This window comes from Cyclopterus lumpus, chromosome 9 (assembly GCF_009769545.1).
Source record: "Cyclopterus lumpus isolate fCycLum1 chromosome 9, fCycLum1.pri, whole genome shotgun sequence".
Classification (NCBI taxonomy): Eukaryota; Metazoa; Chordata; class Actinopteri; order Perciformes; family Cyclopteridae; genus Cyclopterus; species Cyclopterus lumpus.
In genome coordinates this window covers 14,174,755-14,246,843 of record NC_046974.1, presented here as the reverse complement: position 1 = coordinate 14,246,843, position 72,089 = coordinate 14,174,755, and the positions used below count along the sequence as shown (strand labels likewise).

The 72,089-nt window shown below is 40.5% G+C and overlaps 2 protein-coding genes across 4 annotated transcripts; one reads left to right on the top strand and one right to left on the bottom strand.

Annotated features, from left to right (window-relative positions):
* The first annotated feature begins 21,131 nt into the window (after positions 1-21,131).
* ccnh (cyclin H) lies at positions 21,132-26,128 on the top strand. Its single transcript, XM_034541230.1, has 10 exons — positions 21,132-21,301; positions 21,400-21,524; positions 21,626-21,748; positions 22,064-22,137; positions 22,519-22,732; positions 22,853-23,016; positions 23,345-23,415; positions 23,545-23,650; positions 25,725-25,788; positions 25,870-26,128. Exons 2-10 carry the CDS (start codon positions 21,408-21,410, stop codon positions 25,894-25,896), a joined length of 960 nt encoding a protein of 319 aa, XP_034397121.1. The 5' UTR covers positions 21,132-21,301; positions 21,400-21,407; the 3' UTR covers positions 25,897-26,128.
* A 119-nt stretch (positions 26,129-26,247) lies between these two features.
* Positions 26,248-50,055, bottom strand: LOC117736133 (ras GTPase-activating protein 1-like). 3 transcript variants are annotated; one of them, XR_004609952.1, is made up of 25 exons: positions 48,814-50,054; positions 37,788-37,940; positions 35,693-35,828; positions 34,491-34,561; positions 33,697-33,814; positions 33,443-33,474; positions 32,987-33,039; positions 32,668-32,818; positions 32,423-32,501; positions 31,920-32,043; positions 31,631-31,787; positions 31,389-31,476; positions 30,931-31,011; positions 30,037-30,194; positions 29,793-29,869; positions 29,505-29,677; positions 29,244-29,403; positions 28,848-28,990; positions 28,350-28,465; positions 28,129-28,215; positions 27,911-27,978; positions 27,725-27,813; positions 27,510-27,585; positions 27,295-27,429; positions 26,248-27,200 (listed from the first exon to the last, which is right to left on the bottom strand). XR_004609952.1 is itself a non-coding variant. In XM_034541229.1 (25 exons), exons 1-25 carry the CDS (start codon positions 49,356-49,358, stop codon positions 27,117-27,119), a joined length of 3,147 nt encoding a protein of 1,048 aa, XP_034397120.1. In that variant the 5' UTR covers positions 49,359-50,055; the 3' UTR covers positions 26,248-27,116. The 3 variants fall into 3 exon arrangements, 2 of the variants coding, with proteins under 2 accessions (XP_034397120.1, XP_034397119.1); XM_034541229.1 differs by having other exon boundaries at positions 27,517-27,585; positions 48,814-50,055; XM_034541228.1 differs by lacking the exons at positions 26,248-27,200; positions 27,295-27,429; positions 27,510-27,585; positions 27,725-27,813; positions 27,911-27,978 and having other exon boundaries at positions 28,338-28,465.
* Between the last annotated feature and the right edge of the window lie 22,034 nt (positions 50,056-72,089).

The window sequence follows — 72,089 nt, the reverse complement described above, 5'->3', positions numbered from 1 at the left end:
ACAAAGTATCTGCCATTCGTCACCACATGTGCGAGCTGCACCAGGAGGAGAGCACTGTACCACACACGTTTCTCCCTCAAGATCCTCTGCTGCTTCTGCCTTTGCTATCCACGGGACCAGCGCTGGTGTATGTGTGTTGGGCTGGAGGGGGTCTTTCTCTCTCAGAGCAAGCGAGCACCCGCCCCTCTCAGATCGACAAAGCTCTACTCACACATTACTGTACATGTCGTTTCCACAACTAGATCAGACTCTGACAGAGACCCTGAAGATGGAAGAAGACTTGAATTAAAAAAGGATGACCTTTGTATAAGTAGGAACGTTGATTATATATTTTTCTGTCATGTAGACAGAGAAAAGGTGATAATGGCAGGATGATATGTTTTATTTATTCATCTTTCTGATGTCTATTTATTATTCAATGGCTCAGTGTGTTAACTTCAATTGAAATCCTAGGACTACAAGAGGCAAAATGTAAATGCATATCTACTTATTGAGGAAATGTGTAAGGAAGAAGGAATTTGTCTGCTAATATTGCAAGACCATGCTGTACATATTTGGCAGAATTACAAAATGTAACTACTACAAAGTAGGCTTGTAAATTAATAATAATCAGATATTGTACAAGTATTTTGTCTTTTGTTAATGTGCAATTTACATTTGCATGCTGTCATTTTCTTATCTGAATGATACAAGAGTTCAACTATAGTCTGTGAATACATCATGCCTTGTGAAAGAAATATACATCTATGATACTGTCATTGTGTCATAATTCAAATATTTGAACACCTTTAAAATTACCTCACATACCGAATGTTAAGCCAATTTATTATTCAAGATATTTGACTTTCTACAATACAATGTTATTAATTTTGAAATAAGTAGTTATGTGACAATACTGACCATACGTCAAGGGCGGTTGCAATCATTATTTAATCATCATCCCATATTTGGTGAGTTTCTTACTGGTTGCTGCCCTTGCCCAGCTAAAATCACCATGACATTATTTTACTTCTGTATACATTATCACAATTAGTTATTTATCAATAAGATTTATAGCTAACATGTAAAATAAACATTTTGATACTCACACAAAACTGCTGATGTGTGTAGTCGGTCACACATCTTTCTCTCCAACACACACACGCACACACACACACACACACACACATACACACACACACACACACACACACACACACAGACAAAGCCCTTTGTACTGTCTTCCACACCAGCACTCCTCCAGGGGCCAATACTGTGCTCCAAAGCCCTATAGTGGGGCAGCAAGCCGGAAAATGACCCCATGCTGTCCCCGCTCGCCTCAGCCCCGCCTGGTTACGCCCGTTTCCCAGGGACCCGCTGAGGGCCGTAGGCCTCCCTCTCACGCCACACTACCTCCAAGGGCCAAACGTTAACGGGGGCTCCTCACCGCGGACAATAGGAGCCGGGAAACGTGGGAAAGAAATGTCACAAGGCTCTCTGACAACCGAGGTTCGACCCTTTGACCTCCAGGGCTGGTCCCACTGGGCCTCTTTATGTAAACACAGGGTGTCCAAACAAAAGCAAACCCTGTGTTAATCAGATTCATAACCTAGTTGAGAAAGATGTACAGAACTCAAGGTGTGGAAGTTTTAGGTTTGGACTGCTAGCTGCTTATTCATTTGAGTATACTTATATATGTTTCTTTAATTTTCAGATATTACCATTCTTAAATCCGTTATGAATTAACTTTATAATTTGGATCAATTATGTTGTCTTATTTATTCTTCAATTAAATATTCATACTTTTTACCAATAATGGCTTAAATACTCTGTCTCTACACGCTGTCTGCCTTTAATGGAGTCATTAACAGGGTGAGGACAAAGACTGGACAAGCATCTGCTGTTTGAAATCCCCATAGCCTTGTAAACAGTCCTGGTCATTTAACCTCTGACCTTTCAGGAGTGTCTCTTTCCATATTGGAGATGCGGGTCAAATGAGGATCTGGTCAGCCACGCCGCTCCCTCCACAGGGTCAAGGGGGTTTGCACGACTGGATGGACACAGGTGGATGGGCCTTTTGCAATGGTAGGGGAGCAATTAGTTGTGGAGCAAGGGGTTAACGAGGGTATGATAGGCATTAAGCAACATGTGACTTTATCCTAGACCTGGCTAGACTTGGCTTTGACTGTTTTATGATTGGTGAGTCTTTTTTGGTTTGAACAGTTTTAGCATATTTTAGATTTGTCTAAAATATTACATCTTGTTTAAATTGTAGGGCATTTTAATTTGAATTGAGTTTGACTTAAAATGATTTGTAAGCTCTCCAGTTTACATAGCAAGGAGGTGTTGTTAAAACTATCCATTGAAAATTGCGCAATAGAAGAAAAATGTATAGATGCATCGAGAGGCTTTTAAATGACTTGGACAACCACTTGAGCTCCCAATAAAGCTGGGCCATGTGTCCGTTTTTCTTCTTCACGGGTCACATAATTAAAGTGACGGACAGTGAGGCAGCTGGTCACCCTATTTACAAACAATGGGCCTAATCTGTTTGCTCAAGGCCCTTGACAAGATCTCATTGGTATAAGAGCACATGTGTGGGTCCGACCACTATGGTCACTGGAGGTCAGAGGTCATGAACCAAACACCACAACCTCATTCCCAGGAGACTCTTGCTGAAGGATTCCTGTGCTAGTTAGCGGACATCATTAAGGACTCAGGCTCGACAAGTGAAGGTTTAATGACCCTTTACGTGATGACCTTGCTTTCAGAATTATGACCAAAAAGCCAAGCAAATGCATTGAGTTATAATGCAGAGGAAGAATCAGATCACATTGTAGGCATTGCATTCCCAGCCCAACACCTGTCTAGATAAAGCCCCAAGATAGAAAGCATTACACTTTGAAAAGCAGAGAAAATATGCACGAGAAGTCATTAACAATGCAGAACTGTGACTAAGAAATGATAATTAACTCTCTAGATGGGGTCTTTAGACGGACAGTCTTTGAGGATAGCATTTTCCAGTGTTGATCTCAAGGTTAACTATTCAGCATAGAAAAAAGGGGCCAGAGGTGAAACATTTCCTGACCACGAGCTACATCCAGAATTAGCATGTTAATGTGTTTTGTGTCCACATGAGCATTTGAATGGTAGTTTTCATATGAATTAGCACAAGCTCTATTATCTGTCCAAAAGCATCGTATCCACAACGTCTTGCGTAACAGCTTACTTGCTGCCTTTCCCCACTCATCCCAGCCTCCTCATATTTTTCCATCTCCTCCTCCTCATCATCATCATCATCATCATCATCATCATCGCTATCAACACCGCCACTATGACCGCATACAAACCCCAAACTCAAACGACAGCTATTTATAAGAGTACAGATGAGATGCTACACGTCTCCTTGTAACCTCCCATAATCATAAATCTGCCTGCATGGACTGTGATCGTTTATGAGCACTTTACATGAAGATCACTCTCACAAACAACGCCCTTCAGGCAGTAATGAAAGCCAAGCAGGGATTGCTTGTATGTCGGCCTATATGATCCCATATGTAAAGAGGATCTTCGATGGATACCATACAATCCATTATGATGAGGGGCATTTTGCTGGCTATGACACTGAAATAAAGATATGAGCACTTTTTAACTGAACTTTAGACCTTTAAACAGATCTGTCCATCAAACAGACGTAAAAAAAAAAAAAGATACTTTTATATTGTGAAAGTTGATTAAAAAAAGATGATTTAATTCAAAGTCTTCTTTGTACTATTTTTTTGTCCAGGATGATTATGTTATGTAAAAGAAAAATGTTGTTGCAAGTTTCAAAATCTACTCCAAAATGTGGTTCTAGAACTTGATACTGATACATTTGTTTGAAGCTACAGGCCAACTGAAATAACTGAATCCTCAGATTGGAACATGCTCTCAGCCAGTAGCTGAGGTCAAGGGTTAAATGACTGAGGTCAGGGAGTCTTGAACCTCCGTCTAGGGACCTCTTAGATCAATGAAAGTGAGTTAAACATGTGTACTTATAATGGGAGATTGATTAGAGGAAGAACACGTGTCAGAGGGTTTGATTGGTCTGTGTTCAGTGTTACAGAAAATAATTAGGTAACACTGTATAATAACTGCGCGCTATGAAGCATTAGTTAAGTATGAGTAAACACTTATTTCATCACTTATAAAGCATTGTTCCACACTTTATAAGTGATGGATTTACCATTTGTAAATTAAGTATTGTACAATGCTTCATAGCGTGTGTTATTATAAAGTATTATCGAGCCATAGGACCTGAGAGAGACTTCTCTAGGCCACTGCTGCCTCTAACATGAACAAACATTACAAAGACAAACAAAAATATATACGGTAACACTTTATAATAACTGATTACGGTTGGGGAACATTGACTTGTGGTTTTAAAAAGAAAACAAATTGTCTCCTGTTTTAAATTCTGATGCTTTGTTCATCCATCCATCCATCCCCTCAACCACTTTGTCTCTGTAATAATTTCACTTGAACATAAACAAACGGGGTTTCAGGGCATTTGCCAAAACAACTGAAATTTGCTTTTTTATTAGAGGACAGACCAAAAAAAAAACATAAAAGGAACCTTGAAGGCCATGATGTCAACCTGATGCTGTTTCCAGACTGAGCCCTGGCTGTGCCCATGCAGGTGGCAGGTGGCAGCTCAGATCAGCACCCCACTCTCTGGCCTGGGCCACAGATTAAAACACGTCTCCCTTTGCCCACTTTCATCTACGGCCAACTCTCCAGCCAAGCATACGCTATGCCTCCTCACTCCTGCATCTCTTATCCTCCTTCTCCTCTTGCCTCTGCCTTCTCTCTCATGCAGGGGACTAAGATGGGCATGCAGGGACAACCCTGAGACCTTGAAAAAAAGAAGAAAATAGGAGAGGAAGGACATTGAGGGGTGGGGAAGGTAAGGAAGAAAGGAGGCGGGTAGAAAAAGAGAAACGCACATTGTACTTTTCAAATGGATGGGAAATGATTCGCTGGGATTTGCTGACAATTATACGGTGGGGTTTAATCAATTCGGACCATTCACAGCGTGGAGAGGGCTGATCCCCCAGTACAAAGGAACAGACCGTGGGAGGGCGGTACCTGAGAAAGCGCCGGCCTGGTGTAAGTAACATGAGGCAACACTCCCCTCCCCACACATTGCACTGCAGCATATGGCCCCTCTCTGAACTTATTAGCTTGCGGATTAAGGCCAATCGCAGAGACCCAATGGCCTGTGGCTGCCTCTGACGCACCCTCCCTCGCTCCTCTTCACCCCCAGGAATGAGACTGACTGACAAGGGGCATTGTGTTGGGCACCTAGCTCGCCACACCCCTCACTTACCCTGTCATGCAGTGCAGTTTGATGAGGTTATTTGGTAGAGAGAACAGAATCTGACCATTAACCTTACGGCCACAGAACACACTTTGCGTGGGTTTAGAAAATTACTGCGTTGTGTTAGATCAGAACAGCTCTCTTCAAACATGTCTCCATCATAATTCTTCATAAGATAATTTTTGCCTTTTCCCTTGACCACTATGGTAATACTACCTGCAAATTAGCAAACTGCTCGGCTATGGAGTGGATTAAAAGCACCTGAATGTGAACACACAGATTAGCCCTGTAGATATGAAGTCTAATTAGCATCTCATTGCAACTCAACATGCGAGCTCAACATGAGTGCAGACACGCTGAGAGAAAGGCCTCCATTGGCCAGGGGTTGATTATAGGTCTATTATGCACACAGTACTTAGTGATGGGCTGAGAGTAGGAATTAAGAGCTTGATGGCTACTGCGAGGGGACCTGGGCTGAAGTACAGAGGTGTTAGCAGTCAACAGGGTCTCAGGTCTACAGGAGGCCAAGGATGGGGGAGGCTATATAGTAGTCTCTGGCCTTCCTGAGTATTATTCATGGTGAGAGATTTGACAAGAGAGAAGCCCCCTATTTAAGCCTTCATTTGATCTAGCAAGCGGCAGGTGATCCTCTGCCTCTTTTTGTGTCAGACCACAGGGGTTTGTCGACCCCTCGTGACCTGTCTCACCTGGCGCCCTTCAGGACACCTCATTTAGAGGGTACGAGAGAGGCTAATTCAGTTGTGGGTGTCCACCCATCGAGGAGCTCCACCTGGCCACAGGGTAGCAAGGTCAGCTCCACACGGAGACAGCGGGGGTGCACGAGGCCTGCTTTGCTAATCCCCTCATATACTGGGAACTGTTGGAAGACCCAAAGGCCAGAGACGAAGCAGAGAAGCCATATTCCTGGTTCTTTTAGACAGGATTAATGGCCTAGCAAGGGTTGGTCTTCAGGGTTAAGGTCTCACACTTAGAGATCATGAAGGCATTTCTGAGAAGAGCAGAAGAAGAACCAGCTTTGCTCTGCTTCCCCCCCTGATACCACCTGTGATCTATGGCCTCACATTGCACAACCACAGCTTATGCTGACAAGAGTCGACGCCAGAGAGTTTATTGCAGGTACAGATTTGACAATATAGAATATAGTCTATTGTGGAAAGCCTTTTCTCCCTTTTATGGATCCCTCCAAGTGAGTACTTATTTATTTGTTTGTTTGCTTTCAAGAAAGGGTTCTCGTTAGGCGAGAGCCAAGCAGTTGATCTTTAATGAGAGGGGAAATCCTCTACCCTTCTCCCTGCAGGATGGTTCGCTATACCTTATCTTGAACCTCCCTTTGCTTGCTTTCATGTGTGTCTCGTCATTCTGGGGTGAGTGACTGCTCCTCAGAGAGACTGTGTCTTTGAGAACCAATGATTAATGCTCTTTGAGGATGGGGGGTGAAGTGTTCCACCTCACCTTCTTTACATACAAAGCAAAATACCCAGCTTTTTCCTACACAAACAGGGATGCCACAGAGAGAGAGAGAGAGAGAGAGAGAGAGAGAGAGAGTAGGTAAGAGAAAGCCTCACAGGCTGCCTGTGCTTCATATACACAGATATAAATGGCCGTCCTAATAGTCAAATCCTTTTCTCCACCCACCTCTCCCCAATCAACACTTCTGCACTCTGTATCTCACCATTTCTGACACACTCACACCTCCGAAAAAACACCCCAGACGCCTCTTTCATCAATAGCTTTTCTCACAACAAACTTAGCCACAGTATAGGCAAGACATTTTTTTTAAGAGTGAATATATTCAGTGGTAACCAAATATGGAAATGGTTATGAACATAGATGTTCAGTGGGATCAAAAATCCAACCATTAAACAAAACACACTCAGGCATGATTGCATTTGGATTACATTTTATTTCTTTCATTTACTGAATGTGAATAAAAGAAATTTGAGAGCTTGTCAATGATCACCACACTAAATGCTTGTAATGCTCAAGAGCATTTAGCGTAAGCTATTAAATAGCCATAGTGATAAAGCTTAGAATAGCATCAATGCAAAGGCTGCTGTTAACATTTCAGATTAGCTCCATGCTGAACCGCGGGGTTCATTTGGCTGCATTTGCTTCCATTATCGACTGAATAAGCAGATTCGGCTGGCGGAGGTCCATTTCTCTCCACACACTGTAGCACTCAAATCACGTTAGCCAGTCAAATCAGGTTAGCTCCTCTTAAGCGTCAAAAGTACTTTTAATTCAAAGCATCACTTCATCGACACCAGACATGCCAGAGCTTCAGTTGTCAGTGCCTCCGCACTGATCCACATCCAACGGGGTCAGACAGATCAGGATATTGAGCCACGCCGTGCCTGTGTGTGTGTGAGAAAGGGGAGTGTTGGACTTTGAGCTATTTTAGGGTTGGATGTGAAGAGTTACTTACATTCTGGCAGTCCCCCCACACTGACATGTGTGTTTGATGGTACACACAGCCCGTCGGCGGCCTCCCTGACCCAATGCTGGCACAGAGGGTCGAGTGTGTGACAACGCGCTGCTGTTTGTGCTGCAGAGGACCGAGATTTGTTGAGGGTGGGTTGGTGGGGGGCAAGGACGAAGCTCGGGGCTGAAGCTGAGGAAAGAGTTTGCATCGAGACTGCCAGTCTTTGTGGTTATTGTCAAGTGGAGAAATACATCCATCAAAGTGTTTTCACACCATCTGGATTCCACATTGATGTTCAGATTCATCCCAAAAAATACATAAATCAGAACAATGTAATAATTTTGCTGTATTTTTAAATAATCATGCATGAGACAAAAAAAGAAGAAGCCATATCTAGATACAGAGAGCGCCTTTTTCAACAATACAGATGACTTCTTCATATGTTACCGTGCACTTTCTTGTGGTCATTTATTTCTGGCCCTCTACAAATCCACATGAAAAGCAGAGTTGTATGCAGCAGTAACAGTGTGTACTACCTATGACAAATCAGTAGTGAATACAGGATAGCAGCGCCACACAGAAACAGCATTTCAAAGCTTTTAACTGCAAGGACTTGGTGTGGACCTTGATAGAGTCCGACTTTGAACCAAGCTGGATATATCAACAGACCTCTGTTCTTATCCAACTCACTGCCTGCCAGGTACAAGGTGTACACGGTGCAAATGAATGAGATAGACTCTTTGTCAATGGTTGAATTTTCTTTTTTCATGCGCCTGAGGCCACACTTGCATCATGTACGCCTTTTAATAATACTACCTGACCATATGTAACATATAAAATCACAGGGAGTATGCTGAGCTGCAATGTCTGTATATTACATGAATAAAAGACCTTTAACAGTATTCACAAACATTGCATTGTGTATTTCTCGCCATATTGGATATGTTTGTTATTGCGTTATTCCTAAATAATCTCTAATATTTTCAGTGTCTCATACATTCTATCTTCAAGGACACCATTTCTTTGATTATGCATTTGCAATTTGATGCACGCCAAACACACGGAACAATTATGCTCTTGAAAGTAACTGAGAACTGCAGGTCGTTCTGATTCATATGTATGCCGCGAGGTGGAGTCAGGTAGTCTGATTGTCTGAGGCTAATAACAATAGAGTGGGAGGAAGAGGTGCACAGAGGAGAAGTTAAAAAGGCTATGAGGCTTACAGTGGGTGTAGGCGTACGTCTGGGTCTAAATGTGTGTGTGTGTGTGTGTGTGTGTGTGTGTGTGTGTGTGTGTGTGTGTGTTTGCAGGAGGGCACAGCATAAGTGTAGGCACAGTGGTATGCTAACCCTATTCTGATAAATGTGTGGGATGTAAGGATCGTTGTGGAGCCCGAAAGCCAATCTGCCCAAGACCCTCACTGTAGCCTGAGGGCCTCCTCAGTCTCTATTTCCACTCTCCTGTTATTCAAACACTCAGGTTTGACTGAGTAAAAAAGATTTATCGTGTAGTTTTGAGTGTGTGAATTTATTTATATATTCATTTTTGGTAGGAAACTTAACTTGTAAAAATGTTCAACTAAATTACCTTCACAATCAGCCTTGTCTTGAAATATTAAATATTAATTATTTTTTTTATATTGCTCCATAATCTCTCAAAATCAAATTCCCACCTCACTGACTATTCTTGAAAAGGTAAAAAAACCTGTCAACACTTTTTATGAGACTTTTCCAAGACATTTTTACCATTTTTCTTTTGCTGATTAGTCCATCATTAAGAACGGCCCATATTAAGGCACACGCTCAAGCCCTCCTCTGTTGAAACTGTGAATTAGCTGCTTTGTTACTGCACAGACAGAAGCCTCAGGACAATCACTCTGCAGCAACGCTGTAATAACTGCACTGTGCATCTACAAATAGACATTGCAAAATGTGGGAAATATAGATGACACAAACACTTTGTAAATGTAATTTTTGCATTTGAACTGATGAGTGGTGCAATATACCGAGCTAGAATCAAATAAACATTGCGTGAAAGGAAGATGAGAGTGATGCAGAATCAGTGTGTGTGTGTGTGTGTGTGTGTGTGTGTGTGTGTGTGTGTGTGTGTGTGATGGAGCTGAGCAGCAGACAGAATAAGATGGTTTTGATCACGAGTTTCTCTGGGATAATTGTCAGGATCTGATGTTTGGAAGATGACTGACAAAAGGAAAAATATGACAGTGGAATTTGTTGAGGAAACATGAAAATGTGTCACACATCCGTCAAACAAAGAAATGCAATATTTATGGCTGCTTGAAGAACCTCTCTCTCTAGACACAAACACACACATGCATATTGTTAAAGTCTTCTCAGCGTCTTCTCCACAAATAATTTCCCATGTCGTCATGCGTCTCCCCAACGTTCTTCCATAAAAGGATTAACATTCAAAAAAGGTTGTTTACATAACAATGACAAGAGTGTTTAAAAATCCACACTTGATTATGATAAGCATGTGAAAGTTTTAATAGTCCCCCAAATATATGTGGAAGACCATTTTATTCTTTTGCTACCCGTAATGCTATTTAGGATTAAAGGACGAGTACAAAACAACACATTGACAGCTTCAAATAGTGATGTGTATTTTAATTTACATATTTATTTGTATATATATTTATATATATATATATATTTATACATAGATATATATATATATATATAGACATAATTGTACATATCGCACACAACATGCACTCACACAAATAAACAGACACACAGAAGAAAAACAGAAAGAAAGATTTTCTGGGTTTTTTCTTGAGCGTCCGTTGATTAATTAGAGCTATCTGTCAACCTCTCCTCCCCAACCTCTCTCTTGCACACACACACACGCACAGACAGACACAAACACACACACACACACACACACACACACAAGCACACACACACACACACACACACACACACAAGCACACACACACACCTAATAAGAAAACAAAACCCCTCTAATCATTTGAAGCCTGTGCTTTGTAGGTGGGGCCCAGTCATTATCGGGCCTCAGCAGTGCAGGTTTTTGTTGGTTTTGGCTCTGCATCCTCAATCAATCGCTAACAGGAAGAACTTTAATCAGGGTTTTAATGCAGCTGTACAAGAGGTGGGCCGGCCTGTCTGGGTCAGAAAAGGTTGATCAGAGGGGAGTCCTCTCGCGGTTCTTTACATTCACCTGCTGGGCCCTATTGGGTCTCTTTCTGAAAGAAAAAGACAAGGGAAATGAATAAAGAACACAGTGTGTCCGCTCAACCAGCCTATGGGCTAATCAACTCAATAGAACCTCACAGTTCTGGCCGCTAAGCTCTCTTTTTCTTTCCCATGCCAATTCGGACACACTGAGGAGCTGAGACAGAACGAACAACAGCGGGCCATAACACAACCATGAGCTAATGATATGCTACTCAGAAATCAATGTCTGAAGCAGGTGAAGGAGGGGGGGCGGGTGACTGTATGAATCAGAGAAACGCCACTTAGATTCTTAATACATGCAAACATTAATTCAATTTAACTATCTTGTTTAGTACAAAAAAACTTTCATTTTTCTTTGTATTTAGGCACTTATTACTTACACAAGTATTGCTTACACCTCCGCCATGCATATATGAACATTTAAGCAGAATTTCGTTTTTTGACACCTTCTTCAGAAGTTCAATGCACGTGTTGAACCACTGAACAAGGTGTCAACATGTTTTTTTGCTACGGTGACTTTAATTCAGACCTCGCCAAAACCTTGGATTTCTAGAAAAATCCCAAAAGAATTTAAATGCAGTTTTATTAAGAGATTACTATTTTCAAAGGTGCAGTGGGGAAACATTTGCAATCTGTTTCAACGCCTTTTAAATGATGCTCTCACCCCATCTAGTGATAAGACAGAGTAATTCCCATCATCCACACAAGTGAATGTTTGCGTGTGTATTTAGTGTTACAGTAAATTAACATCTTAAGATTCCCAAGAAAATGAGAGAAAAGAATGTGTTAACATTAAAAATGTCTAATAGTAGTGTATTTGGAGAGTTAATAAAAGGGAAAAAAAACATGAATGCATTTGTCTTGTTATCATATTAATTATATATTTACCTCTGCTTAATATTCCTCAATTAAAAACAACAAGGGACATTATTTAATCAGGGCAATGTAGCAACATATATTACACACAAAAGTTAAAATATATATATTTAAAGCTTTGATTCAGATAAATAGATTAATATTAGGATGTTTAAATTAATCACATTTAGAATAACTCTAAATATTATTTTACAAAGAAATGTGTAGCTATGAATTTAAAATTGTAATTACACATTCTCCATTGGAAAAATAAAAAATAAATTACTGAGCCATACCAGTACCATATCGATCAATCAGACTTTATTTGTACATCTCTATTGAAAAAAAAGAAAGATTTAAATAAATAAATTAGAGTCATACCAGTTCCATATCAATCAATCAGTCAATCAGACTTTATTCGTATAGCATTTGTCATGCAACTATATGTGCTTCATACAGTACTACTTACTCAATTTTTAAAAAAAAGATAAATGACTAACAGCATTCAATAAAGATAAATAAAAGGAACTGAGGACAATCTAGCATAAATATCAATTTTCAATGAGGAAACATTTGGCAGGATTTGAATGAGATAAAAACTTTAACTTGATATACCAAAAATTAGGAAAACAGAATATAATGCATGGTTAGATGGATAGATGAATAAATAAAGCTCACTTAAAAGCAAAACTAAAAAGGTAGGTCTTAGGTTTGCTTTTACAATTTTTTACAGTCTCTGATATGACAATAATAGAAATCTCTGTTGACAACTAAATGTATTAATTTAGATATTTTCTATTCCATGAGATGAGATTTAACTGAGCAAAGGCTCAAAAAAGTTCAACCCAATGTTTATGACATTTCCAGGATAAAACGCATGCAATTTGTGGAACACTGAGGGTGCTTTTGAATTATGTGTGTACTTTAAACATCAGATTTGTCAGAGACAATGTAGAGTGGTGACTAATGGCTGATCCACCTGACAAGGCTTTTTGTTGAAGTCCACAGGAAGTCCACAGGAAGCCTCCAGAGCTCTGCAACAGGGATTGATGCAAGAATGCTCTCTAACAAAATGGATGGTGGCAATTAGGAAAACAAGAGAGGAGGGTGCCAGTGATTATTGTTGGAGCACTTGAACAGCCAAGACCCAGCGTGCACACTGTCAATTAGAGAAGCGATGATAAGCGCCAGAAAATACACCTTTTGGTAGTTTATATGTTTTAAATAAGGTTTTTATGAAAGCTCTGTGATTAGACTATATGCATATAGTTACATTCATTAAAAAATATCTATTTGTGTTTGATTGAAACATGACTTGCAATTGTATCTTGCCTGTTATATTTATTTGTCAATATTTTTGGTTTTATTTTCTGTGATAGACAGGGCATGCAAACTGTAAACCTGTGTGATTGGAAAATTGAAAATGAACATTGTGTTTAATTCAAATTGACTGCGTTTGAACTCACTTGAGCCCGCTCAATTTACAAAATGTAAATGAGAAAAATTCAATTTAAATGTATTTACTTTCGCTTTTGCAAGCTTGGTTTAAAAGCTTATTTTGGATGATTTGCAGAGTTAGAGTGTTAACTTTGACAGACGCTCACTGCAGAAGGTCAGCAATTCACCTGTAAGTCGAGAAATTGCCCTGCCTTATTTTTGCTGTCCTTCAGGTGCAGCCTGACATCCTTCTTTGCATTTTAATGCAGACAACCTCATTATTAAATCTTAGAGGGCTTTTTTTGTGTCTGAAATAAATGATTTTGGTTGCTGGGCAACCTGACTTGATGAAACACGAGTGCCCTCCCCCATTCTCAAATAATTCTGCATCTATATTCAGGGATCTAGTTCTTAATTAGATTAAGATGCAAGCAAATTCACACTGATGTATAAATCTATCACACACACACACACACACACACACACACACACACACATCCTCAATATATAGCTTTGCTTTAGTGATGTACACATCCATTAAAAGATATTTCCTTTTTTTCTTTATTTTTTTTTTGTGTTATTTTATACTTTTTTGAACCAAAATATGTAATATATTGTCACACTTTTAGCTTTGCAATTGCGATAGAAAATTATATAAGTACAAATAATTAAATGTATATGTTTAATAGGACAAAGATATGCCAAATAATTGCAAAACACAATATGCGGCTCAACACGTCTAAAATACACACATACACTCTTTCTCTTTGGGGGAAAAAAGTGCCAACAGACCATTACGCTACCAGCACACTGTACATGCACCCATTTCACCCAAACGGCCTTGCTGTTGGGAAAGGTGAAGACATTGCACGTTGATATAAAGGGTCATTTGGAAGATTCTTACCAGAATGGCTGCACTTAAACATCCCTCTATCTGCCCTTCTCTGCATTTCAATCAAAGCTAGGGTGCTCAGAATGATGGAGCACGATGTGGGTGTTTCACTCCCCAGTGATTTAAATCCTAGCAATCATTCACAAATTAACACAAGTTACTTTGTTAAATAAAAAAAACATTTCCATCCAAACTCATTAGGGGAAAAAATCTCAAAACATGTTTGCACCGTTTGCATTTGTCTTCAAGGTAAATGTAAATGGTTCATTACATTTCACACAATTCTCACTGGTCTTACTCTGGAGAAAAAAATGATATGCATTTAAACCAAGGATAGTTGGATTTGCCTTCAAGAGCATTACCTTTTTTTCTCTCCCTGAAGCTATGGCTTTGATTGAATACTGAAATGAGTAGAAATGTCCCAAATCCCTACCAATATGCTAGAAATGAAAATTGGCCTTGGCGGTTTAAGGTTCCCATTAAGGGTGTGCTTAACATATTCTGTTAAGTGTGGTTGGAGTGCATCAAAAATACAACATCGTGTCTCCACGAACTCAAGAAAAATGTCCCTAAAATGCCTTGATCCTAATGTGCAAGAGAGCTTAGGGTCAGGCCTCCACAGGACTGAAGCCAGAGAAAAGCCAGTCTGGGTACAAATTAAACCTGGCAATATTCAAGCCAGACGGGAGAAATTATCATGTCAGACTGGTACCCAAAAGAAGATGGGTAAAACCCTCTAAACCCTGTTTGCGTTATCAAAACAATGCTGAAATGACGGTCAAGTTGGAGCGCATAATAATAATTTAAGTCTGAATACAAACATGTACTGTACTTAGAACTGGCTTTTATGACGACCTTCCCATATATATAAATATATATATCATATGTCTACTTTTATGTCAAATTATAGTATTTGATACCTGCTGCAATGTCTTGTTTTGTTAGAAATACTAAATTATTCTTCTACATCAGCGTCTCCTTTCAGACTGGTCATGCCTGTCTCGCTCTGAATGCACTGATTTGATACAACCGTCCTGCTTCCTCTCTACCCCTCATCTCTCCGGTAGCTGTATTTTCAGGAAACAGGGAAATGTCTTTCCTGGTTGCTTAGTATTCACGTCACGTAAAGTGGGTCTGTGTTCCTCATTTAGTTCTGTACTGTACAGCTGGGGAGCTGTCCAGCGTGCGGCAGCAGTATGCAAATTACTCTGGATTTGAATGGAGATGGAGGTAGACACAAAGCTCAATTAGAGACAGAGAGGGGGAGAGAGAGGGTGGGGGAGCTTTGAATGTCTGGAGGGGAGGGGGAATGGAAAAAGGGGGGGGGGGGGGGGGGGGGGGGACCTTGGCTGCTTAATGCCAACCTGAGGAAACCAATGTACGGACACATCCAAACATGAAGGCACACACATATGAGAATGCACTTAAATAGCCAGGGAGTTTTCTAAAGTCCTCAGACAGGCAGCTGATCTCTAAGGGGCTCAGACAGCTCAGCTCTGTGATGCGATTTGGTCAAACCAATTTCACTGAGAATATTCCACAACATCCTTATCACACATATCATTAAAAAAAAGTGTCAGGCAAGCACAGGTGCACTTCTTCTTGTGTTTAAAGCTCAAAGAGAGACTCTCCCATGCGGCAAAAAACACAAGGGGGATGACGGCCATTTTGTTCTTGGGCGTTAGCCGATGCCCAGCAGTCGTACATCACCTGACCCAGCCCCTGCATTAGTGTCCTTGAAAGAGTCTCTGACATCAGCACTGCAACCCCTGGTTGTCACAGCAACCGCAGTGCTGTGTGTGTGTGTGTGTGTGTGTGTGTGTGTGTGTGTGTGTGTGTGTGTTTGTGTGTGCGTGTGTCTGTGTGTGTGTGTGTGTGTGTGTGTGTGTGTGAGTGAGGGTGGGGGCAGGATAATTAATATGCACACGTAGGGAGTTGGAATCAGGGTTTAATCGCGTTTGTTGGTGTGTGAAGCTGAAATGGATTGAACGCTACAGCAAAAATGGGGAATATTGGAGAAGAGAAAAAGAGATTAAGCAAGCTCATTGGTCAGAGAAATCATTTGCATCATTGTCAGGGTTATTTTCAAATGATTTCCTTTCATACAAGAAATTAACTTCAGAGATGAGATGGTGGGGAGGTGGGCCACGGGAAGGGGATTATCATCCACCTCAAGTTTCTTCTCCTTCTCCACAACATATAACATGAATTGTTCAATAAGATGTGTAAAGCCAAGGTGATGCTTCACAAAGCATAAATTCGTCGGTCAATGGCTGACTTTGTGTCCTTGAATTGCAATAATTCCCCTGGTAATGTTTTCAAATGCTGAGAAATAACACACAGGAGGGCAGACTTGACTCGGTGTGGATGAGACTCGGGGAGGCTTGCAGATCATTCAGCTGATCATGATGCCACAAAATCACCCAAGTCTGATTTCTCATTAAACACTGCCAGTCAAATTATATAAGCACAACCTTTAGTCAAAGACACACAAGTCTAAACGAACATTTTTCTCTCTCTGCAGACCACCTCTCTCTCTCACACACACACGCACACGCACACACACACACACACACACACACACACACACACACACACACACACACACACACACACACACACACACACACATATAAATATCTTTACTCGCTGCCTCTGTGTTAGTAGGGCCATCCAACTATTTCTTCCCTAAGTAAAGAGACTGCATGCTGCATTGACTGAGTCTCATTGCTGCCAAAAATATGAACAGGATAAACAGGATAAAAAAAAAGACAAAACAAAGTCATCTACCAGACTGCGGAATTATGCGAAATATCGAAGGAAAGGTGTTTGGTTATACTGACAACACAGATATATACACGCACAGTCAGTCAGTCACGCACGCACGCAAACATTATACGCCCTATCAGTGCGCGCACACGCGGGCGCACATACAGTAAACGTTGCGATGGTCTCATCAATAATGCATCGGCACTTCATGTTTATGCAATCTGCAGGGCAAGACCACGCGATGGAGATCTGCAGATGTAAGACTGGCGCACACTGAACGTCTGCAGCGTTTTACGAGCACATCACAGACGGAGCGCAGACATTAAAGTTAAAATCGTTTCCGCCCGTAGAGAAAGAAGATTAAGATAATAAAACAGTCCTCAGCACATACCTGTTAAAGCATTATTTCTTTGATTCTGGTTTATGCAGGCTTGAAGGACTTCATGATAACACCGCACTAAGGAAATAAAACTGTAGCTGTGGTGATATGCAAATCAACGGCTCCCGCTGAACGCAAGGGCATTTATTATTCATAAATTACTCATGTTTATGCAAATGACGGTATACGGTACCACTGGCGGGGGTTGAGTCGCTCCGTCTAAACGTACCGTGTGATTCAGTTCCTGTTGTGCTCTTCCATCTAAAATGATCCACATCCAGGAATGTGCGGCCATGAAGCGGCATATTATTCCGCAGCTTCATCCAGGTGGTCAGGCTCTGGCGCAGCAATGGAGGCCTCTATCTGTGAGGAAGCCTCGTTTAGGCTCTCATTTGATTGTTTGAGCCTCTGTTGGGGGTCTGGAGATCCTACCCTGGAATATTTATTTTTAATGAACAAGCTCTACTTTGATTTACTTTATTTGTATGCACTCTGGCATTCACAGAATGTCTTAATCCTGAAAAAGTGTGCTCCACGAAAACTGTTGTATACTTCCCAGATGAATTGTCATGTAAAAAATATTAGTAGTTAGTGATTAGTATATTGAGTAGAAACAGAATACTACATGATTACATGTACTGTATTTATGTTAACAGTTATTTTAACTGAAGTACCTGAAGTTCCATTTGATGCTCCCTTCACTATCTCAGAGGAATATATTACACTTTAATCGCACTACATTTATCTGTGAGTTTGTACTTTACAGATTCAGATTATTTCCAAAATATATTACCAACTAATAAACAATGATGTATTATCATATTAAACTACCCAGCAGTATATAAAGTGGATACAATGAGCTCCACCTTTACCAACTGCAACATAAGAATGATGCACATTTACGCACTAATAATAATACAATAATATGTATTATTCTGCATAATGAGTAGTTTTACTTTTTTTCTTAAAGTACATTTTTGATGATAATACTTGTGTACTTTTATTTTTGAGTACCATTTGAAATCAGGACTTCTACTTGTAACAGAGTATCTTACATTACTTTTCCTTAAGAGATCTGAGTACTTTCATTGAATTTTTCTTGAACTCACTCAAACAATTCTCAGATACAGTTGGTGTAGTGTAGCATGCACTGTTTACCTCTCCATCATCTGCTGCTGTCTGCCTGTCTGCCTGTCTGCCTGTCTGCCTGCCTGCCTGCCTGTCTGTCTGTCTGCCTGGTTGTCTGTCTGCCTGTCTGCCTGTCTGTCTGTCTGTCTGTCTGCCTGTCTGTCCATTTGAGTTTGTTTTGGATCCACGAGATAACAAGATCAGATCTTATGATCATCTGATCCTGTAATTATTCTTAATTTGTAAGAACAAACATGTTATTGTGCATGCCCTGTGGAATGTTACGATAGAGATAATCCTTTTTTTGAGAACGAACTCCTCCCTTATACTAGCGCATATTGCCTGATATTACCTGTCTGAAGAGAACCCGTACGTTTATGAACTATTGGAGCTCAGGGAAGCGGTGGCAGATTTAATTTGAAACTATGAATTCGAATGAATTGATCAAATCTATCAAAAAACATTCTACCTTAGACCTTCAGGACAGAGAAGACGTTGTCTCAGTTGGTCTGTATAACGTTTGTCATCCATTAAGGCCGCATATCTACAAGTGTGTGACAAATAAAAACACCAACACAACTGGCAATGAAAACTATACTACCAGAAACACTCTTTTATAGAAGGTATAGTTAGCATTAGCACTGGAAGGTGTATTACACTAATGTAAATTATGCTGTTATACATACTCTGGTAAGATATGTTGCGGTGTGAACCTTAAAGTTGTTGAGTATCAAAGCATAGAACATATTTTAAATTCAGTGGCCTCTTTACGTTATAGTCTTCTTGAAAATTCAACAGTAGAGTATGGTATGTAATAGACACCACTGCACAAACAGATTCGTTCTTGTGTTATTGATTTCGAGGAACTGGCAACATTCACCAATTTTCTCATATCTTGAATATCGGACATCATTTACAAGTGGTCCAGTTGTAGTCATCTGCTATCAGTCTGCTGTAATCCAAGCCTAAGTTTTTCACTTACGGACTTATGTATATTTCATTACAATGTTGCATTAGGAAAGTGTATATAATTTATAATGATATTAACATTATCCTGTTTGATCATCAGATTAAATTAAAATATAATTCAAAATGGTCTATTAATCTTATTGTACTATAATATCAGTATGAACACCACTAGCTGCAAAATACTTAAATTATCCACCAATTTAAGATTAATTTGTCTCTATAAATAATAACATCAGTGAGAAGTGTAACCAGGCGCATCAGGCTCTTGGGGGTGTTAAAAAATACTTCCCTTTATGACTCTGAAAGCATTCTGAAGTTCTTCTTTTTTATTCTTTTGTGCTATTACCATGAATGAACACTTGACGCTGAAATTGCATCTCATTTAAGGATCTCTTTTGTTGTTTTTGTTGGTTCTCAGAGAAAAGACACACAATGCTGTGGGAGGAGCATCAGATTGGACGGAGAGACATCAAGATGAGGTGAGGTGGACATGAAAAACACTACCTTCTTTACACAGCTGGAAACAGCATCAGCCAAATGAAAATATATTTTATATTTGAATGATTATGTTTCTGTAATATGTTATTTGTTTTCTAACATACCCACCCACTCAAGCCCACCCTCTCGTCAACTGCTGTCAACCCTAAAAGGGCTGCCATCCTCTTGGCATCCCATTTGAAGAAGGTGGAAATCTCATTTGGAGGTATATTTGGAGTGTAATTGCATTTTCCAGCCAGACATGTACTGTCTTGTATTACAGAACATGTTTGAAGATACTAATAGTTACGTCATTGCTCCAAGAACTCAGTTCACACCTGTTGAATAGGTATAGAAAATGTCTATGATTTTGAGTAACTGATGATTTAACCTCATACTCGACTGTTGTCCGTATGCCAATAAATATATTATATATTAAAAACTTTTCTCTCATATTTTCTTTCAGTATACAGGACATCAAGGACATCATGAGAGACTTGAAGATATCCACAAGGTGCATACATGTCATCGACAACAGGGGTGGAGAAACTGGACATTATGATGACATTGACATTAATGCTGGAGGAGTAATCATGCTGGACAACACTCTGTTGAGGCCAGGAGTCATACGCACTGAACACGTGAATTCATTCAGAAAGTACTCTCCCCAAAAGTACTTGGACCAAAGACCAAAATCAGTGCTGGACTGGTACTTCACCACCCAGCCCATGTCGATGTGTCCTTGGGCAAGACACTTATTAACTGTGCCTCCTAATAGGCAGGTGGCACCTTACACCTGACCACTGACATCGGGGTGTGAATGGGTGAATAATGACAAGTTGTGTTAAAGGACTTTGAGTGGTCGGAAGACTAGAAAAGTGCTTTAAAAAAAGTACAGGCCATTTCCCAGTGAAATAACATACGTTGACTTTTTATGGCATTTTTATAACATACTATACAATTACTTTTTATATTTTTATGAAATATTATTCTATGACATTTTATGTCAGACACCTTTCTTATAAAAAAGGAATTTTCCACCGATGAACACTTTGTATTTAAAAGCCTCTTTACTATCTATCTTTATAATACATAACTATGTTCATATTCATATTGCTTTGAGGTGTATCGCAGATATAAGGACACTAGAAGCCTCCTGCAAAATATTTCTTGTGCGCACTGTATCCTAAACTACGGTAATGTCATACGTCATCACAAGGGGACAACTTTGACGCAAGACAGTTGCGACGCGCATCAGTTGTTTGTTATTTTTAAGACAGTGATTCTGAAGCTCCGCGTGCAATTAAAGAGTCTGTTTTGAACACAGCTACCGACCTGCTGCCCGACTACGTCACTGCCGTCGTCACCGCTATCCGTATTTGAATGGACTACAAATAAAGTATGTTAATTGAAGCTACCGCGAACCGGAAAACGTCCCGTCCAACGTTCACTCTTATTTTCTGTCTCGGTTCATTGTGTGCCCCTCTTTTCTTGCAGATTCAGCCATGTTCCACAAAAGTTCACAGGGGAAACACTGGATTTTTCTAAGTGAAGACGATGTTGAGAAGAAGAGATTCATGGCCAACCAGAAATTCCGCAACAATACACTTGAGAGTGGAAAGGTAAGTTGTGACGACACGTAAAACATAACACCAAACGTGAACATAACAAGCGCAGCGGGCACATGTGTGACAGTGCGCTCCACCTCCACCTCCTCTGACAGCCGGCGGTGAGTGAGTCCAAGTTCCTGGAGCGTCACGAGGAGGACGTTTTATTCCGACACTATGAGAAGAGGATGGTGGACTTCTGCAATGCTTTCAAGCCTGTAATGCCCAAGTCCGTTGTGGTACGTGTGTACGCTGTTTCTTCTGTGTGGGAACAAGCATATGTGTGTAAAGAGAACTGCATACAGCGTTGGAGACAGGGCCTTGTTAATTTCTAGCAAAGTGGCGCATTCATTCTAAAAAAAAGTTTAACTTCCGGGTATAGAAGTCACACAAACTATGTCAAATTAACTTCAAAACTCTGGTGCTCTGCTCAGATTATGAATTTGCTCTGATCTTCCGTATTAATAGCTCTACGTTTCCTTTAGCCCCGCCTCCCAACTCCTCTAGTTTGGGTCTTGTGGCCTATCTGACCTCCATGTGTCTCACCTGTGCAGGGTACAGCCATCATGTACTTCAGAAGATTCTACCTGAACAACTCCATTATGGAGTACCACCCTAGGATTATCATGTGAGTACAGATATGTTTGTGGGGAAATATGTGTGTTGGGTGGGCGAACTGCAAATCCAATTATTTAATTCAAATATGATTTACTGTGTAAATGCTGGGATGCCTTTTTAATAACTCAATTTGTTGTAAATGCAAGTACATAAAGTACAGTGATATTAGAAAGTGACACAGTTTATTCAGTGTTTTATTCATTTCAGGCTCAACTCAATCATAAGTAATTGATGAGTTCCTTTCTTTGGTTTAAAGTTTAGGAATTGCTATACGTTTTTTGTTTTAAAACGATTACGGTTTCTTCATATCTTTTGCAATCCAACTATTGCACCAAAACTGCTGGAAAGGTATATTGTTCAGGCCCGTTCTGACCTGAACCTCTGGTTCCAGGCTGACTTGTGCATACCTGTCCTGTAAAGTGGATGAGTTCAACGTTTCCAGCACCCAGTTTGTGGGCAACCTTCTGCAGGAGACCCCGGCAGGGCAGGAAATGGTTCTGGAACAAATCCTGGAGTTTGAGCTGCTGCTTATCCAACAACTCAACTTTCACCTGGTGGTCCATAATCCCTACAGACCGATGGAGGGCCTGCTTATTGACCTCAAAGTAGGTGGACTGGAGAGAGAGCTGCAAATATTTCTCTTGTACTCGTAGTCCAAATCTAGCTCCTTTTTTAGTAGTTCAGATGTTTTGGCCTGTCTCAATGAATTAAGTTATTTCTTTCAGACAAGGTACCCCACCCTGGAGAACCCAGAGTCACTGAGGAAGAATGCAGATGACTTCCTGACGCAGGCGGCCATGACAGACGCAGGACTGCTGTTTCCCCCATCTCAGATTGCTCTCACAGCTATTCTGAACAGCGCCTCGAGAGCTGGTCTCAGTATGGAGAGGTGCGCATGTTAAAACAAGGGACTACAGATTAAAATAGCCTCTTGGCTAACTCTGGCAGATTTACAGAAATGTTTTTATTAATGTGCACTGTCCCTTATCAAATAAACCAAAGTAAATGCAAAGTTTGAATTTTGAAAAGTAGATTTTAGTAATAATTAAGTTTAATTAAATAATAAACTGGATGACCATTAACTTATTTGTTTGTGGAGCAATTCAAATAATATGTTCTCCCAGAATAAAAACAAAACCCCTAAACTGAAAACTCGCTTAAGAAAAAAGTAGTTAGTTTGAAAATGTTAATCTTTTTTTCTTTTTTTTAATGCCAAGCTACCTGAATGAATGTCTGCGACTGAAAGAGGACAAAGAGACTCTCTCAAAGATGTACGACTCAATGAGACGTGAGTAAACTGCACTTTTCCCTTGACACCACAAGATGGTGATATTGAGCCCCTTGAGCTTCACTGCACTGTTTGTAACGGAACAAGTCTGATCTGAGATTAAAGAAAAGGTTTTCTGTGTTCATCCAGAGATGAAAACCCTCCTAAGGAAGTATGAACTTCCTAATGCGGAGGAGGTAAATGCTTACAAAAAGAAGTTGGAGAGGATTCATGCTGAATTTTCCAGTTCAAGCAAGTAAGTATTAAGGAGATGAAGTTACTCGTGCATGTTTACTTTGAGAGATGTTCGATGATCAGAGAGAACAACAATATATTGTCACACGATATACTGCCATATTAAAATTCAGAATATGGGACATTATCGTGGAGGAGAGTGCCGAATGCAATTTATTTTATCTCGTCCTTAGATAGAACTAGTGTTGTGTAATTCTGAGCACATTTTGAGTTTCAGTGTTGTGTATTGGTGCAGGTATGTGTATGATCAGATGTCATTTCTATCACCCACAGTAAGCAACTCAAGTTTTCTGTTGTTATACATAGTAACAGTTTTATTTTAGCCAGGTTGTCGTATCTAAGATGCAAAAGGTTCAAGGTTCAGTATCAGGTAGAAAAATAAAAAGGAACACATCAGCTGTATGAAATACAGAAAGGAAGTACAACAGCACGCCACATTCCTACCTACATCATCCATACCATGTAGCACAGCTGATATTGTTATCGCTGATGAGGAGACTTTTAGGCTAATCATTTACCTGTCGCCAGCTGTCTGTTAACACTTGGTGAGGTCCGTGGTATCTTTAAGTGCAACTACAGTAAACAGTTTGGTAAACTCTTGAGCTATGACAGGCACAGATTCAGACTCTGCAGCGGCTCGAGTCATCAGGAGGCACACAGGGCCGACCCTTTATGACTTTGAAGGTGATAAATCTGTGCATGGCATGACTTCTCAGGATGAATCTATATGAAAATAGTCGGTGCAGAAGTGTTCTGAAAAGCCACCTGTGATGGCAAGACTGTAAATGCAAGAAAGCTTCGAAACCCCCAAGGCTTAGTGGGGGTTCAGGTGATGTTTGTTAGAGCAGCATATATGTAGGCCCACACTCTATAGCAGGGATCCATTCAGGATTAACACATGCACAGGACAGGTTACAGATATCTCCTACAGACTCAGACCATCTTTCAGCTCTGTTCAGCTAGATCATAAACAAACACCTTATACTTCTATACAAGTCTAAGTATATAATATCAACAAACAAAGCAGCATATAAAAATCTAACAAGTGGTTCCAGTGCTGCGTGGTAGTTCGTCCAATGAAGAACGAGCTTGTCTTAAAACCAGGTGACGTGGGCGGTGCGTAGAAAGGAGTTAAGGCTTGTGTCATCTTAGAGAGAGGTGCTGTGTTAAATTCCCTGATGACGGCAGAAAGCGCTACTTCAATGCTTTGGATGGCCTCCCCTGTCATCCTGGCAAGTTTTATCCCAGGAAAGGAGTGGCTGATCAGGACGCCACATTTGTCTAGTTTCCATGTCAATTAATCTTAACCGAGTGGCATGCATACCAGGATAATAGAAGTTCAGACATTCATGTTGTTGACTATCTTAGGTCCATCTTCATAGACATCATCTCACGGTCTTATGCGAGAAGACTTCTTGTCAAAGTTTCATCAGTTCAACGCACTGTGTCTGGAGCATTTTGGGAAGGGATTTGGAAGGACAGTATTCAGATATGCAGCGCGTGGTTTCCCACGGAGAACAGCCATATTGCATTTGAACTGCCAGGAATCTAGGCCACATGCTTATAAATACAAACTGCCGTAAGTCTTCGGTAGGGCACCTCATGGGATGAGGCTGGCTGGTTGTGTGGTCTGACTACCACACTTTGATTCCCAGGTAGAAATCTATCAAACTCACATTACCTGGATGGCAGCAGCCAGTGACATGATGGTGCACTCTGTCCTGTAAGATAAAGTGTACATGTTTGTGAAAGGCCCACGCTTGGACAATCACTTATTGTGTGTTAATTAAAATGCCATGTATGTACATATTGGTGCATGGCGTGAACTGGTCAAAATGAAGAGTCATGGGAAACTACAACTACCAATGGCGATCATGAAGGTGGAGTGGAAACTAGAGGCCACATTACTTTCCTAAATGAGTGTTGAAAATGGACTTGGTCACAAACAGTGAATGTCAGGAACAATGTTAACCAAGTTAGGGGTCGCAAAGAGTTCTGATTATGAAATATTCACAACAGTAATTCTGTCACGCGTTGACTTATCTGCTCAAAGTAAAACTACTTTTGTATTGCAGCAAACGAAAGAGAGGGTATGAAGATGATGGTCATGTATCAAAAGAACCTCGTTTAACAGAAGAGGTGAGACCATATTTTCTATTACATGCCGACAGTCAAACAATCTTAAACTACATTCTTACTTTTTTTTTTTTCTCATTGCAGGAATGGACTGATGAAGACCTGGTATGAGCATTTACCCCAACATGGTTTGGGACTTAAAGATATTATTCTAGTATACCAACAGTTTATTCCAATATTAAACTGTCACGATTGGATGACCATGTCGTTACAGAAAATACAATGGAGAGTCAAAGACAGTTTGCATAAGTGTACATGTTATATTTACTTTTCTACAACATATTAAAAGTCCTGGATTTGCCTTTGTTCTGCAGTAGGAATAAAGATATTTTTCTACATTGTGTCTTGTTTCTGCAGATTAATCAGAATAATAGATTATTCTTTACAAGCAACCAAGCCACATGATACTGTGTGCATACAATTGTCCACCTTTGTCAGGGGACAATGAATGACTCCATAATCTACTTTACAAAAACTGTTTAATAAGTGCATGCAAGTCTGATACAATCTGTACTATTCAAAAAAATTTGCTGCTGTAAACACTTTCATTTTACTTGGTTTCTCTGATTATGTGTCTTGTCTGGCATTGAGAAGTTTCAAAAAAGACCAAATAATCAAAATAGCCGATACAATCTGAGAAAAAAAATTCAGCTCATCTCACTTATATACTCATGATTCCAGCAAGAGAATTTATTCTTAATATAAAATAACCATACTTTACTGAAAAACTTTGTTTCAATCTAGAAAACAAAGAAAAAAGAACAGACAGAAATGCTAGTTTCAGCACTTTGCGGATATTGTCACAACCTTAAAATAAAATCAGTCAATTACAATATAAAAAGCTTTATCGCTCATAATCCAGTTACAAGAAAAGGGGACTGAGAACTAGCTTCTTGTCAGTTTCCTCATATTGAGCAGGGATGAGAGGAGGGGGGGAGGGGGGTACACTTTGGCATCCTGTGCTATCAGAACACAGTGGGTACAAAGAAACTCTTAAAATCTTAATATTTGGCCCTCATGATGAAGGGAATGAATCCCAAGTCAGTATACTGAACACAGTTTGAGGGTAAAATGTTTCCTGTGCATACAGCTGTCAGTCACAGGTGCACGTTTCTTTGTTTTTAATATGCTTTTAGGTACGGCGTTGATTGTTGCATAGCTTTCTTGTGGTGAACGGGACACAATGGCATGTGGGTGGGGATGGGCGGGACGATTGATGGAGGGGTTGCCATGGTGATGAGGGTAGAGCATGCTAGGTCTCCTCTGCGCTGCACTCCGGTGGAGGAGACTTGACGGAAGGATGAGAAGATGAGGAGACGAGGAGTGCAGTACTACCTGTTGCTGTTGGACATGGCATACTGAGTCTGCTTCTGTTGGAGGAGCTCTGTGATGGCCAGCAGCTTTTTCAACACGTGCTACAGAGGGGAACAGGAATTAGATAATGCTTCTGTAACAGGACAGTAGAAATTGTCCTCTGCTTGCACCACTGTGCATGTGGTCAAGTCTTACCTGCTGTGCTCCCCTCTCGTTGCTCAGCGTCCGGAGCTCATCCGAGTGTGAGGCACAGACCTCGTGCAGCGCAGCCAGGTCCCGGGACAGATCCGTCCTAAAGTGCTCTGTGGCTTCAGGGAGGTCAGGGACGTTCTACAAACACAGGGGACACTTTTCTAAGCTTGTGAAGTTCAGCCTGAGGATTTGATCAAAAGGCAAAGAACGTTACTAACCCCCAACTATCCGAAACATGATCATCCTGTGTTTGTTGTTTTTGATAAAAGGATTCACACCCTCCATGTAGGGTTCCTGTTTCAGAATAGAGAAAACATTTTCAGAACTTACATCAGACATAACAATTTCCAATGTAAATTGCTCCTCTGATGCACAGCCACTGTCAAAACAATATGTATTCGGCATGCTATTGTTTCTAGTACATAATCCACACCTTAGCACCGAATTCAACCAGGTTTGCAAGGTTTTGGACAGACTTAGCCACCAGTGTGAGGGTCCTGCCTGCTGCGGAAGATGGAGGGTCTGCAAGAAGAGAGGGTAGTACAAAACACACATATTGAAACATGTCACATGGCAAACAGGTGGCTTTTTGCAGGCTTTTTTTTTGACAGATTCTCACCAGCAATGATGTTGAACAGTCTGGGGTTGAGGATGGCAGGACAGATCAGTCTTAGAAAGACAAAGCCACTGGAAGTAGAATGGATGAAGTAAGTTGGTAAGGACAAATAACATGTACAGTTGTAATACTAATGGACAGTTAACACAGACAAAGAATATGTTGACAGATTTTTTACTTTCAAAAGAAGTGGGTCCAACATTGATTATTTGTGTGTCTACCTTACGACCCTCGTCCTCATTGTGTTGTTAGTGGTCCATTTCTGCTGCACAGACTTCTGCAGACAGCCATAGATGAACCTCAATGTCCTGAACAGGTCATCAAAGAGAAAAATAAACTGTTTATTTGGGTTCATTAGACCTTTGAATTTCTCTTTGAAGCCAGTTTGAGTGATCTACCCACAGCACAGGACAACACTGTGCGTCAGTACATGTGTTCTTACGGTGGTAGAATCTCCGCAGCCATGAAGATCTTCTCCACCAGTTCGGACAGGATGTTGAGGAGATGAGCCAGGTTCAGGTTCACATCCTCATTCTTTTCCAGTTTGGAAGGGTTCAGCTTTAAAGTAAAGATGGAGAGAGAAAGAAAAGGAAAGAGGTAAGAGAAACAACTGACGATGAATACATTCAAATTCCAAAGGCATGATTGTGAACCATGATATAATAATCTTATTCGACGGTAACATGCATCACATGTTGCATCAGCTGTACATTGTGGATCAGCTACTGATAAATGCATTAGTGATATATCTGATTTGTAACAAGAGAAGTTAAGAAAACAGGTCATCGTTATTGCAACTAAGACTCACAGCAACTACGAGACCTCAGCCAAGCTGATGCTGAGTCACTGTATGTTTTGATCTCTATCTACAGGCAGGGAAAGACCACTTAGGACCTTTTATTGCTGTGCTTTAAAAAGGGAACCCTTTGTAGGTATTTACCTCGCAGGACTGTTTGCTCTCCATGATCTTGAGGATGGTGTCTTTGAGAGCATGGTGGACAAATGGCGTGGCCGTGGCCTTCATGTACTGCTCCATCAGAGTGCTGGCCAGTGTGGTCGCTCTGAATAATGTTGTGGCTTCATCTGGTAGTAGAGCACCAGCAGAGAAAGTCATGCAAGTGTACAGTATGTGCACAGGGTATTTCTAAACCAAACAATAACGCTGAACCCTGTAAAACACTGCAGACTGAGGTGTTGCTACAGAGAAGCATTGAAGGTTTCAGCACTCATTTACATTATCATATTATTCAACATGTTCCTGAAGTGAATTGTATGCAGATCCATTACTTCAGCAATGCCATCCATCTGTTTTTGTTGTTGTTCTTATTGCTCTTACCTTCCACGTTAATCTCTCTGTCATTGAGTGTCCTGAGTAGAGGGGCTTCAGCCTTCTCGTGTCTGAAGATCCGCAGAAGGAGGCTGGCCAATAAGGTGCGGTCCTGACCACACACATGGGCCAGAGCGTAGATAACATGGAACTCTTTCTGCAAGATCATCTGCAGAGGACACATGACAATGACATCAATGTCATTTAAGTGAATAACAGAGAAGCAGACAGTTAATGGACAAACTCAAACCACTTCTCAGTGGTTCAGACCTCTTTGAACTCGCTGTACTCCTCTTCGGGCATGATCTTCTCCATGGAGTAGCGGGCACGTACACGCAAAGAGCCTGGCTCGATGCCCTTCAGAGGCACGTGGGAGCTGAGAGGGAACCACTCATCAATCATCTGACCCTTCTGCAGACGGTTCAGCTGGCAACGCATGAACACTGAGAGGGAGAGAGATTGAGGCGTGAAAGGGTGAGAGAGCTGTCATTTGTGAAATTAAATTAAAGGGGGTGAGGTGAATGCCGAAACTCATAGTGATTAGAGTGAAGTCCTTACAGATGTCACTTTCTTTGCTTTTTTTTGTTTTGTTGCTCAGGCTGATTTCAAATCTGTTGATTTCACTCGAAAGATCACTAAAAAAAACAGATAAATAATTTTTTTATTATTCTGGAAATAAGTAGAGAACATTATATTTTGTCTTAGCAAGAAGGGTTGCTGGAAATGTGATGATGATAAAATACAGAGGGATAAAGAGCAGTGGAAGAATTTAAGGAAGGAAAATATGCAATGACAGACTCACTCAAAGATGAACTCTTCTGTGAAGACGGGGTTCTGCCCCTCCCTCGGGTGAGTTTTAGCCACCTGGACGCTGTTCAGGTAGATGTTACAGTAGGGGCTGGCAAAATATTTCCCGGGCAGCTTGTGGGCTTCCTCCACATACAGCACCAGGCTGCTCACCTGAGAGAAGAAAAATACAAAAATGTCAGCACATGAAACACACATTTGCGTAACTTAACATATAGATGAATGGTTTGTCATAATTGCTCAGCATTTTCAACAATGGTCCTTACTAAAATATAGATAATAAATTGAAAACAGTTAATGACCGGAAAAGTTCTGATTGTATTTTTAATCTGCACTTGCTGTCTTCGACAGGATTTCCAGCCGTTACCTACCAATCCCGATGAAGCGCCACCTCACCTCTACAGAGAATCTGATCTATCCCGTTCACAATACACTTCTAATGGAAGTCCCACAGAGAACATAAGAAAACAAATTAAATGTAATATATTGAAGGGCTCGCCAGGCATGAAGCCTTCAAAATAATAATTTAGGTTGAGCAAAGTGTGGGAATGGTGATATTATGCAGTAACAGGATTGACTTTTCTTACAATGGCAGTACAATTAAGCCAGGATAAAAGGTAACTTAGTCTTTTCTTGTGTTGCTTTTATTAAAGAAGCCACTGATTCAGATATTACAATTGGAGCTTACAAGTATATTAATGTCTTTCTGTGTGACCGTGTGATAGTAGTGCTCACTTTGGATTAATTCTGAATTTCAAAATGTACAATTATTCATTGCTGCTGATCTTTTACTAGAATGTAATACCTTTTTACTGGCTTGTGAGATTTGATCATCTACTGTTACTACTTTGTCTTCATGAACACACACACTGATTGAAGGAAAATGTACCTGTCGAAGCCTTTTGTTGGAAGTCGGCTGAGTGGTTTTTCTTAAGTTACTGCAAAAAGTGTGAAGGCATTTCATCCAATCCTGCAAAAACAGAACACTGTCAGAACTTTTATAAATCACAGTTGTCATGAGCTCCGTCTCTTCAACAATGTAAACTCTTCACACACATTGTTCTTATTCGTTTCATTCAAAACAAAAGGAATGGTTATTTGTCACATACAGAGGTCCTGATTACCACTGTACCAAACTATCCAGTGGTCCTCTGTATCTGATGAAGAACCAGTTCAGGCTGAAAATTTATTTTCTTTTTCTAAATAGCAGGAGCAGTTACCAGCGTCTTTTTTGAGACGAGGCACAAACGTATAGTCTGTTGGACTCGGCAGTGAAACAGATGTGCACTGCTCCTACACCGTTTGAGACAGTGATCAGTGATAGGGTGCTGCTGACCCTCTGGTTACCTGTGCCTGCTCTGGAGACTCCCCTGCAAAGTAGAATATGTACTGTTCCTCACTAAAGTGCTGTACAACAATCTGGAAACAGTGTGGCCTGAAAAAAGAAAAAAAAGAGAAGATTTGTAATTACTTTGTACAATATGAAGAAATTAATTGATTGTGGTTTCTGGGCAGCTGATCATTGAGAGCTCAGGGACAGTGCTTCTGGACAACTTTATTCGACCAAGAGCAATATTTGAACATCTTACCTGCCAAAAAGACTGTCATGCACACCATATACGGAGCACACACTTAGGTCAATCAGCCCTTTAGGTTTGGTGGCTCTCTTCTCACTCTCAAAGTAGATGAGCTGGGCATCGTTACCCTCCAGGATAAAGTAAAGGTTCTTCCATCTTTTGCCTTTTCCTGAAAGTGGCAGAAATCATTAAAAGTTAATAATTTTTAACAGTAGATCCTGAATGACATGACCACAAGACGGTGATGATATTATAAGAGGCTACTGAAAGTCCTGCTATACAAGACAGATGTCCCACACACCTTTGTTGAACTGGATGTAGCCTTTCTTGACGATGTTTTTGTAGAAAGCGTCTTTTGTTTTTCGTCTGATAGTGTTATAAATTTCTCTCCCATCCACTGTGTCAGTAAGAACTTGTTCCTGGTGCTACGATAAATACAAACACAGATCAAGCCATCACACAACCATCAAATCAATTCCATTGAAAGGGGCATCTTACATAACAATGCTTATATGAAGTGCTATATCTGCTGTCCCAGAAAGATGTTCTAGATTTTAAGGAAAACAAACAGGAAAATGTCTGATGCAATATTTTCTCTTCAGAATATACATTTACAGTTCAGTGACACTCAAAAGGTAGTAATCTTTTGCTTCCATCACTATTTGGATACTTTGCATGGCAATAAACATGAGAAATGTGAGCATTTAAGTATCATAAAACCCCTCAAATTTCAAATGTCATTCCATTAGGTCAAAAATGTAACATCAAGCAGGCTCAATCGTGCCAAAATATGTGTGTACCTACCTGCACTGAAACTGGCTCTTTCAGGTTGTAGCCCTCGACAATCTGCTCTTTCTTGTAATGGTCGATGATGTCATGGACACTGCCAGTTAGAGAGTGAGAGCAAACAAGAGTCAGCATATCAGTTATTGTCAAAATGCACATTACAAACTAGCTACAACTTCTAAAATACTACAACTAGCATTTAATCTCTCTTGGTAGCATTATGTTGGAACAGCAGCTGAAGGCGGACGCATTGTCAAACTTACCTGTTGTAGTACCTCCCCCCCATCATGAACTGATTGTTGGGAGTGGGGGAGATCTTAAACCTTTGGATGTTTTCATTTGTGCGGAAAAAGAGGGAGTAGTCCCCAGGTGTGTTGTCTGATGGTCGGACTAGAAAACTGCACACCTGGCCAACTTTGAAATGAGGGGGCGAGAAAGAGAACGGCTTTAGTGTATGCTCAGCAATATACTTTGATAAATGGACTTTGATGTCCATAACTTATTTCTAAACAAACTGAACGCATATTAACGCTGCAAGGGATTAATAGCGCTCGCCTAAAGAAATGCAAAAAGGAATGGTACCCGTCATCAGCAGGTTGTAGGCCTCCTGCTTGGTGATCTTTCCATGATACCAGCTGTTCAGGAGATTGAATGAGAGCAACAGGAGAATGAGGTGGAGACAATAACATTTGCTAAATCAACACAATGGAAACATATGGTAGAACCTGCTGCAACAACACCATCTCCACACAGAAATCTGAAATTACTGACATTGCTGTTGGGGACAGTCAAACTTAAAGACTGAAGGACATGTTAGGAGGTTAGGAGACAGTCATGACTCATCGTGTGCACAATGTGCTGTTATTCTTACAGACAAAGCAAACTAGGTATAACTAGATAATATCCTTTTGACTAATAAGTGCAGCATCACAGAGAAATGTATCTAATGAGAAAAGTTTGCATGTAAACCAAAACATCCTGCTTGGAAATCTTCCAATTGATCACAAATAAAAGTGAGTTCAGTGTAACAAAACTTACGCTTTTCCCTCATGTGGATCCTCCTCCCGTCCCTAAAAAAAATATATTAGAAACCAAAATCTGTCAAGACATCAACTCTAATGGACCAACAAGTGCAGTCGTGATCTATGGACTGTTGCGCTGTATATTCATACATCTTTAACACCACCTTTGGTGCTATGCCTAGGCCATTTTGGTATGATATACTCTAGTCATACGTCTTCATACATTCTTAAAAAAATAGATATAGCCTTAACATCTTGTGCTGTACTTACCACCTCCTCCACCAGATCCTCCACAATAAGGCCCTGCTCCTCTGTGCGAACATTGGTCACCCACATCCAGCCATCATCCAGTTCATTGTGAACAATAAACATGTCCCCTTTCAGGAAGCTGAAGATACAAGTAAGAATGGGCATAAAGAGAAAGTGATCATTGTGACATTAAGCAGACTGTATGAATAAGCCAAAAAATGACTGTAAACTCTGAGATAGATGTGTTGTTGTAATACGACAAAGCCACTTTTGCATTGCAATCTGAAGAATTTGAAATAAAGTAAGTGTCTGCTGCCTGTGTCCATTGTAATACCAAAGCACTGCCAGCAGGTGTCTCCTCTGACTCATAACATTTGAGATAATTGCAATCTGTGTATTCCTTTGAGCCAGAGGCTCTCTAGCAGACTCATGGCTGAGGTTGACTTCAGACAGATGTTTATCAAATTTAGGAAATCAGGGATCGCTTGGATCATCAGTAAGTGTGCCTACTGCAGCTTTATGACAGGGGCAAGACGGTTTTTCAATAACAAGTCAGATAATGTGCTTTCCCGGCTGCTGTGATGGGAAGAGCAGGCCTATGACATCCCTAAAAAAAACAAGAATCTATACTAGGAATACTAGGCTGCTTTTTGGGAGCAATAAAATCAAATACTTTTTCTTGTAAGCTCAGGGAATCATCAACGATTGTAGCTCATATTTATGAGAGTTATTTTAAGTGACTGATGTTAACATGTTAGACTGCAAATATAACACAAGGGAAGTGTTTTTGTGAATAGTTACACACAGAACCTTACCTGATCTCATCAGTATCTGGCACTTTGGTGTATGGAAGTATGGCCCTGACTCTCCTCCTGTCTTCTACAGGCTGTGGAAACATGCACACATAGAATAAAACTCTCATTCTTAGCCACGACCTTCAAAAAACACTTCCATGTTAAATCTCCCAATTACTCCACAAAATCAAGTATTCTACTACAATCCCCTCTGGGAGATATCACACTCCACCTAAAACGGTAATTAGCATTAGCTTTGCCTTAAACAGTTCAGAATACTGCCTAAAACCAAAAGAAAAAAGGGAAAAGGAAGACGTGAAATAAATACTCCCTTGTAAATTGAGCAAGTGGCTGGTTAAAGGAATCAAGGCTGACTTTAAGTTACCACAAAGACATAAATATCTTCCACTCATCTTACAACACTCAAACATCAAAGTACTTTTACCGGACCAAATTTCATGAGATTAAGCTTATTTTCGCATACCGTAGTATTTTCGCATACCTTAGGGATTGTCACCATTTTTGCATACATTTGGCATATTTTAAAAGTTTTATATTTCGTTTTTCTCTGTAGAAAGTTTGTTCCTATTCAATTTCAAACAGCATAGGAGACTAATTAACTCTTTGCTGAAAACAACAAGCTTGTGGACCAAATTTAATTACCCATAATCTAGTAAAACTTTGATTTGGAAGTGTTAATTTTTTAAGTAAATGTGATGTGCGTGTCAGAGCGAGAGGGCAAGACCTGCAATTCTGTAACTAACTAACTTATAATTTCTTGCAAAATTTGTTTTTTTTTAGTATATAGAGGAAATTATATCGGAAGATCTTAAGTATCGAGCCCAACCTTTAATTATAAAAAGAATACTATAATACTTTTCTGTAACCAAGCAACCGATCTTCTTCCTGCTTACACCGGCAGCAGCATGCCCATTGTACGTAAATAGTCATGTGATATTTGTCTTCAGACATGCATGTATGGACGAAAATCATTTCTAAAGCAATGCTGAAACCCCCACATATACAATTAACATATACAATTAACCAACTGGGTGTACCTCATATTATTTAGACAGTGTATTTTGCAATATTCATTTTGAAAAACAACTACAAGAGAGGAAAACTAATATCAAGTAATGTCATGTAAAATTGCTACAGGGATTGACCATCAACATGTTGTATTAGAATATACTGTATACTTCAAGCCATGGAGTCAGTCTTACCTCAGGGGGCGCCACTGGGGATAGCAGTTTCTCTCCTTTTAGCAGGCAAGACACATAGCTGTAGTAACCAATCAGGTCTGATAGAGAAGAGAACCGCCGCCCACCGATGTAATAGTCCCCACACATGGCAATTATCCTGTTGAGAGAAAAGACAACAATGATAAACTGAAGCACAGTTGTTTGTAAACACAGGCTAATCTCTGTGCAGAAAAGGAAATACAAAATGTTCTGCTTTGATTCATTCGACAGTGAAATATCCATCAGGACTCCTATACCACAGATGAAATGTAACACATATAAACTAAGATATAACATCAAACTAAGCAGCTGTACCACAATCTTTAAATGCCAGAAAAGTGTCAATATGTATCTAAAAAGGATTTCAATGGGAGAAAGAGGCTTACCAGTTGAATCCAACTATCATAAGTAGGATGTTTGTAATTTGGGACTGAAAATCAGTACAATGGTATGATACAATTATTGGCTCCAAACCATATCCTATTTCAGAGCCAATAATCATAAATCTCTGTTCATCAATTGAGTGGATCTTTGATTGATGTTTTTTAACAAATGCACTTGTGTGATTACTCTTTTGCTGTGTGCACAATCCAAGGATGTCAACCATTTGAAGTGTAGGTGTAACGCAATTAACCTTATGTTCATAATTCCCTGACAAAAGGGCTTCCTTTTTCCAGCATCAATGACATCATGTCTCCACACTAAATCGACGCGAGTGAAATAGATGATGTCATTGTTACTTAATTAGTGAAGTGCATTTTCTGGAAGAAATGTCTACCATTTTTCAAAGCACAAACCTTTTTGCTTTCTAAAGTGCAAAATGAACATTAGAGTGGTAGCAGGAAATACTGTGAAATTATGAAATTACAGTTTAGCCAAAAACAGCACAATGGAATAGACAGATATGCATCAATAAAAGACTTTCATCACATGCCCATATTAAGTCTTTGAGCACTTATAGTTGGTATTAAAACACACACCACTGAATGCTGAAACCTTGGTGTAAACCAAAAATGTTATTCTCATTAAATGCTTCCACTTAAACCGACAATGGCTACATCCCCACTAATATGCTTTCGTTTAAAACTGTGGTAACGATATCCATCCACTCAGGCGGTTCAGCATTGTTTTCAAAACTGTACTTTAAAATGAACGCTTAATAGATTATGGGTCAATAAACTTGGCAGCACACATCGCTCACTCGTTTCCTTGGTTTTGTTGGTGTCTGTTTTTACACTCTTAGCTCTGCCGGAAGTCCTTCTCGTACTGGAGAGCATTTGTGCTTTTGCTTGTTTACCGTTTCTTTATGTACTTCACAATAGTTGTGCAGAACAAAATAACATTAATAAGAAAAGGAAATTCATCTGTTTTGTGCCCATCGCCGTCCTCATAATAAAAACATTGTTCTTAAGCTTTGACTCTGAATGACTGACACACATAAGATGAGGTGGTCTACACTGGCATAACATGCACCAGAAACCACATTTAACCTAAACAGTCAGTTCAGTATCAGCTCATCTCCCAGGTTACCCTTTCACTTCGGTGTCTATGGCTCTCTGCCCTTTTGGTTAGCATGTAATAAATAACTTCTGTACTTCCCCAGTCCGTATCTTCTACTTCAGGGTAGCATGCTTCCAGCTTATTGTGACATGCCACAATATGTTATAATTCACCTACTAAAAAGGGCTCTATAGAGAATAGAGATACAACAGTTCATGTCAGACCAAACTATTCTAACTATTCCAAACAAAAAGCTCTCTCAGTTGTAGGGTATGCTATCTTCTATAATTGGTATGGTAAAGATGACACCTCGTGGATCCTTACATTATCCTTTTGGTTTCCCAGTAAATTATAGCAGCAATGGAAAGAAAATAGTTCATTGGACAAACACTTTGTCGTCAGCAGTGTGTCTGCCAAGTCGGGTCAAATGAAGTTACAGCTCTGAAAAGATCAACTGCAAACATGCTAAATGATTTGCAATGGGACCACCAACTTCTTCTGAAGGCACTAAACGTAGAAACTGGGTCCATCACTGAGGTTAAAGTTATTGCCGCTTGTTGCATGTACTCCATCATACCTGAAATGGTTGACCACATTGGTCACACTGAGGAAAGACAGGACGAAGGAACCAGGCCGGCGGTCACTCTCCCTGATGAGGTAGCTGCCAGGGTTCCGGGCCTGGCGCAGCCGCTCCTCAGCAATGTTTCGGTCTAGCTTACCGTGGTACCACCTGCGATAGAAAGATGAAGGAAATCATTTTTAGAATGATTACAAGGGGTGGGAGATGATGCGTTAGTTCAAACTATATCGAGATGTAAATATGTGTATCAAGGAAGTACATATTTCTGTAAAGTACACCGTGAATCCTTTTTTTGGTGATTAATCACATGCATGTAGAGCTGAGCAATATGACGGAAATTGTTAACACAATAAAGAAATCCATGTCATGCTATAACAATATTTATTCCAATACACTTTCAAATTAAATCAGAATAAAAATAAAATAAACCCTTTAAACTAATACAACAAACAACCTCCTGGAGTTAAAAATAAGAGAAAGACGAGATTTATTGTTTTGAATGGTCAACAGAATCCAAGTAAGGCATGTAAATAAATCAGAAAAATGTAGCCCAATGCTTTCAAGAAAAGAACACCGAGGACACGTATCACATCTTTCTAATGATATAAAAACATACATGTTGAGTTCTTCACACTCCAGTTTTAAGAAATAACTAGAAATACAAAATGTATTAATGCAATAACAAATTAAAATATTTCAGAATTGCAAATCTAGAATCAGCACTTTCATCAGGTTATCTGATGTCTTAGACATCGAGACATACATACCATAACATTTCCACTTGAACCTTGAGAGCGTAGAGCTTATTTTTATTTTTCCGAACAGTTCTAGAAACTTGGTGAGGGAAATAAGTAAACAAGTAAAAGGACGAATGAATCGCAAAAATGCTGAAAGAGAATGAAATCAATATTGGATAGGATAGGAAGCTCTGATAAATTTGACGGCCTACTTTCATGAGAGTGAAAGCCAGACAGAATAAACAGGTCATGTATTCTTCAATAAATGGAAATCAAAAAGCTTTTACTTCCAACACACCATGTTGCTCCTTTATGAATTAAACAAAAGCCTCAGGCTCAACAGTGGTTAAAATGTTAGCAGGTGAGGCTGAAGTTGACAGGGCCTTGCCAGAAGGGGAAAAAGATGTACACGCATTTCCAGATATAGGCCACCGGTGCCTCTCGAACTGGAAAAAAAACATCCAGTGGTGAGACGATGAATTTGGTGTTGCAGTAGCTTTTTCACAGGAGACCTAAAAGACTCCCATCTGGTTTCGGTGAGTAAAGGTCACTTCTTGTAAAGAGAACCTGGTCTGCTATCATGGAGTAAGCTGGAGAAGGTTTGCTGAAGAGCAGGGGAGAGTTAAGTGTCTGTGAAGGGGCTTTAGAGGGATTTGGGTGATAAAGAGTATTGAAGAGGGCGATTAAGAGCAGTCTGAGGGTCGGCCCAAGCAGCCCTTAAAGGACTAGGAAAGATGGAAACACTGACAGAGAATTGAACAGTGAAATTGAAAAGGAAGATGACTGCAAACCAAACAAGCTAGGTTCTAATGATTACAGCATAATTATATTTAGTAGTTCATGCCCCCATTAAAACATATACTTTATATGACCCATTCTACCCTGTATAGCCATTTACAAGCAAATAAAAGATATTTGGGATACTAACGCCAACTGCCACAAATCCTGAACCAGGCCAAGAAAGTATTCAAATCAAATTAATCAAACCACAACTTCTACAAAAGAAAAGAATCTAAAAAAAAAACCAGCCACAATTGAACATGAAAAACAATGTGAGCTCCAGTTACATTGCTTGAAGCCATTCTCAGCACAGAGGGAGCAGCTAGTGTCATGGCTGCAACCAGGAGGATGGTAATGCACAAGACTGCATGGATCATGATGACCGGAAGATGCTGGGGTATAACCAGCCTCTCCTTTCTGTTTAGCATCTCCAAAACCTACTTCTGATTGATTTGTGTGTGGTATATTTGAGAGCCACAGCAGAGTCCTTCGTAAATACCCACCCCCCATGTTGCAGGTGAAAATAAAAAAAGGGAGTCATTTGCTATGAAACAAAAAAGCTATCCACGACCCAAAGTCTAACCAATTCACTTCAAGTGTAACATCTGTGTTTTCATTTAAATACAGGAAGTTTTAAAGTTCAAGACTGGAAGGAACCCAACAGATTACATGGCTTACACTCAACCGCAAAAAAAGCTACAAGTTATAAAGATTAATAAAAAGGGGTTACCAAATCAACAAATCATACAATACAACCATGTAGAGCACCGTTAACCCGCCTAAAGTCATCAAGCAAGCCTAAACCCATGGGTCACTACCGAAATATTATTTTGTCACACAAGAAGTGATATTATATACAATAATATAACTCAATATCATCAAACTAAAAAAAGGTCAAACCTGATGACAATAAATACATAAATGTACCTAAAATTAACATACTTCATATAAAATAGGCTGAATATGTAAAAAGTTTCTAACCTAATGATTAACACACCACATTTAAATCACTGATTTAAAATGAGCTCCTAGAAATGCATCATAACTGTTTTCTCACATGCCGTTTTACTTTCTCATCTCTAAATGCTTAGTTCATAAATGTCCAATAGAGACCTAAGGTTTTCAATACTGTTCTTCCCTAAATGTTGCCTTTGATATATGACTGAGAGGTTTATTAAGTAGCGACTACAGTTGAGAGATGGGGACTTGCTACACTGTTGCCTGCTATACTTTACTGTTATAGCTACTGCTTTGGGCAGTCATGTAACAATTAACAGCTTGTTAGCATCCTTTTAAATGACTGAATCACGCTTGTACTAGAGGCCTCAAATATACAGGGACCCGTTTGTCATTTATTGAGTTGTTGAATCAAGCAGGTGCATAAACAGCATAATCTTCCCAGGTGTGTTTTATTCCAGTCTTGATTATCCGTATTCAGCACAAACTAACTTTCCACTGGTTTACATGCTGGACGAGGCTTGCCTTGTTGTATTTTTGTTTGTTTCACAAAATATATGTTATGAGCTTTACACTGCGAAAGCAACCTCAGACATGTGGATTTGTTGTACATTGCATTGAGGTTATCTGCATTATTTACATTTATCACACATCTAACACAGACACCTCTAATATCGTAGTGTCTGAACCTTCAGACCTGAACCTTTCATTTTTCTTTGCACTTTACATCCCACCTATACACATTTGAAAAGCTACTTACTTCAAGTTTACTGCAGTTTTATATATGAGCTATAATACTAAATTATTAAATGACACCTTCCATGATGGGATGTGCAAAGTAGGCAGGAAGGGTGTTACGACAGGCTATTATGAGCATAAGCCATGACAGTGGTGATAGGATACAGTGCTATCAGCTTGAGGAATGCCCCGTCATGTCAGTACATGAACAACACAGTGGCGTCCTGGTTCTCTCCCCTGTGGACGCTCAACTCCGGATGATACGCCATTCATCTCTCTGCAACCAGTTAGTCTTTCGACCACTGAAAGTGCGTCAACACTACATGACATAATTCACCCATTCATACCCTGATGGGAGGAGCTACGGTTCCACTGTAACTAACATTTACACAATAGACACAGCTACAGGAGCAATTTAGGGGTTAAGTGGACTTGCCCAAGGACAAATTGACATGGGCTAGTGGAGGCGGGGATCGAACCGCCGATCCTCTGATTGAAGGACGACCCTGCTCACCACTGAGCCAGGAGTCACCGACAACCTCATCCTTCACTCCAACGCTCACATCCTGAACACAAGACACCCATTTAGTCACTTCATTAGGAGACAAGCTCCATAGGCAATGCTTTCCGCTGTTCCTGTGAGCAAATTAGTTTGTATGTTAACTTAAATGCATTGTTCAGCTAAATGTGTCATGCTGTCAAGAACAATATTACTTTGCGCTGCTGAAATTGAACATGTCCAAGCCTAGTGAGCTAGGACAAGACACCAACATATAGAGCTTAGGCTCAAACAAGCATTGCAGCATTATTTATTATGTATACAATCCTTCTGGCTACATTTTAAGGCTGAATGCATTAAAACATTTTAAGAGTTCATTTTAAAAGCTCTGATGAGAGATATTCAAGTAAAGAATCAAAACTACAATGTCTTAAAGAAACAAAACTGACCAAATTAAATATTTTGCAGAAAGAGAAGCACTATTTCCACATTTATAAAGTAAAATATTTTACTAAATATTCTTTTTTTTTTGTAATTCTACAATTCTGTAATCAGGTTTGTTTCATCTTAGAAACAGAATAGAACACAACTTGTCTAATTTGTGCTGTAACTGCAGAAGTAAAATATTTGAGAGCATATATTGATACATTGCCAGCTGTTACAGACAATACTGTAAAACTACCTGTTGAAGAATGATGTATACTACCCTAGGGAGAAATTACGCAATGACCTATGAATAAGACAATTACTGACAATAACATGAATAGAAATATAATAAAAATAAATCAATTCTCTGGGGCCAAGTGTGTCATCCCAGGGGGAAATCATTGCTAAAAATAGTACAGACGTTTAAGCAATGACAAGCTACAGTTGGAAAAGGACACCAAGTCCTCTGAAAGTTTCATGCTCAAACCCTGCTGACCAAATCATTTAAGCATGACAACTTTAAACATAGTAATGATACTCAGAGTATGTTGGGTATTACTTAATTATTTAATAAGCCTTGTGTTTTTATTGTATTTTAATTACTCTGAAAACCAACGTTAAGATTTCAGGTGAACAAAGAGCTACTATTTATGCACATATACTTTATGTTCAGCTTTACTGTTACCACATACAAACAAATCTAATATCCGAGCCAAGTCTCTCGGGGCAATAAGACTAACAGGACAGATTGCTGTGACTTGAGTGAGTTGGACCTTGTCTCTCTGTCTCTCATTAAGCTCTTTTATGAACTCTTTCACTTCCGCTCTTCATCGTCTTCTGTCTCAATAGATGCAGCTGTACTCAAACATCTCCACAGACGTACTGTCAGCCTTCATCAGTATCAAAATTAATGAAACATTGCATTACAGTACATAAGCAATGCAGCTCAGTGGAGCTGCAGGCTTTAAAAAAAGGGGGTATCAAGTACATGTTTTCTCCACAAAATTGTTATACCATGTAAACGGCACTAACATTTTTAAACAGAGAAACTATATTCAATTAGGCTCAACATTACCATGTAGTTACACGTGTAATATGAACTTTCCTGACTCCAATGTCAGATCTATGAACTATATTAAACAAATATGGCACATTATGCCATTATCAGTGTTTGACTATGCAGTTAACACTTTTCCAAGCAAAACATTAGGGACACAAAGAAATCATAGATTTCCTGTGATATTACAACTGAAATGTCAGATCATATTAAATTAATAAAACTACACAACCCCTCAGATTTCCCTTTATAAATAATAGTATCATAAAATTACAAAAATTGGAATCCTAAAATAAAAAATAAAAAACAGTTTCTTTCTGCCTGCCGATTGTTGTTATGGCGGCAAGGTTGGAGTTGCGGGGTGATTCGATGCCCCACTTACGCCGAGTTTGCCCTCTGCTGCATCTCCCTCCCGTGTCCTGTGGTCTCACAAGGTGCACCCACTCCTCTGGCCAGGCAAAAACTGTAAGCTCCAACGTGGAAAGCAGAGCAAAGGTAGCTCTAAATCCGTAAAAGCCATGATGATGTGACCCTGATACAGTCATCTCCCGTCACTAGTCTCAGTAAGCAACATCCTTGGAGGGAAGATGAACAGGAGGACACAGAGATGCCATGAGTCGTGATAACTAATTTGAGGATAATTGGAAGACCATCTCCAGTTCGGTTGTCCTTTAGATTCTGCCTCTGATGAAATTGATCTTTCAGAAGGCAAACTAGTCCTGTTGTCTTTGCTCCAACTTCATCCTGCTCTGACATTCTCTTTCTCTTACCCTCCCCTCTTTCTCATAAAGGCACGCATCATGAGCATGCTGCCGATTGGTTTTTGGAGCAGTGGGACAGCAAGGGTAGGGAGTGGCATCTTACACATTCATGTACTGCCTGTGATACTCAAACACACAGGTTTGCACCAGTGGAAACAAATCACAACCTTCTGACCTTCACTGGCCTTAGAGTGTAATTTATATACACCTGGCGTCAACAATGCTCAAAGATTAAACGCACGCTCACCCCCTCAAACTTCCAAAATGGTTTCACCGCCACACCAAGCATTCTTTCAGTAAATGAACGCCAGAGCTTTCAATGTAAACACAGTATGGGTTTATGTACCAACCAACCAGCATTATATAAATTGTGATCCTTTAAATATTTACTCATTTGCGGGCTCAAGTTTCGACCATGGAAAATGGTGGCGAGCTGCGGAGACATGACAGCAGCTTTGAATTGTTTTTCTTTTACTTTGCACATAAGACTGACGCAGCTTGAATGCTAACAAACAGCCAGACACACCGTCCCAAAGCCGATATCTCGGCTTCCCTGCTGTCAGTGGCTTCACCGTCATCAACCCATACAATATTCTCTGTGCTTTTTATTTCTAAAAGTGGGAGCCTCCCATTAAGAACACATTCGTCCTGCAGAATTTGAATATGCTTTCACACCTGTAGTTTGGTTCATTTATTCCAGACCCCAAAAAAAAAAAAAAAAAAAGATAGTGTTGCATTTTAGTTCTGGTCTATAAACAAACAAAGGAGTAAATAAAGTTTTACAGATTGATAGATAATGCGTTGATTGGACAGTTTTGGTGATTATCATCCTGCATCATTGGGACCCTCATGGGGAAATCGAATTCTGGTAATACGTCTAATATGTATATCAATGCATATTCATCCCATCGTTTATCCGTGATTCGCACGGCTCCCCCTTCGCGGTTTGGTACTCATGTGGACGTTGGATTAATTACACACCATCACAGTGTGAAATAAAGTTTTACTGACAATTGTTATTAGCCAATATTCGGTCAAATAGGCCAATCAGGACATTTGTTTGTACAGTTTAAGATGTTTTCACAACAACATAAACAAATATTAGAGATTAATGAACTGTTTACACTAGCTCTAAGCAGCTTATACATCATTTAAACTACTAATGACAATATGTGTTTTAATCAATAAAAATACAATTTATTATTTCCGTATCATTTTAAAGTGTGTGTCCTTAAGAAAAAAAAAAAAAAAAGAGTAAAAAAAGTAAGGCACAAAGCATGGCTGTTTAACAGACCAATAAAACCGAGATATACCCACACTGATGTGGTCATATACATGCCTTAAATGCAGCTTCCTCAACAGATTTCACATCAGTAGGTGGATTTAATAGTGGTTGCGCTTTTGCAAATCACGCTAAAAATCACACAACTGCCATCATGCAGGCCTGTGCTTCGTCCATTTGCTTTCACACAATAAAAACTACACCAGAATCTGCTTGGAAGCTGATCGAAAACAACCTTTACAGACTTTCTTGGTTTGGTTCGCACTGGGTTTGATTGACAGCTTTCTCACCAGCCAAAACAAACCATACTCACCGGGAACACCAACCAGAGTTCGTTTTCAAGGTTCGATGTAAAAGAACCCCAAGCCATCGTTTATTGTCAAACTGAATGTGGAGAAACTTAAACAAACATCGACGAGACAGTCAGACAGTGCATCTCAATAAAATCGAAATGTGCAACAATAGCTTTCAGTTATGTGTATTCTCTTTTGTACAAGTAACAATGAAATGACAAGAAAGACCTCTATTATACCTGTTGTGCAGGAAGTCCTACCGGTTGTAACATGGTACTTAACATTAACCTGCCACTGGAACATTTTATATGCAAAGATTAAGAACCCAACTTAAAAAAATTCTTGAACTTTCAAAAATTCAACTTTCCCAAAATTCAGCACACCCAAGCAATGTGGAGTCATTCAACAAAAAAAATCCTGGGCATTGTCAAACACAAGTGAAATGCTTCTGAAGATCCTGTTAAGGCCACAATGAGTGGCTCAGAAGTCTTGAAAACAGGATGTAGGAGAGAAAATGCAGGGCATTGTGGGTATTAGAAGGGCATGACAGGACGTTGCGCAACACATTGGAAATGCATGGAAACCATAGGCATTATCAATCCACAGCAACTACTTTATAGTGGGACTGCTATTTCAATCAATGGGGTCAAGTAAAACAACCCTAAGCATGTGCATCCTTTGCTATAGAAGTTCAAGACTGAGGGGCAGTTGTGTAACAAGATGCAAACACAGTTCCATATAAGCTGCAGTAAGTAACTTTTTTAGCCAGGAGTATTGCAGTAATTTAAAAAATGTATAACAGGAAATTACAGGCTTAATACTAATTGCTGGGCTCATTAGTCATCAAAACTGTGTAATGACTGATCCAATTCCATTAATAAGACCAGGCTTTGTTATAGAAATGCTGTAACATTTTGGCTAGTGGGAACAATCTCTACCAGGGAATATCCTTGTTATGCTACGTGACATGATCCTTTTGCCATTACAGAGTCCCACTGTCTCTACCTCCCTAAATAAAGGGCAATTAGTTAGTGTGGCTACTCAATTAACACTGCAGTTAGATGTTTCCACAGCCAAGTGCTTAACTCGTTCACACAGACAGTTCTTCATATCCAATCGTTTCTCGTTTTTTCTCCTTCACCCTACCACCACCTCTTCGGGCAACCCATTATAATTTAAAATCCTCACTAATCTTTGTGTAAACTCAAAATCAACAACTCATTTCCCAACGTTCTGTTTGTTTAAGCTCATGCCCTGGGCCTTCGGTTTCTAATGGCAGCAGGAACACACTCAGTTAGGGCCACCTGACATATTCACTCTTGCCTCTTTATTAAACTATCCTGTGTGAAATGTGTATCGCATTGCTGCAGCCATTGTTTATGAATGAATGATTGTTGCACAGGAGGTGTGAATGATTGTCACTGCCGTTTGTCTTTCTCTTGCTCTCAACCATTTTCACTCCAACGCACTCCGCAAATGTGCCAAGTTTAGCCGTCACCGTAAAAGTGCAACACACAGTAGGACCACTTCCAACAGTGTGGAAGTTTTCCACCATCACTCTTCCAACATGTACTTTGCAAGCTGCTAAAATAACTCAAAGGAATACAAGATCAGTCTTGAAGCCATTACACAGCTACTAGCTACACAGCTGTAAGGACAGGTTGAAATTCAGAATCATTCAGGGTAGTCAGCTGTAAATGTAACACCCATTGCTGCTAATGGTATATTTGCCACTGGCACAATGAGAGAAAAAGTTCAGAACAACAAAAACATGTTTTATTTATTGTATTACACATAGCTTGGATGTTCACATTAATAATGCGACTCAAGATAAGTTTATTTTATGCCATATATTTGGCCATGAGATTCACTATATTGCCTGGTCAAAGCTATGTCCATGACGCATTTGCCCGATTCCCTGTATATTAGATTTGGCATCATCTGTAAAACAACATGACTGGATGAGACAGTAATCTTGCAAAGGGTCCACATATCAGCCCCGTCTATCGCAGTGACAAATCCTGAAGGGACAGACCCTCACCTTAAATGGGTCATTATCACAGGGCGACATCAGCACCTTATAACTCCTCTGTTCTTGAAAAGCCTCCACTGCCAGACAAAAGGATGAATGAAGGATCTATGCCTTTCTCTTAGGAGAGCCTGTCTGGCCTTGCTCATATTGCTAATGGCAGGTGTTCTCATGATGAGCACACACATTAACTGTACATATACATGCAGCAATTAACCTAAATGTGTTTTAACCAGGTGTGTGTCACATCCAATTCTGATAAAAGTAAACCAGTAAAAAGTAAGCCAGAAAGAAAGAATACCGTAGTACATCGTAATATGATATTTTTGTCTCTATCCTTTTACAGATCAACATTCTTCAAGGCCTTATTTGGATGAACACCATCATACACTTCACACAACATTGGGAAATTGCAGACTAATAATTAGAAACTAAAAAAATGCCGTGCAGCTTTCCGGTGCATTCTTCACCACTACAAGCAATTCACCAAAACCACAACCCCAATATAGAGCACAAACTTGTGTTGTGTATGAAGACTGGTGAAATACTCTCCTTCCTCTGTATTCTGACAGGAAGATAAAGGGTGGCTCCTAATAGAAGAGCTGAATCCACACTCCAGGTACAGTCACTTCCATATCTTACAGTATGAGGTTCAGAAATGACAAAGCTCAGCAGTTCTCTAATGAGACTGAAACAAATGGGAGGGTCGTATTTAGGTTATTCCAACACACTCCCACACACTTGACAAGTGCCTTTGTGCATGCCTGATACATTTATAAATATTCATATAATTAGATATGCAATTCTAAAATACACTGTATATTATGTATATACCATGCTGCAATCAAAAAAGGTTACGGTATGTTCCGTTTTAAGCTCATTTAAAAAATATTATTCTCCAAGCCCATCTCTATTTCCCCATGTAGCATGATAGATCACAATAGTTTAAGGGAAACAATTAGCAAATAATTAACAGATCAGAGCCCAAAAGGTTTGATACAACAGGAAAGGCACATTTTATGTTGGTGCTTACCTAGAAGCATTCACCTCACTCGGAGTAAAGTAAGTCTGTGTCACCTGCACCTCTTCATCAAACCAGTTCACTTCAGCTGCCTCCTCTAACTTTTTCTTCATGGTAATACTGCTTAAAATTGGCATGCTTACTCTTAATGCATTACTTTTCATTTTAATTTTTAATTATTTCATGGCCACACCTGTTTGGTTATGGGTTAAAACAATTCACAGTACATGGAGTAATGATTGTAGGATGTAGATCATTAACTACTAGCTACGAGTAGCACAATACACTATTACACCTGCAGGAGTCAACACTAAGTCAAAGTCAGACCTCCCGTGTATGAAAGCAGGATGGAAGTGAAGACAACAAGAAGTACAGATTGCTCGATAACGTTGATTTGTAGGTATAACTGAACAATACCTGATGTTTACTGGTAGTGTACTTACTGGTTCGTAGGAGGTGCAGAAAGGGGGAACACCACCTCTTCTTCCTCGTATTCCGGTCCATCCTGCATGTCGCTTTCATCCATAGTGACACCGGGCACCCCACCACCTGGAGGGGGAGGAGGTGGTGGGGGCAGTGGGGGGAAGTCAGTGGGTCCATCCGGGGCTGTTGACGTGGGTGAAATCCGACTAGCTGGACCCTCCGAAGTGGGAGAGAAGCTAATGCCGCCCACGGTCCCTGAACTTGTTCCTTGTAAAACTGAATGTCCACCTCCTGCTCCGCCACTCCCTGTTGCGGAAAGCGCTGGTCCGGTCACATCCCCGGCAGACATGGGGTAGGTCACACTCATGTCGGGAGGTGAGTCCGACAAGGGGTTTGAGTTTTGGCGAAGGGTTGGTGCTGGTCCTTGTCCCAAATCAGTGACTCGCACTCTGCTCGGCTTGGGATAGTAGGGGAAAGGGGCCGTCTCCGGGCCTCCTCCGTCTGCCACCCCTGTCCCTGTCGTGACCAAGCCCGTATCCTCACTGCTGACCTCCGTAGCCATCATATTAGGACAATGTGTAGAGGGGGAAAGTCCAGAAGGGAACCTGCCCTTCCCCTCTGTTCTTCCTAACCTCCTTCAGTGTTTGGGCTCTGGGGAAACAACACCAAAAGTTTCTCGAAACGCGTTTAGCTAGCCAGCTGCCGTTAGCCGACGAGCTAACTTAGCTTAGCACTAGCGGGCGTTAGCTTCAGCTCGCATTCGCTCGCTACGAGAGAGGCGAGCTAACGCTAGCGGGACGGCTGGCAGCCTCGAGACACTTGATGAGTTTCGTGCTCGCTATGTCTTCATTGTTTCCTGAGTTTAAAGTTCACTCAGAAACACTATCTGCAAATTAGCACGCGCAATGTCAAACAGAATATCGATTCGCCAATGTTTCCCGTTGTTTAGTCCGGACTTCACACTCGGCTCAAGGCAGACCACTTGTCGGGGAGTGTTGTTTTATTGTCGTCTTTTTCCAGTGTTGTTGTTTTCTTTCCTCTTGAGTTTCCAGCCGCCTCGGAGAGAGTCCACACGCGACCCCGCCTTATCGCCGAAATCCCGGTTGGTCTGTGCGAACCCCCATGTCGTAAAAGTGCATTATTCTTCCGTTTGCAAGCTAAGTTCGCCTTTATTTCGTTGTTTCGGGGCTGGTGGCTTGCCCGCTGCTGCTGCGCTGCTCTCTCCCCCTCCCTCTCGTTCTCCTCTTCACTCACCGAGCAGACACAGCCAAGTGAACACAGAGCCGCACCGGTTCAATCCATGATGTCTTCAATCAGTGCTCTGACAAGTTAGACCGCGTTCCCATTGCTTAAAGCACAGCTTCATTATCATGTTTTAGTGGGTCAGAGAGTAGATACAAAAACTGATTATCTGTAAGTATCTTATAAATCAATATCATACATAGTATCTTTGGGTTTTGGACACACAAAATATCAAAATACACCACCGTGGACTTTAAGAAACTATGATGGACATTTTTCAGATTTCATAGACCAAACGATCAATCTATAATGAAATGATTGTTAGTTGCAGTCCTACCAATAATTATTTATTTTGGGTGATGGACATTAAGCTTGCCTGGCTGGACTGACACCATTCAGTCCTCTCAAATGAAATATGCATAATGGTCTTGTGAGAGTTTTTAATTAGCACTTTGATATGTGGCTGAAGACAGTCTGAATATAGCTCTGGCTTTGTGACACAAAGTCTATCTTGTTCTGTTTCGCTAGACTGAGTACTCTATTTTAATTCAACTCATTTGGCCTACAGAGCGGTTTCTTTCAATGCAGTCAGAAAGTATTAAGACAGTGATAGCTTTTCATTTGTTTTGGGTGTTCATATTGTGGGGGCCGTATATGTGTCGGCATTGACTAGTTTTAGGACAGTGTAGCAAGACAATGGTCCTAAACACGCAGGCAAGGCAGCCAACATTTTGTATATCCTAATGCCTGATTGGCCAAGTCAGATAATGTCCACAATACAACTGAAGACCAGACTGAAGGAAGGAGCGGAGAAGGCTGCAACGCAGGCCTGGCAGAGCAGGATGTCTGTTGGTAGTCGACTTGGATTCAGCAACCACCAAATAGGTGCTAGGACACTTTTTAGCAAACATGGACACACAATCATGTTTGATATTTCTTTTTAATGAACAGAAACATAATGCGGTGCAGTCAGAAGTAATATTTACCATACTTTTTTCGCAGCTGGTCCTATAGCATCTCTGTGGCACATTTAAAGGTGTTCACATTTTCTTTATATATTACAAATACAATTGCCACATGACATATTTGTTTTAGAGCACAGTTTAATAACAACATCTGAAAAAACTAAAATGGCACACTTGACCTAGGTATATATCAGCAAACTCAGTGGACATAAACTGACCCAATAGCAACGAGACAGTGAGGTTGCTCTTTTATGTTATTTCTGATCTGGATGAGCTTTGAATACCTGTTTGGACATTCAAATGTCGTTTGCAGGCTGGGAAGTTGATTTGATAGCTCCAGTAAGTCAGCCATGGGCTAAATTTGACTTGATCGAGCTAACATAGTGTTGACTAGCTACAGCCGTGGGCCTCTCTTGGTCTCCCCTCAACATCTCTAGTCATGCCCTCTGTGCAGCTGTCTTCACCATTCAGCCTTCACACTGACCTGTCTTAGAGCAACTGGCACTGTAAAATAAGCGTGTCTGGATATCCCGTCCACTTTCTCATTGCTCGCTCAAGTCTTTTTATGATCCCTCGTAAATCTGTTCTCTCTCTTTTGTTTGTGATTGGACAGGCCCTTCAAGACAGATATGTTAGGATTGTATAGCTCTCATGACAAATGGCTCCTTAATTTGCTATGACAGAAGTGGACAGTCCCGGGTGCGAACAATTGCAACTGAAGAGGGAGCACACCTTGCATTCCCGAGGGCCACTCAAGTAGCTGTTCTCCACCACAGCACAAGCTTCCCATAAGTCCTGTGACACAGATGGTCAGTGAACTGTACAATCTAACGACTGACATTGACTTGACATGTAACCATAAAAGGTACTCTATTTCAAACGCACAAATAAACAAGTAAACACGCAAACAAACATGCACTCGAGCATGGTCATGAAGCACGTAGGGCACTTCAGGGTGAGCAGGTTCTCGAAGTGGCACAACTGCCTGGTCTCAAGATCAACATTGCCTCTACGTTCACAGCATGGCTATGCCTTAGGCGGGATTGTTGCTCGGTCCAGTAGTCCACAGTCTTCATTTCGCTTTATGTGCCGGTGTAATCTGGAGGGCTGGGATCATCCTCTGTCTCTGTAGCAGTGGGACTGTGTCCTGTGGATTCTACCAAACTGAGTGCAACAAGATTGCAGACAGGATGTGGCTAATCACCTTTCCCTGGCTGACAGACAATTTAAGAGGCCAGCTCTATAAGTGCTGAGAGGTGGCATAACCATTCTCTAGCATGCTCGACTTCAACTGCTGACTCTGACGTGTGTTGATATGAAAAAAGAGATTATGTACCTGTAGAGGAGAAATAAGCAAGTCCAAAATCTAGCCCTGAGTTCAACGCATCCTGGGATTTTGTCTGTATCTGTGATGTTGTGTCCACCTTCATGTCTTTGTCTTCTCTGTATCACTGCATGTGTGTTATGGGAGGTGGGCCGGCGCCGACAGTCTGCCAAGGAGATAAAGAGTGTGAACATCCGGCCAGCATGGCTGTTCTGCTCTGTTTCACTATAACTACGTTGTCAGATTTGAGGATGGTCCCTGATTCGAGCACTAGCACAGGAGCCCGACTGTGTGTCGACTGAGGGCCCTCATCCATATTAATTGTCATATTATCATAATGCTTCATTGCCCTCAAAGGCGGCACGTGGGAATATCGCTACCATCCCATGCCTTTGAAGACAATGATTTTTGCATTCACTGACATGTTGCTTGTGATGTGAAGCAGTTGCATCATGTCTTTTAATGTTATTAAAAAACAAGCTCTATTGCTCACATTGGTTAGTTTGAGTAACAAGATATTTTTTTTCTGTCTTCATTGCTATCATGACAGAATGCAGTTCACAGACTTGAGTGCACGTCAATCGTCTTTCATCTTGTGTGGTTAGATGTGTAGGTAAAAGTCACATTATATATAAACTGTAACACAGCAGTGAGTGTAACATGCTATAAATGCACATACACCTCCTTTCTCTGTCTCTCTTTCTGGCATCCTTCACACACACACACACATACACACACACACTTTCTTTATCAAGATCTTCATTATGTGTGTCAACTGAATAACCCCTTGGTGTCTCATTTAAGTACTAAAGTGGTGAGTGTCTGAGGTAAAGTACACGCATTACCACATATGTTTCAAGTTCCAGGGTCAGTGCACAAGCCGGCTTGCCTTCTCTTCTGAACTCAGGAAAAAGGACACTTGCAGGCATATCAGGACTCATTTGAATAAATCACCAGACTAACATAAAAGTTTAAAAAAGGGAGTGAGTGTCACATGGATGGATAGCGTGAGCAAAAGTTCTCAGTGGGCTAGGTTTTCCAACATTACTTTCATGGGGTTTATGAAACCATCCCATGCCATGTCCAATATCAGACAGATTCTGAATGTTTAATGTCATATGTGAATGATCAATTAATATTTTAAGATGTGACATTAATCCTTGAATTGAAATTGAAAAAAATAACTCCAATGAGAATATTTCTAAGAACATGTCTCAGGTCATGCCACGATGCAGTGTTTGTTGTTGAAATACATACATTAGCTCACATTAAAATCAATTTTAATAATAATCTTGGGAATATGCTTTGTATCATTTATCCATGGCATTTAAGGTTAACGTTATCAGCATACCACTATATTTTATATATATATATATATATATATATATATATATTACACTGGTTCCAGTGTTGTATTTTTTTTGTTTTGCATTTAATCTTGTCTGTTTACTATTCTAACAATTTACATGACTTCAGTACTTCCTTTGCACAAGATGGTTAATATGCTGCTGGTCCGTCTGCCTGTCTCTGAAAAGAAGATGTGTGTGTGTGTGTGTGTGTTTGTGTGTGTGTGTGTGTGTGGTGACATTTCAGTGAGTGCTGTGGCGTATGTAAAACAGAGAGTGTGAATGAAGCAGAAGTCTATGTTTGTGTCTGTGCAGCACTCTCCTGCATTTGTTTCTCTGCCTTCACACTAGTCTTGTAATATTCTATTATTGGTCCCGGATGAGACTTATGCTGGCATTGCCTCAATATGTGCCATATGTGCCCGCCTGGCCGCTGTGTGTCAGTGAGTTACTAATGTGTTGAGCAGTCTGCTGTTCTACACCTCCTGCAGGCCCCAAAGGGAGTTGAAGAAGGCAGATGGGGAGGCCACTGTGGTGTTTTGTTAGTGTATAACTGCAGGTTGCGTGTGTGTGGTATGTGCACACAATTAATGCATTTACTCAGTCACAACACAGTGGGAAATTACGCAAAAAAGAGAGACATTCCTTCTTTAAAGATGAATTCGGCAGATGAAAAAGTCCTTGCAAATTATTTGTTTGCTGTTTTCTACAATACAATAAACACCAGAAGCCTCAACTTTTTCTTTTGGGTTTCTTTCTGACACTCACAGCGTCAGCCAGACACGTTCTGCCCAGAAAAGCTCTCCTACAGTCGCTGTGGTGCAGGCCAGGGGGCTGTTTTTCGCTTTCTTTTTCAGAGGGCAAGCGGGGGAGTTTGCAGCTGCCACTCGAATGCACATATGGGGAGAGCTGTTGTGAGATGGGGGCGGGGGGGGGGACACATGGCCCCCTCACTCACACTTTCAGAGAGAGATTGCAGTAGGAAATGGGCAGCTCTCTGATTGCAGAACTTTTTATAACATTTTTATATGAAGGCAGCTTTGACAAAAGTTTTAAAAAGTAACTTAGTCGGTTACCAGAGAGCTCTGAAATATGTGGTCATGGTTTTATCTCTTGCTGAAATAAATGTTAGCACTCTTGCACACATGCAGAGCAAAGCTGCGACAAAGAAATGTATGTCTATTTCTCTGTCTCTCTCACACACATACATACCTACATACATACATACATACATACACACATACAGATATTAAAAGACATACTAATAAGAGTTAAAAAAAAGAGTCAGCTAGTCATTTGCTAGTCATGTATTGAGACCTGATTATGTCATTACCGTACACGCTTTATCTGCATTAAAATTGTTTATGTAAATGCACTTGCATGCCGCTGCGTTAAAAAGTATAGACTAACGCTTTAACATGTTTGAGACTATAAATGTAAATTCAGGACTTAAAATTATTATTGTGCAAATGTGTGTTTCATGCATCTACATTTTGCATTGCAGTGCCTTGTCATATTGTTTGAAAAACATTCTTGTCCATATGGGCTCTGGAGGGAATTAAGAGCACTCAAGCACAAGTAGAATGACAACTGATACTCCACAGACAGACTACTATTACAACTAATGGACTGCAGCAATAAGAGGCGCTACATTCAGCTTGACGTGAATAAAAGAAGGATTTTACAGATTCAAGTTAATAAGCCTAATTTACTTGGCACCCATTCCAATATATAAAGCTCACAACTTCCCATTTTATATGACAAGCCAATTTTACTTGTTCTGTAGGATTAATACGTGCAGAAAAAAAGGCCCTGAATATAAAAGGGGAAATGAAGGATGAAGACCTTCCACAATATGAAAATGTACCGTGTGGCTCAGCGCCATGTTTGAGGTTGACGGTCAGATGATATCACCCTGGCACCAATGGTATGGGCAGTTCCTTTTCCCGTCTGGGGTTGCCATGAAAGATGGACAGCAGCTCCCCGAGGGACAATGAAATAGGTTGTTATTAGAGGCACATCCTGTAAAAAGTTACTTACAAATATCATACAAATATAAAACACTTAAGTGTGTGTGTATGAGAGAAAGAGAAGGGCATGTAAAAGCACGGTATTATCAAGCAAATATTCATTGCATCTGAGATAATACACAAACGAGTTCCACACCATGGGTTAATCCCGACACACATGTGTGATTTATCAACGTACAATGTTCAGTGTAAAAAACTATTGTATATTAATATATAAGCAAGAAATTCACCATCCATCAAAATTCAACATCCCCGTCTGTGACCTCAATACCCATTAGTCACATTTCATCACTTTACTGTAACAGTGGGGGTGTTGCCTGAGTCTTTTATTGCCGCCAGCTACTGTGTATTGGTTCGCTGCCTTAGGTGATGAGTCACAGCCTATATGAGGTTATCCCATCCATCTGGACATGCAGCCAGGAGCGACTCACTGCCCAACCTATTTGAGCAACAGCTGAGACATCACACACCCCACTAACATTCCACTGAATGCATGACATCATCTTCATACTGTATATGCTTCAGTAAGGGATTCATATCTGGCTAAATTAAGACTGCTCTTGTGCTCTTTTAGCTTTCTTTTTCTGTCTAATTACAACATTGTCAAGAAATGTATGTCATTCCTGTTTGCTGTTTTTCCCTCCTGTCTCTATCTCCTCTTACTTCTTTGTCAACCAACTATTTCCCTTCTGCTCTCTCATGTCTCTCTGTCTGTGCGTGACTTTCCTCCCTGCCTCACCTTCCTCCGGCCGCGACATGAGCATTGCAATCTGCAGCTCCAGTGCTCTGCTGTCTCCCCGGGCCTCCCCAGCACCCTGTACTCTCCCCTTGTGCTTTTAGGGCCCTCTGTTTAATTCATGAGCTTCCTGTGGCTCCTGTCATGTCTCATCGGGGCCACAGGAAAGCACGGTGTAAATAATGGAGCATCCCCAAAGACATGTCCAATAGCGACACACAGCAGCGCACCGTGTGCTCCCACGGAGGACACGGCAACAGTCTGTGTTTCTGAACTGCTCTAACACAGATGTCATGCTCATAACATCATGGGGAACACTACGTGTAGTTACAGTTGGGCTGCTGGCATGCGTTAGCACATATTGTGTGCCACATTGCAACTCAAATATGTTGTGCTTTGCAGAATATTCACAAATACATATTTAACTAATGTAAATGAAGAAATCAGGGAAATCCATCTTCAGCTTCATGCAGATGTTTCAACATGGCATGTTTTATTGGCATAATTCACAGCAAAGGTGGTATCGAAGCAGCATCCCATCAGCGATCTTCTGTGGAATCCTTCCTTAAACTCAATAACAGGATGCTCAGATCAATACTGCGGTGAGACAAAATGAGAAATTAGGGCAGTAGTAATGAGGCAAGGCCCTCATTTAATTCTTGCAAGGCAATCTTCAAAGGCAAAGTCTTTCAAATGATCTGCATGTTAAACATAGCTGAGCAATTCCTCAAGCACAACAAAGATCCATTTGTCCCACTCAAATATCTACCCTCAGGATATTTGTTCTGCGTACATCAATAAAGAATGGATCAGGACAGGAGACTGAGCCTGGATAGGATTGTAAAGCCCCAGGCTCCAAACACACTGTCCTAGTAATTTTCCTTATTTCCTTTGCAACATCATCCCTCACCCTGCAGGATGTCTCCATTTTCAATTTTCATGGCATGAGGCATGTTTATGACTTAGGCTTCTATATTGGTCAAACAACTTGGTAATGTAAAAAGGGCTCAATGGTGTGAGGTGCAGATAGAAACGGAGTCAGATGTGGAATAAAAATAAACAAATTCTGCCTTGAATTTAAGCTGAGGGCCTGTTTCTCATGTCCGAACTGTAGGTTTACAGCGAGGGCTGGTCGTATTCACCCAGTGAGGCTGTTATGTTTACCATCTCACTCATCCACTAGACATAATCTGAGGTAATGAATGCAGGGACTGCTTCCTTACAGTAAAGTCTCTCGGTAAAATGATATCAGATTTAAGTGTCATGTTTGTGTGTGCACAAAAAGGAATGTGTGTCCATATGTTCACACACAGAGAGAGACCGTGACATCGAAATGCTAATGCAGTTGATCACATCGACATCGGACATCTTTAGGGAGTAACAGCCTGACAACACACCATGTCCTTATGGATCTATGCTGTGTTCAGCAAATATATTACTTAGGCTCAGTGTTTTACTGTCACCTGGTTAACCTCCTACTGCTGCATATTGAGAGGTATGTTCTGCTTGATCTGGCTGCTAGAGGCTATTAATGTTGTACCTCAGAAAGCATGATGAGAGCTGCTATAACAATACCATCGTATTATCTTGACATGTAGGCTACTAGGTGTAGCCTACCATGCCTCTCACTTAAAAGTGGGTGTAGATCACAGACAGATGGAACAGAGACAAAGAGACTAAACTAAAAGTATTTAGCTGAATGTTCTGTTTGTAACAGCTAAAATAACAGTTTTATCAACTTTATACTTCATGACTTTTTCAAAAGAGGAGGAGGGAACGTATGATCAAGAGACCTCTGCAAGCTAAGAGATGCAGTTTATACAGCTGGTTGGGAAATTATGATAGTAGCTGTCAATAAACTCACACACTGACTTTCCAATCTTAAAGCAACATTTTGTTTGATCGCTTCAGTTGTGGTGGATATATCAAAAACAAAAATGTACTACTTCAGTTTCCTTGTGAAGCTCTTTATATCATCAAGTAGCTCAATAACAAGCACAATATCCTGCTGCATGAAAAGGTACATTCAAGCGTGAATAATGCGAAAGCAATTGATTATGGAATAGATTGTATTATAAAAGTGCTTGGAGGCAAGAGGTGAGTGTCTGCTATCTATTTGGCATAATCCGCTCCATGGAATGAATGTCGTAAAAAGTGTGCTACGATGTGATGAAGTGTCGGTAGCAACAGAGCATCTGCCTAGAGTAACACTGCAGGAGGCTTTGTTTTGTGTTAAGTGGAGGAGCGATGGTGGATTAGACACTTCACTGAAAAATAAGGGCACTGTAGGTGGGTAAATCTAGGGCAAGCCATTAGAAGAGGAAGGATATTCATCTTCACTTCCAGCAGAAAGAAGCTGGAAATATCATCTTTCTTTCTTTCTTGCTTCTGCTATTCTATTTATTTTGCCAATTGCCAATATTAGCTTTTCCTGACCAAAATAGTACAACATTACTTATTTTAATCCAAAATGAAAACATACCAGATGTGGTTTAAAATCTCACATGAGCGCAAAACAAAACGTTTTTCTTACACTTACTGTAATGATCCTGATGCTGCTGTTTAGACATATCTCAATTTAACTGGAAAGGCCTGCAGCAAGAAGCGCGTTCTTTTACCGGCACCAATCCGGTGGCAACATGTGCGTTGCATTATGCAGCCTCGTCTGTCTCCCCCGGCCTCCCCATCACAGACATAGTTATTTGCTTGAGGGGGAAACTTGCCCTGCAATTAATTAAAGCGTATTCGCTTTTACAAACCTATGTTCTTCACACCCTTCACAAAGACATGCACATACTTCGAACACACACTCACAGCCTCTGAAGTCCAGCTGCAGAGCTGCTCTGCCTCAACAAGTTTACAGTAACCAGCATCAAAACGTGTGATTCAGCATCTTTGCTGTAAGTCTTGTCCTGCAACATTTTTAACATATTGAAATTATACTTGTTCTACTGGCACACATTGAGATTAGAGATACAACATAATGGTTCCTGATAATACAAATAATCACTCCTCCGTGTTGTGCATGATTGAATATGCTAAGAGTTCCTGATGTTCCTCTTGACTTATTGTCTTGAAAAGGGGATGATGGTTAACACCCTAATAAGCAGTATTCAAGGATTCAAGGAACTATTTGTATACGTCCTTTTCTTCACTGTCCAAAGTTCCAAAATGTCCCAAGACACTGACTGCAGCAGTGAGTGAAGCTGTGTTTTGCTGTTCATCTCCTTCTCCACAACAATAATGGCATCTTATGAATTCATAATGCAGGCGTACCATATATCGTGCTATTGTCTCGTCATATCATCAAATAGAGACTTTATTGGACAGCATTTCCATACTTATTATCCAGCAATAATCATTGCATATCTGACAAAAATACCAAAGAAAAAAAGATTATTTTCATTAAATTGAACAATTTTCATAGTTTATTTATAGTTTGTTACTGACTTTTTAACCCCCAAAAGTTAATCAATTAAAGAAAACTGCCCGGGGGCAATGGGACCAGGTCTTGTTCTTAACTGTTTCTCACGCCAGTCAGCGCAAAAGTGTGAATAAAGCCCCCTCTCCTGGTCAGATCTTGCTACCCGAAAACAAGAGGCGTTAAAGGAAACTGGGGAGAAAATGACACAATATACCATTTATTTGCTCAATCCTAATATGGCATACTCAAAAGGTAATTGTGGTTAGTGGCAGATCATATATTTAAAACCTTGTTATATACATTTTGTTATATATCTTACATCAGATGCAATGCAATGCATAATGTTTTAATGCATATAAAGTGGCGATGTTGTTTGACGCTTCACAATGCCCATGCTGATGGCTGATGGCTGATGGCTGATGGCTGATGGCTGATGGCTGATGCCATGCTCACTCCTAGAGTGACAACAAGGCTGACAGTCACAGTGCGTCTGTGTGAGTCTGCCACGTGGCAGAGAACCAGCACAGACACGACCATGTGTTCTGGTGGTTTGACACAGAGATGGGAACAGTTGTCAGAGAGGGCCTCTGATGATGTCAAAGCAATCAGGCATGGCAGAACCACACGGTTTGATTTATTTTCTGTATCAGCCACAAGCCAAAGCGTGGACCTTTCAGAGCCAGTAGATGGCACTGTAACATCAAAGCTAAAACAAGTGTCCTTATTAAAGAAGCAGGAAAATACAGTACATCACCATTATGAGATATGTCAGCTACACTTTCCCTCATAAATTAGGGAACAGATTGGTGGAAATGAAAGCTGGGCATTCATAGGAGTTGAAAATAAAAAAATGCAGAATTTCAGGATAAATGCATACTGAGGAATTAAGGTGTTGAGCTTCATTTGTACATGTTTGCCACAGTTCAAACACAAATATGCAATTAAAATAAACATATTGGTCATCGATGTCCTAAAACAAACTACGTAGGATGTGCACTAAGTTATTAATTAAACATAATAATTCATTACTAAGGACCAAAACAGATTTGTGTAACATGTAAATATGCAGCTCCACCGAGCAAAGCCTATAGTGTTCTCATATCTTGTGAACAATGAGAAGAAAAGGACAGGAATTACAACCTCTCTGTTTGGCTCACACTGCCATGAGGTCCCCATTGCCTGCTTCATGCAGCTGTAAATAAAAATAATTGTACAAAAGCTTAATTAAATGACATAAATCCTGTTTACGATGCCTCGGCTTTACTGAGCCACTGAATTGCAGGGGTAAGGAGGGCAGCAGTGTGTGTGTGTGTGTGTGTGTGTGTGTGTGTGTGTGTGTGTGTTTGTGTGTACATGTTGGTGTACTCTCTCCTTCCCACCACCTCCCTCCACCTAGTGCCTGTCGCCTTCCTAGGCTTTTTCAGACACACAAAACCAAACCACACAGTATCTGCAGAACACAACCTTCCCCTCCCTTTGTGGATATGAGATACAGCTTTATTGTGGCTCTTGCTAACATTACTTTCTGTGAAACTCGTGGACACGCAGAGCAACAATTCATCTCTTTCATTAGAGCTGAGTGTGTGTGTGTGTGTGTGTGTTGTGTGTGTTTGTGTGTGTGGGGGAGTCTGACTGGCACTCTTGTATTCCGCACTACAGACGACTCACCGTTTTTATACCGGGTTTAATGAGCATAGGAAGCGAATGGAGCACACAGACAAGGACATCCCAAGTTTAAAGAATGAGCAAACATGTTTATCGAAGGTCAAATAGAGTTCAAAAGGGTTGTGCTCACACTTGATGTAAACTCAATCCATGCCATAGCAGGCTTGTGGGGGATATAGTTATAGATATAGTTCACATTTGTCTCAGAATATGTATGGCTGTGTATGCTCTCCCCAGCAGAACTTGCCTCTCAGTCTCAGCAGTTTTATCCAACGAGCAAAATCTTATGATTGAGTTGATATTAGATTGAATTGGCTGGCTGTTGTTTCAGCACCATTGCCTTCTGCAAGAGTTGTAGCCGAAGATTACAACACTGATTGCGTTTCAATTTTTAATGGAAAGTGCCGGAATATCCAAAGTTCTTTAGGGTGAGTTCAAGCAGAGTGTTTTGGGCCATTAGCGACCCTCAGAAAGACAAATTGGTTGCATTACCAGCTGCCTAATGTTCATATTATTATTTGGAAAATAATAAAGGTGGCATGTATTTGTGCCCTCTGTAATTGATTATGTTGTACAGCACACCGTTCGTGGAGGATGATGCTTTTTTACAACCTCATAAGTCATTTGGGTCTTTATGGCAGTTATTAATGTGTCTGGGTGATGAGGTGCCACTGAATCAACTGGGCCTGCTGGATTCAGTGGAACATGCAGTAAGACATGGTCCCACTGTATGTGCAGTAATAGCATGCTGCCTCTTACCCTGTCAACTGTGGACCATTAGACCCAGATTCAGTGCCTAACTGATAGGGATTCCCACAAATTGAATGAGTGTGCATGGCAGGGATGATGATTATAGATATGATGCATGGGGAGCAAACAGGTGAGGGGCTGCAGTGTCTGCTATAATATATGAACTGATTCCACCAGACTGCATCCATTCATCAAGCATATATTAGTGGGGAGGGGAGGGGAAAAAATGGGGGAGAAAAGTATGAAAAACCAAAGAATATGCCAGTGCTGCAGAAAAATGAGAAAGGACAGATGGGAAGTGTCACCTGAAAATACTGTTGATTATCAAGGGTATACAACAAAAAATGTTTTAAACATGGTGCTCTACCCAGAAGAAAAAGCTCTGTTAAACGCTCACGTGACAGAGTTGAGGTGAAAGTGAATCAAGCAGTCCACAGAAAGATCTAAATCATTTGTACAGTAATGCAACAGATGAATTATTCACTATCAGAAACGGTACTGTTCCCACTAATAGATCTTCAGCTTTCTATGCAGCAGACCAAAGTGTAGCAGCCCATAATTGCTCAGGGCATGAGGTAGTACTTAAAGCCCAGAACGATGTAGATCAGAGTGCAGTGCACACCACAGTGACAGGCACCAGCAGTAACTAGTCCATAATGCTAACCTCCCTACTGTAGACAATGAAAAAGTTAAGGGCCCATAAGGCTGCACACTGCAGGCTATAACCCACATGTTCTGTTTGGCGAAAAGAAAAAGTGCAGAGAAGAGCTTTTGAATGAAAGGGAGAAGAATTACAGCACCAGTTAAAATTTAATGAAGGCACATAAAGTGGAAATCTCAGTATTCAGGATCTCAATGAACTGTTAGCTGCGAGAAAGCTGCAGCTTAAAGCAGTGAAAAGAAGATTGTTGTGATCCAGCTGAAACACATCTCTAAACTGGTCTGTGCATGTGCAGTGCATTCAGTTTTATTTCAAAATTGTGTGATAAATGATATTCACCCATAACCACCGGAGCTCTAAGAGCTCAAACATGGTCAACTACAGAGCTCCATGATTCCATCCTTATCTTCCTCAGCCATATGTTGGAGGAGTGCTTTTCTGGAGTGAACGTGAAAACCCAAATATTATGGATAACCTCCCCTCTGTAGATTATTACAATGGGGCTTTTCTCTCAAAGGTCAAGAGAAGCGGTTTGTCTCTCCACCACTCCACACTGTCTCTCACGCTAAATCCCAGTGGTGTCTGGGCGGAGATGATAGAGCAGTCGGTTCCTTGCCTCCCAAACTCACTGACCCCCCCTCCTTCACGACCCCCCCTCCATTTCTCCCTCAATCAGTCATTTCCTCACACAGTCACTCATACATTCACTTAGTCCCCTTATTTAAAAAGAGGGCACCGTTGCAGCTAAATGCATTGTGTGCCATTATTCCATAAAGTTTCAGTTTTTGCATTTCTCTCACGATAAATCTGTCCTGGCTTCGCTCATGCATGTTTCATAAACAAGCGAATAGCCTTGAGATGGAAATGAGAAATAAAGTTCACATTTTAACCTTTTTTTTTTGCAAGTCTAATGAGCGTTTCTCCTCCACTGAGAAACCTTGGCATGACAACATTTATGCATTATTTGTTTTTTTATCACAAAAGCCATTTTTACATTTGATGTATTTTGCTTCCTGGTCACCACGTCTTACTTTTCTCCTCTTGCAGCTGCTAGTGCAGATTTAATTCAGCATGTTGCTTATTCCCTCTCCTTCATTCACAGATGGCTGCTGAGGAGTCTCCAGGGACACTGGGCTTGCGCAGACTGATTAGCCGGATACTCAGCTATAATATGTATTTACAAAACCCAACAGACTCCTTATTGTTTTGCTTGTACTTTTCTTGTGTCTGTCCCCATCCTCACCCTGAATTAAGAGGCATTCACTACCAGAAGATGTGCAGAAACATGTATCTATGTATTTGTTATGAGCATGACTGTAAAGGATTAAGAGTTATACTGTAGCTCTTATACTAAGGAGGAAGTGTTTAACAAATGTTAACTCTCACTCTCAGACTTTAATTGCCTTAATGCGATAAGTCAAGACTGTGGAGAGCCAACCTATATATTTCCAATTCATGTGTCCGTGAATAAATGGAATATAAATCAAACCTGTTCCATTTGAGTAACTCATTAAAAATCAGTCAGAGGTTAAATAGAGTGACGGAGGGCATAGTTTAATTAGACCATCTTTTCTTGCTCTGTAAAGCAGGCAATTCACCCTTACTTAAAGAGACCTTTTTGGCATCTTACTAAGAAAAGCGAAATTAATGAACCATAGAAAATATCTAGCATTACAAGTGTGGTGAGAACACAAAACCAATTCAGGAACAAAGCATTGAAAGAATCCCCCCATTTCCTTTGCTAGTGTATAGACGTCTGCTATAACCCAAATTTCATTCAGCTGAAAATACAAAGGCATTAATTTCACTTTGCAATGAAGTATTTGACAACAGTGCAGCCTAAGTTAGGTGTCATGAATCCCCATTTTACACTTCTGAACAATACCCGCTGGTAATGCAATTAACTTGGAAGAAAAGACATTCAGAACAAAGACACTTGAGAACAAAATCACATTTAAAGTAAAGGAACTAAGCTTAATTGTGTTACCAGACTTTGAAGGCAGGTGAAATTAAATTTCAAACTCTAAAAGAGCATAGCTGCATCGAATTAAGCTTACATACTATGTTAAATTTTTTTCGGAGATTACCTCAAAGTAATAAAATAGCCATAGGGGAAGCTTTTCAAGTAGAGATGAAAACATTTATTCAGAATAAGGGCACTCTATGATATGATGACATTGCATCAAGATGATACTGCTGAAAATGCCTTCTTTAAGAGCTTATAACTATTAGATTAACGAGTTTAGATCTCCACTGGCAATGATGAAACAACTGAGAAGTTTTGGTAATGGGTGGCTCAAGTTCTGCGAGGGATTTATTTTTATTAAACAAATAGTATACCTCAAATCCAACTTGCATACATCACTTTATTACCTTTGCTTTCTAAGGTTATCATTATTTGAATCCTTGGAATATATATAAATTGTTTCTTCTCCACCTTTCTTTTTTTCCACTTTTGAAATGCACCACTCAAGAAAGCTCTGGAGTCTCAGAGCCCCCAGGAGCCGAAGGGCTACATGTTCTATTCAGTCACTTTTTTCAAAGTTTGAAAAGAAGTCTGCCTGCCGTCACTTTGGATTCATAAACCAAAGTGTGAAAGATGTGACGGAGAGAGCGGATGCAGGGTGAGAGAGAGAGAGAGAGAGAGAGAGAGAAAGCCAGCAGAAGGGAATATTTATCAGCTTCCTGAGGCAAAACTGCCATCAGAGTCTGTGTATGAATTTAGGAACAGTGGATGTGCTGGAGCATCGTCCGTGGCTGCCTGTCAAAGTTGAAACTGGTTTTCAGTCCCAATGAGGTGTGTATTATGTACTATATTTTGGCAACATCTAGCAATGTTTTTTGCAAGCTCAGACATTTCCATTGCAGAGTGAAGAGTCACTGGATTCATGGGTGGAGTCAAGTGAGTGATGCTTTTGATTGTGTACCATGTGAATAGAAATAGAAAGAGCCACATGTCACATCTGAAAGCCATTCCCTTCATGTCCAACTGCTCTGGACTGAAACAAATAAATAATGTTGCAGACAGGATTTAGTTGTGTAACAAACACAGGGCTGAACTATGAGTCTTGACAAAACTGGAACTGTAGAATTTACTCGAAGACTTTATGCACAAATAGTCATTCCACCGAGGCGTTAAACCCTGCAGTGGACTTATCTATCTCTGGTTGTCGCAACAACCAGAGATTTGGGGGGCTTTGTTGGAGCACACTGCTTCTCCTGAAGTGGTCTGATCGTCCTCATTACAGATTCAGCAAATGTTTTTGTTCAGTCAGCTTCCTCATTTGCCATGCAAGCTGAGCTGTCAGGAGGCCGCAATCCATGTCTTCTTTTTCGCCTCACTTTCCCAAAGTGGCAACCCAACCCTGCCATGACTTTGTTCACCAAATTAACCGGGGCACCTCCAGTGATTGGACCAGCCAGTGGAAAGTCAACTTTAACCTCTCTTATTAATTGGATATCTTGGCCTCTCCTATCAGAGTGAAGAGGCTTCGGACCAGTGGGATAGTTTTGTTTGTTAAGACTTGCCCGCCCGCCCGCCCGCCCGCCCGCCCGCCCGCACACACGCGCACACGCGCACACGCGCACACGCGCACACACGCACACACGCACACACGCACACACGCACACACGCACACACGCACACACGCACACACGCACACACGCACACACACACACACACACACACACACACACACACACACACACACACACACACACACACACACACACACACACGGCCTGCATTAGCCTGGCTTGGCCTGCATTGTAAAAGTTGAGAGATCTAACAAGATAAAACAAATTATAAAGAAACTTTTGAGTGGTCTTTATCCTTTTTAAAAGGGAAAGGTAATTTAGTGTGTCTAACTTTGAGTAATTGTTGTAAAAACAAAGTTTAGCTTTTTACCAAACAGAACTTTAAACGGCTCATCATTGACAGCAGATCTGAAGGATGTTTAGAAAAATGTCCATCTGCAGGGTTATTTCATGCTGAAAGTAACATAGGCATTATATTTCATGTAGTTACACATTCAAAATACAATCTGAATTACACAACAAATATGTATGCCTCTTTTGGATCCAAAAATCAAAAGAATAAAAGAGGTCTTTGATCCTTTTATCATTGCAATATTGAGTTTATCTAGTGTGGCTGAGGTCCTGGCGCCATATGGTTCAGCGAGGCTTTGAAAGGCACCGTTCACAGACCCAACTGAACTCAAGCCAATCCGAATTGTGCCTGTTTGTTATATTTAAACATCTGTGGCTTCCACAGAACATCCTGGAAGAGAGTGGTCTGCAGAGAAACAAACCAATCGGAGCACCCCGTGCCTTCCTCTGCCACCCCCCTCACACCCTACATGTCTATGCGATGTACAAGCCTTTCATTCATTTTCCCCTGTAGTCAGTTCTGCCTTTGTGGCTTTTGTTGTCTCTGTTGGAGCTCTGTTCCCGCCTTCAAAGGAAACATTTATTGTTGCATCCTGCCATCCGAACAAACACTCAGACAAAAACAATGCTCCATCAATCTATGTTTGTATGCACTCTGAGCTTCATGAAATCAGTTTGACATGTCCTGAGTTACTTATCATTAATAAGAATGTGGGACTATCAAAGGACAGGATTATGAGAAATAAAACTGAAAAGTCGTTTAAACTATAAAGAGCGTTGATTCCAGCAGTCATTTTCTCATCATGCAGCAGCTGTAACCTTGGCACTGCAATTATTTGAAACTCATTGCATGTTGCAGCCAGATAGTTTATTTTTCTCCAGATGGGGGAGCTGTTATGCTACCCACCAAATGTGCAATAGCGCGCCATTGTGAGGCCTTTCTAACATCGTTGTCCTGGGAGACTACTGCAAAACCACATATGAAATATCACAAATATGGTAAACTAAGTTGCACAAACTAAAGAAGTGCTGACTCTCAGACTTCAGGACAGTGTTCCCAATGGTGAAAATGGTGGAGACATGGTTATCCATTTCTGTACTGCATCAAAATATCTCTGATGTGTGTCTCCAATCCAGCTGTCTGTAAGTAAAAATAGCATGAGCAACATTCAACTATGCTCCATGTATATTGTTAAGTGAAGACATTGCTAGCCTGCATATTTGGCACACATTTAAGGGAGAACTGCTGCATTTAGTCTGCTTAGTCTTTACAGTCATTTTAGCGAATAAAGGCAAGATAGATGTACTCTTTAAAATTGTGTTTGGCTGTATAGCTTCAACAGAAATATGACACATATTGTGTGTTTAAACTCACCGATGTGTTCTTGCGTTTATGTTAATACTGTATGCATATTTGAGTAGTGTTCCCCTGGATGTAATGTTTCAAGGTGTATACATGTGTGCATGTAAATAAGTAGGTTTGTGGCGAATGTCTCTCAGCCGTGGGTTGAATCTCTCCAGTGAGAGTACCAAGGGAGGGAGACCGCTGGAGAGCAACAGCTTCCGGACCAGAAAAAAAGGTTACAATAGTTCAACTCTTTCTGTGGGAGGAAAAAAAAACGTATGTCAGAGAAAACAACAACAAATGATCAACTGCGCCCTCCTTTTCTTCTGCCAACCCTCTCACTTTCCATCTCTAGTAGTATCACATTGTCAGACCTTATTCCCACACTACAGTCGTGCTGTTCCGTCGCAACAGAAAGCATCTCTGGAAATGCTTCATTAGAGAAAAAGACATCTTCCGCTGTTTTTCTTTTTCTATGTAGATCACATGGAACCCAACCAACCCAGTCTGAGAGGGGGTTGTTACAGTGAATACGCCTGCTGACATTTATATGGAGCATCTATGTGGATGATCGGCACAGCTTTACAGCAATAAAAAGACATCCAAATGATTATGTTTTTGTGAAACAGCAGTGGTAGAAAATAAAAGATGATGTTTGGCTGATTTAAATTGCTGGCCTTAGATTAGTCAGTTGTTACAATTAAATAGAATTGAATTAGACATGCCACTTCCGTAAAAATACAAAACTGAGGGACTTTTATTACAATTAAATTAAAATATCTTGATGTTAAGCCACAGGAGCCTGTGGGGAAACTAGACAGTAAACACTAGCGCCAGACAAAAGATCTCAAAAACCTTGATTTAGCTGGCCATTGTATATGCCAAAAAGTATATTATCACAAACACAAGATAGAAACATGTGCTTTTCATTGAGCAGGAACAGAGCTCATATAAAAGCTTCACTGTATATTGTACAAGAGAGAAAAAGGCACATTCATCCACCCTTCAAAGGCATTAACGTAAGGCTCAATGTGGCAGAACGTGGACTAAAGTGGGCATGATTATTTCAAATGAAAACTTTTTCACCCTGAAACTTGCTGCTATTAACTCTGGCAGTGTGTAGTGTTGCATTATTGAACTGAAGAGCGCTGGAGGGGATGTTGAGATTATGCTCGTTTCAGATCTCCACCTGGGTTCCCTGCCAGGTCTCTGAACCCGTTATTTTCATTTCGAATTGAATGTGCAAAAAATCCTAAAGTGACATATGACATATTTTCCTACTTTGGCTTTACAATGTCCTTTTGATCTGCCGGGGAAAAAAAAGAAAAGAAAAAGGGGGCAGGTCTCCTTGAGGTGGAAAGCAAGTATTTTTCTCTAAGCAAAGGTACTGCAGAGTGCAATCTGTGTAGCACAGAGAGGGTGTAATTGTCTATATTGTAGAATCATGTGCGATTCTGACGCTGTGGCTTTTTGATGTACCCTGTTTTGTTAGAATTGGTGAGACAGTTTTTCTCTGCTATCCTTACCGCAGACTGTTTGTTAAATGCCATCAAACATTAAAGTCTCTCTTGCACTTTCTCTGTGACTTACAACAACGCACACATCCACATATATGAGTCGACCTGGTACCCTGCGAGGTGCATTCATCTCCTGTGAACAGTCATCCCCTGGAGGTTCTGGACTAATTGTGTACACTTCCTGGCTGAGGCACTCTGACGAAGTGGGAGGTGTATGTACACTTCATCTTCCTGCACTGACAGTTCTGCACTTCTTCAAGTCAGCATCTTTGAGGTAGAGTGTGGTAAACAGAGAAGGTAGGTAGGGCTTAGCAGGAAACTCGGGAGTTCAGCGTGTCCTTGAAACTTTATTGACAGAGAGTGCAGTGCCAGGGTGCTGTTCTTCGGCTGGAGACAGCAGCCTTCACCTCTTATTGTCGTCATGTTAATATGATGGGTGGGCCACAATTAGAGGGTGCCTGCTTTTGGATCTAATGCATTGATTGGTTGGTACAATGAAACGCTGCCTTTCAAGATGTTTACAACAGTGCTGATTAGAGCTGATCTGACTCAACCAGAAGGGTAATTTAGTCTGTGGAGTATTTGTCAGGCACCCACTCTCATTCAGAGTAAGTAAATGTTTATACAACCGTCAATCACTAATGAGTCCTCTCACACCGCCTGACTGTATGTAATTATTTGACTATAATACTGTGGTTGAATGTGAAATGTGCCTCGAACTAAAGGGATTCAATAAAAGGTTAAGTCTTTTTATTAGATGGCTGTGCATGCTTTACACCGAGCTCAGCCAACTATCTTCTCCTCTGAAGTGCAAATGAGTCTATAATTAGATTCCACACGTGAGATGCAGAAAAGTCTATTATTAAATCGTCTACAGAGGCTGCAAGGAATGGCCACAAATACTGCAAATAAGGTGATTTACATAACTGCACAAACATATCAAATTAGATTAGTTAGTTGGATAAAAGTGAAAATAGACAAATGTGATACTGCAACTAAGGCATTACTATATGTACAGTAAAGACTTTCAATGCAGTAATTGATGGTAAGCTATTCAAAATGTTGATAAGCTGGTCTGGAATTGATCTTTAATGACTATACTTTGTTTTAATTAGTGCCTGTGCGAAAGGGAATGTAACACATTTGGAATGACAATTACAAGAAATTTACCAGATATTGGCTATAAAGAAGGCGCAAACTCTGCACACACACACACGCTTTCTCCTTCATTTCCCCCCACACTTACATACTAAATGCAGCGTAACAAACTCTGCAAGAGACTTGGCATACTGGGTGCGTAATCCCCCTGTAATGTATTCTTTTTCTATCTCACCCCTGCTTCCTTCCTACAGCCGCACATCAAAGTGCCACACAGTGCATATGGCAAGCCCATCCAAAATGTGCGCTGTAGACTATTGTGGGCACCATAGGACCTCCTGCTACATGCCGTGCCATCACATTTGTGTCTAATTTGACCTCACTGCCAGAGTCTGGCATCAACTTGGAGTCTTAAAAGCCCCAGTTAGCAGTAAAATGGCAGAGAATAGATCAAACATTCATGACCAAAATGTTTTTTTTATTCTGGGATGCTCAGATAATGTGACTCGATCTCTCAAAGTGTCAATGCTGGTCTAAATTTGTACTCTGGGGGGAGAAAAAGCCTGTCTCTTTATAATCTCTCTTTTTCTGCAAAAGGGTCCAAATGTTAGGGACATTCCTAAAGTAGCACTCTGAGTACTGAGGCGTAGTGCAGCACCCAGCTAAACCATTTGAAGAATGTAAAGCAGCTGCAGAGTCATACTGTCAAGAGCTGAAAAGCAAAGCTTTCACATGTTTATTTCTCTAACAACATGGAATCAAACTTCTTTACTGGACTAAATAAAATAACTGTCATGCTGAATGGGAGGAGGATACCTTTCAAGCATATGTGGGTGAGTGTTTGATTGATTCGATTTTTTTGATAGGTAAACAGAAAAGCTACTGAGATTACGTCACTGAACAGAATGACAATTGCGTGCATTATGCAACGCTGACGTTTTTCCCATTCACCACCTCTCTTTCTTAAAAGAAACTTATGAAAATGACAGGACACCTGACCTCCTGTCTAGAGAAACATTATTACCTTGAGGTGCATGCAAACCGAAAAGGTGCTGATCAGACTACTATATTAGTGTGATGTGTCTATGCGGGTGTTAATTATGTGCTTTGGTAACACACATTTGGTTCGCTGTGATAAGGCAAGGTGTCATTTTTGTGTTGAGCAGTGTTATGACCAGAAAAACCTCTCTTCCTACTCTTGAGCTAGGGAACAAAAGTCAACCTATTCTAAGTGAGGACAATACAACACTCCTATGAAAGATCGGCTCCCACTTGTTGACCCCATTAAATGTCTGATAACTTTAT

Excerpts from the sequence above, each read along its gene's own strand:
- ccnh (XM_034541230.1), top strand. The coding sequence starts at position 21,408 with ATGTTCCACAAAAGTTCACAGGGGAAACACTGGATTTTTCTAAGTGAA. Across the intron at positions 23,017-23,344 it reads GCTGGTCTCAGTATGGAGAG|CTACCTGAATGAATGTCTGC; the intron begins GTGCGCATGTTA and ends TTTAATGCCAAG. Across the intron at positions 23,416-23,544 it reads GATGTACGACTCAATGAGAC|AGATGAAAACCCTCCTAAGG; the intron begins GTGAGTAAACTG and ends GTGTTCATCCAG.
- LOC117736133 (XM_034541229.1), bottom strand. The coding sequence starts at position 49,358 with ATGATGGCTACGGAGGTCAGCAGTGAGGATACGGGCTTGGTCACGACA. Across the intron at positions 32,819-32,986 it reads CTACAACCTGCTGATGACGG|TTGGCCAGGTGTGCAGTTTT; the intron begins GTACCATTCCTT and ends CTCATTTCAAAG. Across the intron at positions 27,814-27,910 it reads ACTGTTCAACATCATTGCTG|ACCCTCCATCTTCCGCAGCA; the intron begins GTGAGAATCTGT and ends CTCTTCTTGCAG.